Source organism: Arachis stenosperma, chromosome 3 (genome assembly GCF_014773155.1).
Source record: "Arachis stenosperma cultivar V10309 chromosome 3, arast.V10309.gnm1.PFL2, whole genome shotgun sequence".
Lineage (NCBI taxonomy): Eukaryota > Viridiplantae > Streptophyta > Magnoliopsida > Fabales > Fabaceae > Arachis > Arachis stenosperma.
Window position 1 is genome coordinate 4,991,792 of NC_080379.1, and position 72,089 is coordinate 5,063,880.

Consider the following 72,089-nt stretch of genomic DNA (forward strand, 5'->3'; position numbering starts at 1 on the left):
CGTTATTGTTGCTCTCTACGGCCACGCTTTTGAAGCGCGGCAAAAAAGAAACTTTTGGCCACGCTTTTAAAGCGTGGCAAAAGTGCACCAGCATATAGCCACGTTTTGTAAGCGTGGCCGTAATGAAACCCTATGGCCACGCTTTTAAAACGTCCTTGTTTCTCTCTATGGCCACGCTTTTGAAGCGTGGCAGAAAAAAAACGTAGCCTTTTCTCTAATCAATTGCCACCCTTACAAAAGCGTGGCCATTGATCCTTTTCGCCACGCTTTTGAAGCGTGGCAAAAAAAAAAGTGGCCAAATCTCTAATCTATCGCCACCCTCATAAAAGCGTGGCCATAGACCACTTTTGGCCACGCTTTTGAAGCGTGGCAAAAAAAAAGCGTGGCCATAGGCCTTTTTTCTTGTAGTGTCTCTCTCTCTCTCTTTAAGACTCTTACTCTTCCTCATCACTTATTGCCAACCACAAAATAAATAAAACATCCACCAACATCATTAATCTATTCTTAATATACAAAAGTAAATGAATAAATTTACTCACATTACTTTTAAGACATTTTTCTTTTTCTACTGATACCATGTCAGCAATATCGCTTACTTGGCAAAATTTTAGAATCAACCACTTAATTTTTACCAAATCAACTATTATTTTCAAATCAGCAAAAAAAATGAAATATACAAAAGAATATATAAGTAATAGAAATATATGCAAATTATGGTGAAAAATTACTAATGACAATAATTAGAAATCAATAATGTCTAACCAAATTTATAACTACACAGACATTGAATTCATATCCCTATATTTATTATATCTTACCGTTATAAATAATACAATAAATTTATAACCTCAATAATTAATTTATTAATTTCTATAAATAACTCATTAAATATAATAAACATCCATATTACAAATGTTATAATAATATTATTAATCATAATAAATTTTACGTTACAAATATTCAAAATCTATACTATTTGAACTATTTATAAGTCTTTTATCACTATTCCTTTTCTGAACTATACAATATCTCAAACTTATTCAATGAAGCATCATTCTTTAGACAATATCACCAAACAAATCGACAATTGGTTTATCGAAATTCTTGTGTTCGTCTATGAAAAACATTAACACCCATAAATGAAGATGAGTCTCTTTGCTTAGAAATGATTATATTAGATGACAATGTACAAAACAAACATATTTTGTTGTATTTTTAAATTGAATTTACAAACAAAATACTTTAATTATTTTTGCTTTTTATATTTTTTATATTATTTTATAATACTTTATATATAATTGTAATTTAATATCGTTAAAATTATACTTCTTTCAATATGCTATTCATTGTTCCTTTACTAATAACTTAAAAAAATGTAATCAATTTTTTTAACTAATTATTAACTATGATTTACTAATACTGTAGGGAACACCTCTTCATGTAATTGTGAAAAAAAATGATGAAAAATTTTCAAATATTTTTACAAGAAGGAAAAGTCTATATTATAAAAAATTTGAGAATAGAAGATGCAAATGATTTGTATAGACCAATTAAAGGTACAATGAAAGCAAACTTTTTACTCACAACGGTTGTTAACGAAATTAAAGATCCAATTTTAAACATTCTCTAACACTATTTTGAATTTGCATTACTTGAAACATCGTATGAAGAGTAGGTCAAAGAAAAATATTAACGGGTAATTTTACTTTATACTATTTCAACTATATATTCTTATTCAAAATAACTTATTTAAAAAAAAATTCTACATATTTTTGTTCTTTTTTATTGTAGATGTCATTGGAAAACTGCATGCACATAAAGAGATTAAGGAGAAAGAAAATCATACAAATTCAAGACACATCTTAGGAAGAAAGAAGAAAGCAACAACTCAAACAACAACCAATATAAAAAAGGAGGATGGGCGCCACATAAAAAGACTAAGTCCATAAACTAAAACAAATGCAAAAATCAAACCACCAAATAAAAATGTTACTTCGTACAACTCTAATATCCAAATCTTTTGTACTACAAATTATTTTAAATAAAATACCTTTCAAATTTAACTTTAGTTTACACGTATTTAATTTAATTCTACAAAACATAACAATTTTTAATATTTATTATATACTATCATTAATTTATCACCCCGCGCATCGCATGAATTTTATTCTAGTTACAAAATAAATTAACAATACAACATCAACAATCATAAAATTAGCAACAACATAAATTAAAAAAAAAAAGAACTCAGGTATATATTCTTAAAAAATTAAAAAAAAAAAGAAAAAAGAAAAAAAAGAAAGAACAAATAACAGAGAAAGATAAGGAAGCCTGGCCACCTCCATCACACTACTATCTTGGCCTTTTCTTTTCTTATTACAATAAAACTATCATAAACCTAACCTTAACTGTGTCCAAATCACTATCACCCGCTCACTGCATTATTTCCAACTATTTTCTTTCTACTTCTTTTTTTTTTTATATATACTTAAACAACTCACTAGTAATAATTCAGCAACAGCAACAACCACAATAAATCAATAGAAGTTTCAAATTAAATAACAATCATCACCACAGTTACAACCAAAATCAGCAACAACAAAAATTATACGATTACAAATTAATAATTACAATGAAATAACAACACAAATTCAATAATAACAGAATCAATTGCAACAAAATTTTTCAAAAATAAACCAATTTTGTATTTTCAAATAAACCAGAAATTCAACGAAAGAGAAAAAGAGCTGAATGAAAGTAGAAAGGAGGTGCAGCACGATGAGGAGGCATAATGGAAAGGCGACACTACAGGAGACAAAAAGGAGGCACAACGCTGCAAGGAGGAAGAACGCAAGCCGGCGCTGCAAGGAGGTGGAATTAGGAGGCACGGTGCGGCATGAGGAGAAGGCAGGTGCAGCACTACAAAGAGGCTGAACCAAGGCTAGCGTTTTACCTACGCCAGCGAGCTCTCCTTATTTTTTATGCCGGCGTCTTCATCCCTCCTCTTCCCCTCCCCACCCCCTCTTTTCTCTAATTCTCTCTCTCGTGTTTTCTATTTTCCTTCTGATTTTTGTTTTTTTCGTGTGAGTAAGTTAGAAGCAAAAAGCCAAATAGGGGTGGGGAGGAATAAGGGTGAAGGGAAGAGGGTTTTTTTTAATTTATTTTACCAAGGACATTTTAGTCTAAAATTAAAAAAATGATGATCTTATAACATTTTATAATATTGAGAATGATTTTAATAAAAAAAAAGGTCGAAGACGATTTTAATTTTGACCTCATACCTTAGAAACGAAAAAAATACTTAACCCCTATATTTTATTATAAATATTTTATATATTTTAAATATTTTAAAAATCTAGATATTTCTATAAACATTAAATTTAATATATTAGATATAAGTATTTTATTAAAAAATGTTTTTTTTTAAATCATACTCTTAAATTTTTTTATTTTTGTAAAAAAATGTCACGCATTTTAATAGACTTTAGTTTAGGTCAAACTTAATAACATATCAGACTTGATATTTAAAAAAAAAACTATAACAAACCACAAGACTTAGACTAATTAACTACAGTATAAAATTGGCTTGTTAAGAATATCTAGTCTGGCATATTTTCACTCAGGAAACTCAATATATAAGCAGTAAGTTCAATCCTAAGGATCACATGAGTAGGGGTGGCAAGTGGGGAAGCTCGCCCCGCCCCGCCTCGCCAGAAGCCCGTCTTTAGGCGGGCTGGTTCGCCCCGCCCCGCCTAGTGAGGCGGTCCCAGAATTTCAGCCTGCCCCGCCTAACGGCGAGATGGCGGGCCGGCAGACCAAGCCCGCCAAATATCCTTTTTTTTTACTTTTAAATATTAAATAATATATATAAAGACATAAAAAAAATCTCTTTTATTTTTTACTTTTAACTATTATAATTTCTAAAAGTATAAACAAATTATAATTTTTATATTCACAAACACTAAAGTCTTTGTAATTATAAATATCTAATAAACATAATTATAAACTAAGTTTTCATCCAAAACATAATTATAAATATTGTTCCCAAAGCAAAATAAACATAATCCAAAACATAATTATAAATATTGTCTCTAAAACAAAATAAACATAATCCAAAACACTCAATTTTTATCTTCATTCTCTTGTAAGTTGGGTTGGAAGAAGTTGGATTTTGGTAAAAAATATTGTAAAAATACCCCTTGCTAAAAAATACTAAGCCTGGCGGGGAAGCCCGCCCCGCCCCGCCAAAACCCGCGGTTTAAGCGGTGCGGGTTAAGCGAGCTTTTGCTATTTGGCGGTCCCAATTTTCCAGCCCAGCCCGCCTTTTTTGGCGGGTTACGCGGGCCGACCCGGCGGGTTCAGGCCCATTTGCCACCCCTACACATGAGGAACTGAGGACGTGCGTTTTTTGAGTCGGTCTCAAAAGATTATTTGATATCTTTTTTTCCCATAAATCTATTATATATTTTTTAATTTTACAATCAAAATGTATTACATGTCACTTTTTATTGTCATTAGAATCAAATTTTTTTTTCTAAAATTAAGAAATTCTCCTCTCCTCCTTACTAATTTTATACCAAAATGTGCTACATGTCACTCTCTCATTGTAATTGAAATTAAATCTTTCTCTCTAAAATTAAAGAATTTTTCTCTTCTCTTTACTAATTTTATAACTAAAATATATCACATGTCACTTTCTCATTACAATTAGAATCAAATCTTTCTCTCCAAAATTAAAAAATACTCCTCTCCTCCTTACTAATTTTACAACTAAAATGTGTCATATATCACTCTCGCATTGTAATTGAAATTAAATCTTAAAATGTGCCATATATCACTCTCTCATTGTAATTGAAATCAAATCTTTTCTTCCAAAATTAATAAATTCTTCACTCCTCCTTACTAATTTTACAACCAAAATATGTCATATGTTACTTCCTCATTGCAATTGAAATCAAATATTTTCCTTCAAAATTAAATAGTTCTCCATTCTTCCCTCTTCTTCTCTATTTCTCTAATTTTTTCAACCACTCTATCTATTTTATATATCATTATCAATATCAATGACTAATTACTAATTTGACGATCAAAATGTGCAACATGACATTCTTTAATTGCATTAAAATTAAAATTGAAATATTAAAATTGAAATTGAAATACACCTATATTATGTATCATATATTACTAATTTAATAACAAATATGTTACATAACACTCTCTGATTAAAATTGAGAGAAAATATTTTTTTTCAAAATTAATAAATTTCCTTCTTAAATTCTCTCATCTACTTCTCTCCATTTTTCTATTTTTACTCTATATATATTTTATATTTATATTAGTAATTTGACAAATCAAAATATGTCATTCGATATTTTTTTATAATTAAAATAATTTTTTTTTAAAATTAACAAACTCTCACTCTCATTCTTCATCTTTATTTTTCTCTCTCTTTTTCTCATTTTCTATTTTGTCTATCTTTTTCTTTTACAAAAAATATGATTAACAAAATAATATAATTTAAATAAAAAATATTATTATTATTGTTATTATATATATAGTTTTTTATCTTTTTATTTAGTTTTAAATTTTTACTACTTATATTTTTAATCTATATTTTCATTTCTCTTCTTTTAAATATTTATTACATATAATTTAGAAATAATTTAGAAAGAATACTAATGTTATAATTAAAAGTTAGAATCAAGATTCAATTGCTTTAAAAAAATTAATTTTGAGTTAATTTTATAACTACCAGTATAATTTTTTATGCTAATATCTAATTATATTTTTATATACATAGAAAGAAAAAATATTATTTTTAAATAGTAAGTATAAAAATTAATTATTTCTATTTATGCAACAGACTTAACAGTTGACACCTAATTAAATGTAAAAATATACATGTTAAATTGTTTTAAATTTTAAATAACGAATGTTAAAATTAATTATTAATAAAAAATTAGACTTTTTCATATAAAAATAATAACTAAAAATCTTATTATTTGATTTTTTTTTTACATATACATTGGTCTTCTTAGCTAGAGACTTTTGTCAACCTATGACTTTTTTTTTGTAAAAATTGTTTGATTTTATAAATCATTTGTACCATGCATAATCTATAATGTCAGAACAAAGTAGATCGTAATTTTAAAAAATTTATATTTCCGTAATATTATTACGGATAAAAATGCTAGTATTCTCTATTTCATTTCGAATGTCCAAATTTACAATTCAACAAATGAGATATTATGCCATTGATGACCATTGACATAAATTAATACTAAACGATATTATGTCAAACTTGCAAGGTTGGGATGTTGCCATCATGATCAATATTCAATTCACCATCGACTTGCCAGCTGATGATTGCTTAATTACATTAGTGCATGCTTGTTAGGTACAAGCCTACAAATTAAGTTGTTCTCTTGTCTTTTCCATATGATCAACGATGGCAACTGAGCAAGTCCTTCACATGAATGGAGGTACCGGAGAAACAAGCTACGCTAACAACTCTACGTTTCAAGTATTACTTTCTCTTCCTCAAATCGTTTAACTTATACATAGAACTCCCCCCCCTCTTTTTTTTTTCTTTTCTCTCTCTCTTCTAATGTTCATTCATGCAGAAAAATGCTATACTCCGTACAAAACATATCATGGAAGAGTGCATAATCAAATTGTATCGGTCAACTTCACCAGAATGTTGGAAAGTGGCGGATTTAGGGTGCTCATCGGGTCCAAATACACTTATGGTAGCATCTACTACTGTCAAAGTAGTTGATGCCATGAGTCAAACCTTGAATCAAGACCCACCCATGTACCAATTTTTCCTGAATGATCTATATGGCAATGATTTCAATAACATATTTAAGTCACTCCCTGATTTTTACAAGAGGATGGAAGAGGAAATTGGTCACAAATTTGGACCATGTTTCATTAGTGGCACCCCTGGCACATTTTATGGGAGACTCTTCCCCAACCATTCCATTCACTTCTTTCATTCTTCAAGCACCTTGCACTGGCTTTCTCAGGTTTAATTAATATAACAATGGATTTAGTTTCTAGGCACCATAAGTGTAAATTTTTTTTATACAAAGCTAATTATCTATTACTGCATCACCTAAACTCAGTTATTATTTTTAACCAAAATATATAAGTATATAATAATAGTGTGGCATTTTAATTTTGCTTTGGCAAGTGACATCAGATTCCGAAGGAGTTGAATAGTGAAGTAGAAAAGCCAATGAACAAAGGAGCAATATGTCTCACAAAGGCAAGCCCTCCAGGAGTTCACAAAGCCTATAGTGAGCAATTTCAAAGAGACTTGAAGGTGTTCTTGCGATCACGTTCAGAAGAATTGATTCCTGGTGGTGCTATGGTCCTTTCTATGATCATTTTAGACCAAAATCATAATACAATCAATGGTTGGGAGGTAATTGGTGCAATACTCAACAACATGGTCTCAGAGGTAAGTAAATGCAACCTCGTATTAATATTAACTATTCTAGGTGTACACAAAAAATAACCAATGATATAGGATATATTGACCAAGGAATAGCTCTAATCTCCGTTTTTAGTGCGCCAAGTTACACTGTATTAAGATTTAAGACTCTTATCATGTGTGAATTTTAATCAATTAAACTCATCTACATCATAACCTACATAATGGTGTGATTTATGCCGCAGCACAAGGTTGAGAAGAGAAAGTTAGACTCATACAACATATCATCATACTTTCCTACGGCTGAAGAGGTTAGGCAAGTAATTGAAGAAGAAGGATCGTTTAACATTCAAAGGATGGAGAAAATAATATATGATATAGTGGAGAGTGTAATGGAGACTAGTAATGACGACTCTTTTATTCATGAGGATGAAGACGCAATTGGAGAGAGGCAAGCCAGGACCATAAGAGCCGTAAGTGAACCTATTTTGAAGGCAGAATTTGGGGAGGAAATTATGGATGAATTGTTCACAAGGTTCAAAAGCAAAACCATCCAACTCAACAGAGTAAAGAAATTGAAGGGTGCTACTCTAGTCGCCTACATGACAAAAGATACTTGACAATGAGACATGAGAAATAATATATCTTACGGTTGGTTGAACTGTACCCTTTTGTCTTTTATTATCCTAATAGAGTTTCCTTTGTAATAACTTGCCGTATGTGCCAAATATTGTTGAGTTTTGGTGGTAAGTCCCTATACCTATCCTCAATGACTCAATGGGTTTAAGCCTGTATAGTCATTTACGAAGAGAGACTTTTACTATAAAAGTTTATTTGTAGATAAATTATTATCTATGCAACGGATGGGGTCTCTCCACCCAAATTCATCCAATTATATAATCCAATAAACAGAAAAGAAAGAAGAAAACTCACGTGGGATAAGTGATTTAACAAAATAACAACCAAAGTTTCCCTGTGAGAAGTAGGAGAAAGGACTAAAACAGGTAAACAAGAAACCGGTAATCATAAATGTCAAGTTACTGACCTTCATATAAGTATAACTTATTGTCTGCATTTGATAAAAACAAAATAACCTAAATCACCTTAGACCCACGACTAAAGGATTCTCAATGGCGACACACACAAAATATGAAGTGTGCCAAAGTAGTTCTTTATTTTCTCTATGAAACTAAACATAAACCTCCTATAGTATTAGCCTGAAACAATAAGAATATGCCTCAGTACAGTAGAGAGAGACCAGAATATGGAGTAAGTGCCTAAAGATGTAATGAAAAGAAATACCCTAATTTCAAAATAGGGCCTATGCTTTCACAGATTAAAATTCTCTGAAAAGCAGATACATCAACTTGTTATAATGGAGTGATTTTCAAACTTATAATATTATTGTAGGTACTGTAATTTTGGAAACCCGGATTTTTCTTTTAACAGTTACCAACTCGAAACTAGCTCAACTGAATTAAGAGTTATTTTTTCTTACTTGCCTCGTTTCAGAAAAACCATAACAACTTGAAGAAAGGATTGAGATGCTAATAGATTCCTAAACAGCCATCTTCATTTCAATTTTCTGGTGAGGATCATAGCCTATGAGATTGAAATCAGCTGCCACAAAAGAATCTATATCCTTCTTCTTTGGGTTTATCTTCAAAATCTGCATGGAATTCAGGTAGTTTAACTTGAGAAAATCCATAGCATTGCTCAAATGTGAACTGACTAAATTAAAGCAAACGCTTTATCATACAAACTTCACATCTCATGTAAACTATAAAATAATATCTAATTGCTGTGAATATGCTAAAATTAAATACCGGAAAAGGTTTAGGATGGTTCTGGAGCTGCTCCTGCAAAGGTCTCACATGATTGCGGTAAACATGTGCATCCCCAATAACATGGATAAAATCACCTGGTACAAGATCTGAAAAAAAGAGGACATAATATACAGGTTGGTTAATCTAAGTTTATTTAATAAAACAACTAAATCAAGCTGCTAGTGGCAAAAAAAATATATAATTATGAAAATTTGATAGTGATAATAAAAAAAAAATAAGCCGTATCTCCGCCCAATGTCTCTGTCCTTCCTGTCGGACACAATACATGAATTTAGTGTCCCAGGACTCAATATCTCTGTCCATGTCTAACCTTCCAAACACGATTTTGTGTCTCTGTGTAAATGTTTCAGCGGGTGCCCTTGTAAACAAACGCAGCCATACAGCCCTTTGTACACAAACTAACCAGAGCATAATGTTAAATTATTAACAATCACAACCTATTAATCAGCTTCAAAGCTTAGCCATTTACAACCAACCAAAGTGACAAAAATCTCTATTGAACCCATGAAAACCTCAACATTTAAGTTGTCACATTGCAAGATAGAGTGATTGACCAAGTATGTAGTCTAGCATAATTTGCAAGAGTAGATATTTGATCAGCATAGATGTTATTAACACATCCGTAATCATTTTCATTTAGCACAAAAAGTTCAGAAAAATAGATTGCATACCACAAACATGAGCAATCATGCATGTCAAGAGCGCATAAGATGCAATATTAAATGGCACACCCAGGCCCATATCAGCAGATCGCTGGTACATTTGACACGAGAGCTCCCCATTTGCTACATAAAACTGAAATGAAGGGGGGATAAAGTAGGTAAAACTTTGTGTGAGAGACATAGATTTCTTGAAAGAGAAATCCAAATATAAATGCAGACCTGCGCAAACATGTGGCAGGGTGGAAGAGCCATCAATTTAAGATCAGCTGGATTCCACGCTGAGAGAATTATCCGTCGATCATCAGGATTCTGCTTTATCTTGTTAATAACATCTAAAAGCTGATCAAATCCTTGACCAGAGTAATCAGCATGCATGTCTGTATACCTATAAAAATATGAGATAGAAAGTGAAAACCCAGTAATCACAACAAATAATAACAAATTATGGTACAGAGGTAAAGTAACAATTCACCTACCTGGCACCAAAGTGCCTCCACTGAAACCCATAAACAGGTCCTAAGTCACCCTCCTCCCTGTCTGTCAAACTAATGCTGCAATATAAATTGTAAATCCAGTTAATGCAGCAACGGACAAGAAAAATTTGCAATCGAATTTTTTATTATCATGCTTGCCTATCAAGGTATTCTCTGGAAGCATTGCCATCCCATATATGAATGCCTTTATCTTGCAGCACCTGTCAATATGACGTGTTTGTTTTTAGGATGAAATTGATCAGTCATATCATGTGGGGAAAACCAGAAAAAGATGGGCCAAAAGATATCATTACCTTAGCACTTGTTGAACCACTGATAAACCAGAGAAGCTCTTCAACAACCCCACGCCAAAATACTCTCTAGGGACAAAGAAAGAAATCATGTCAACCTACAATGGACGTTCCTCTTCCTAGATAAACATCCAAAATAACATACGAAAGTATTTCTACCAAAACCAATGAGAAAACAAATAAACTTGCAGAGTATATTGGAATCATTTTCAAACAAAACAGGTACATGCCTTAGTTGTCAGAAGAGGAAAGCTTCTGCGCAGATTGAACCTCATCTGAGAAATCATGGAGGATGGTCAGCATATAAATTACAGAAATTTTCACAACAAACCAATCAAAACATTACCTGGCAACCAAATTTGGACAAGGTACCAGTCCCTGTCCTATCATCCTTAGTTGTACCTTCAGAAATGATTTCTTGAACCAGTCTAAGGTACTTGTACTCCTCATGTCTCTCAAAAATCATTTTAGGAAGAAAAGAAAATTTCTGAACTTCAAACTTTCTAGAGTCTGAACTATTATCAAAATCTGAATGAGTATTCTGACTCAGGGACTCCAATGCAGAGTTTCTCACACGTACAAAAGTGGTGAAAGAATAGCGGATGTTGTCTTCCACCAAAGGAAAATATGAGTACCATGGCTGAAACATGGAGGTATCAATTTGAGGGATAAAAGTGTCGCACTCAATGCGTTCTTCAATTTCTGTAATATGCACAGCCTCACATCCAGGTGCATTAAGAGCCTCCCTGAACATAAAAATTATCAGGTACGGGAAGAGAGAGAGAGAGAGAGAGAGAGAGAGAGCCTAATATGAAAGGGATGAATACAATTTTCACCTAAATATCTCTCCACCTCCTGTAAGAAATACTTTCTCAATTGAAAGACAGTAAGGAGATGCAGCCAACAGTTCCATAGCAGAAGACAGACTTCCACATATAACAACATTCTCTGCTGTAGCTATATCGAAACTACCAGAGCGAGTCAGAACAACATTAAGTCGACCAGAAAGGGGCCTCTTCTCGGGAGGGATACTCTCCCATGTTTTTCTACCCATCACAACAGCATTCTTCTTCCCAGAATCAGATGTTGTTGTTGTGATCTCCTGAAAGAACTTGAGATCAGAAGGTAAGTTCCAGGGCATTTTCCCATCCTTGGAAATTCCCATATCTCGAGTCGCAGCCACTACTGCTTGGTAAGTCCTCCGCGGCAGATCAGGCTGTAGACCGACATTACTGTTGCCGTTGCCGTTGCCATTGCCATTGGGGATACTAGCCATACTAGAACTTAAAATCTAACCGCGTGAATCGCTTTGGAAATGCGATGGAATCTGAATTAAACAACGCAATGAATTAACACACAGATGAAACGGAATCAGACATGCAGTTTAGGATTATCATTATGCAAAACAATCACGGAATGGAGAATTCGTATAACTAATGATCCATGCAAGTTACAGAACAGGCACAACACAGGCCTCATAAGAAAACAAAAATTAAATCCAAAGTGGAAAGAGCTATCACTCCTTTGGATATTATACATGAGACCTCAGGTTTAAACCTCATTGAAATTGTTGTAAACAAAAACTATGAACTAGAAGACAAATAAATCAAATACACTGAAATAAGTTAAAGACTACGAACATCTCCAATTCTTAATCGGTCAAACTAGTAAAAAGAATAACTCAGAATTCAATTTCAACGATCTACTTACAGTGTTAAAACTAAAAAGATAATGATAATACTACTGCATTATCAAATGAATCACGAAAGCCAGCAAATAAACGAGAAGAAACTGCGAAAATAAGAAGCAAAGAGTGTACTAATTCACACGAACATCGCGTTCGTCTGTGACTCCGAAAAACAACACATGCAACAAATTCACATTAACGAAAAACCAAATTAAGAAAAAAAAAGAAACAAATAACATTTTTGAAAAAAAATGCAGAATATTCAACAAAAACACATTGAAGTCGCGGATCTTACATACACAAATTCAAAAAAATTAATAACAAATAAATAAATAGAGAGATTTTGGAAATGACGCTGACCTAAAAGTCTTCCGCAAAGTATATCTGCTCTTCAAAATCCAGAACAGATGAGAAAATTAAAATTGAAAAAAAAAAGAGCGATTTAAGAAAAGAAAAGAGTAGCTGAAAAGTGATAAACTAAGAGTGGAGTAAGACTGAAAGAGTTGAGAAAGAAGCGAAAATACAAAAAACTGGTCGAGAATGTGTGAGGTTTTTATCCCTTTTCTTTCTTTTTTTGCAGAAAAAAAGAGATGAAAGAAAGAGAAAGAGAAAAGGGAAAGAAAATCGAAAACCACGGTTGACGTTAAGTGCCGCCAAGTAGCGTATGTATAGCGTACAATACATTATCAGTAGAGACGTATTGTATATAGTATAGCGTACAGAGTGGGTGTGACTTGTGACTTGTGAGCCCCTTTTGCTCTCTTTTCCATCATTACCCCTTGCCCCTTTTGTCTTTTTCCTCAACTAAAATGTTGCTATTGGAAGGTTACGAGGGTATTTTGAGGATTACGTAATAATTAGTGTATAGTGTATGCGGTAGGTAGGTGACATTAATACAAGTAAGGCATAAGGCATTGGTGGGGCCCAGAGGATGTGAAGTTCTACCTCAAGGGCGGGAAATTCAGAGCTACCCAATAATAAAGCGCCACCTGTCACTTACATAGTACATTCCGCTTCACAACCTTCTGACACAACCTGTCAAAATCAATGCCATTTTGGTGTTCTTCTTCTTCTTTTTTTTTTCTTATAAGAATTGAATTTTAAAGCATTTCCAAACACTCAGTTAGTACCTTGTATAATGCTTTTTATTTTTAATACCACGATTAGACATTTTTTAATTTAGATAGGGAAGAAAGAATAGTGTATAGGAGATAGTTATGGAGTGTATAGATGTTTTATCTAGTTGTGGTGTTAGATATTAAAATCATACTATTTGATTTGTATGTGGTATAAAAATTGGACCGTTCATCATATTTATGTACTCTAAATTTTTTAAACATAAATTAGAGGATCAGATTTGTGTATTCCAACTTTTTAAAATTTTGTAAGTCTGATTTATGTACATCTCACAATTTTACAAAACACTCAAAATTATAATATTAAGGTATATCACGCATTTCACTTTTATATTTAAATTTTTAGCCCATAATTAGATAGGTATAATACATTGAGACGAGAATTTAAGCGTATCATGCACATATATATGAAATTAATAACAGTTTTTACATAAATCATTATACACGATTTAAATCAAATCATGATTTAGGGGTGAGCACGGGTAGCAAGTATCCGTTTACCGTCTAAACCCGAACCGAACTAATTAAATTGGTTCTGAAATCAATGGATAATCGGGTCTAACCCGAACCAAATCGATTACTTTTGTTAGTGATTGGTTCGGGTATCGGTTTTGGGGTGCGAAACCCGAACTAACCCGCAAACCAGATCATATATTAATCAAATAAAAAAAATAAAAATATATATATGGTTTTTTCATTAGACAATGATTATTTATTATTAATATGTTTAAATTTTAATGAGTTTAATTTTTAATGTATTTGGTATTTAACATGTTTGGATTATTTCTATTAATGTTATATATTTATTATACTCGTTGAATTTTTAAGATAAAAATTTAGTTTTTTTTATGAATTTTAAAGTTATCGGGTACCTAATTATCCGAACCGAATCAACCCGTTTTTAATCGGTTTGGTTTGGTTCGGATATATATACAAAAAAAATGTAAATTCAAACTAAATCGATGCATGCTCACTCCTATCATGACTTGTGAAGGGAGAAAAAGAGAAAAAAAAAAAGAAGTCAAAATTATTTGTTAAAAGTTATTGAAAAAAAAATAAAAATACTGATTTTTTTAATATTAGTGTTCTCCATCAAATCGTTAATCACGTGGTATTTTTTTGTTATTAACTCAAATCGTTAGTGATAATTTATTCTATTTCATATAAATATATTACACTAAATTTACATAATATTATTGTATTACACTCTTCATTTTACAATATCTAAAAAAATAAACCCATTGTATAACCATCGTATTTTTAATAAACATTATATTTGGAATATAATACAATTTCAATACTAATAATTACAATTATTTATTTTTGGAAATTTACTAAAAACATCTTAAAGACAATAGTAGAAATATGCTATAATATTCAAAATATGGATTTAATTTTTATAGTAAAAATAATTAATTTTCAAATTTAATATTTAAAAAATTATTTAAATTTATGAATTGAATTATATAATTATATAAAAAAATTATTATTAGTACATCAAAATTAAACTCTTAAATTAAATATGCATGAAAAATCATAAATCAGATATATTTTTGACAAGCTTCAATTTTATAAAATAATAAATATATAAGAGGAAAAACATTGAAAAAATAAATATAATATAACTTAAAAATAAATGTTGCATATAATTAAAAATTGTTGGAATTAAAACATCAGACTGAAAAATTTGAAGACTGATATAAAATATTAAGTATTGACAGTTTTATCATTGTCTTCCGTATAAAAATTCTGAAATTTTGAATTAATTATCCAATTGTGGATAAAAAATATTCACATCATGCAAAAAAAATATCTTCTAACAAAAGTTTTATTCCTTCGTAAATAAGCGACCACTTGAATCAACAATATTGACCATGACGTTTTGGTTTGCTGATTAATCATATTTTAAGGGTAATTAATTAATTATTAACCATTCTTGCGGCTAACATTTCGGACCATGCATGGCTGATGCAATTTTGGCCGTCCATGTCATCATCAACATTATTTAACAGAACCAAACTGTAAGTTTCACATTAATTTCTGTTTCTTTTAAAACTTTCACAAATCACAATGATATTTTTCTATCAAATCACTCTTTTTCAATCCAACCTCCATTTTAGTGTTCCATTTTCTTAACCCTTTAATAACTTCAAACTCATTTATTCAAATTCACAATAGGTAATCAATCGCTGCTTTATAGTAAGTTATTATTCAATAACTTGTTATTTAAGAATGATTTGTTTTAAATCATCATAAGTAACTGGTTTTCTTAAATATTACTAATGTATGTCTTATTTTATATGTTACTTTGATGGTGAGTATGATAGAGAAGCTTTTTTTTTTTTAATTGATGAAAAACTTAATTATGTCTAAAATTAACATACATAATTTTCAACCATAAGATAATATTTGATAATCTCGTTAAGTAACTAATAAAAATTTAACCAATAACAAGTTAACAAGCATTTTTGAACTGCACTTCATATTAATCAATTATTACTAATTAATTAGTAATTACTTAAAGTTTATTTTTAAAAAATACAAAATTAATAGTTATTAATTACAGTTATTTAAAATTAATTGGTGAGAAGTTGTTTACCTTGAAAGGTTAATTAAAGTTTTAGAAACGATGATACGCAACCATGTCAAATGAAAGTAACATGACATCATTTCAAATAATGTTGCCATTAAAATAAGGAAGAAACTATGTACTCACAAGTAACCAAAATTCTTTTTATCACTTGGAACTTGCATGCTTATTGTCATATCCCCATTCTTAAGATAGCGTTTGAAAAAACAGGGACTACAACTGAGATGGGAGGAGGAGGACTGGGTAAAAAAATTTAAAAAAAAAAAGTAAAAAACTAAATTACAAGCAAGAACCAACAAATTATTTTAATTGATGACCTACCATGCATGTTAATTAATGTGGTATTATTTTAATGAAATAGATCAAATATTTATTTTAGAGGCTGGAGCTAGCAAGCAAGTCTTTTCTCCGAGAATATTAATTAGAATAAATAAATAAACAAATAAGGGGGAGAGAAGATTGACAATAATTAATCTATTAAAGGAAAGTTAACAAGAGTGTTGAAAATGTCATTAGGGTTGAAATCATGACCACCATTCTCATAATTGGCAGCAGAGTCAATTGTTAAAGCTTCTAATCTTAGCATGCTTTGATTTTAGTTAAAGTCAATTCTTCTTTGGAATGAAGTTTTTCATTTTAGTGGTAGCTGGAGAGGAGGCATGCCTCTAATTAAGATTTAGTTTTCTAAATGTTTTAATCTCGAAATCTATACCTCATAATAAAGGTTATTAATTAATTTTAATCAATAAACTAAAAACCTCACTAGATTAATTGTTTAAATTAAGATTGTTATGTCATCATATTAGTCCATTAAAGGTGATTTAATATAGCAGTAATCCATCAAGGAAATTAAAACATGCATCTTTTAAAAAAAAATTAATATATTCAATTATTTTAAATCATTAGGAATTTACCATAAACAAATAATCATTAGTTAACAAATGGATGGACATTACAATCATAACGGTCCTGATTTATACTCATACCTCATAATTCTCACAATTTTTTTTTGACATATAGTAGATCTAATAATTTATTGCTTTTAATTATATTTTAAATCAAAATGATATAAATTAAGTAGGGTAGACCTAAAAAATATATATAACTGGTTATTTGGATAGCAGTCATAACTAATTTATGATTTTCAGTAATTTAGTTAAGAGAAAATATTGGAAATCAATATTAATTGTGTATAATGTGTATAATGGAGTAAAAAATAAAATAAAATTATAACTAAAAATTATATCATTAATTAATTATTTAATTTTAAATTTTAAAATTTGAAAAATTAGATACACGTTCAAAATTCACCGTCATCTTCTGCTTTATCTCGCGTCACTGAATTTCTTGCCGGCTGCCACATCCTCTCACCGATACCGTCCTCACCTCCGCCGGTCAGCCCGACATGCCTCGCCCTTCGACGCTCAGCCTAATGTTGCTACCGCTTTTTCGCACACCTCTCTTCCGAACTGACTTCGCTTTCTCCCATTCCTTTAAGCCTCTTTTCACCGATGATACCACCATGCTCTTCTTCTTCGGATCCAAGCATGGTTAGCTTCTTTCAGATTTGAGCCCTATGCTTCACAACAGTGCCGCTTTCGTCATGCCTAGTCCTTCAAAACTATGTTTCACCACAATAGTTGTTTTTTATTCATCTTCTTCTTCTATTTTAATGCTCAATTTAAAATGGTCATTTTAGTAGTATGCGAATGGTTATTTTAATTTTTATATAGATGATTATTTTGATTGGATTGGGTTTAGTTATATATAATTAAAATATGTTAGATGTTCAATTCATTAGGTATGCAGATGATTATTTTTATCTTTAAGTGGATGGTTATTTTTACTAAGGGTGAGTGATGTATGGCAAGCCAAGTAGCGACTGTGAAATGGGATGATTATTGATGAAGGTGGGGCGCCGGTTGAAAAATAAGAGAGTATTAGAGTGAAATGCTTTAGTAAATTAGAATTTCAGATGGTTATTTTTTTAAATAACTAACTGAATTTTTTAAAAATTTAAAATTTGAAATTGGAGAATTTGAAATTTGATGTGAAATAATTGAATAAGAGTTTTTGAATTTATTATTTATTTTTATTGGGCTAAATAACCAATCTATTATATACATGGTCAAAATTTTTCATTGGCTTCCTCACGGAACTCGTTAGTTGATTACTTAACCAAATAATATACGTTCAATTAGACAAGCCAATGGGTAATAGCTTAAATCACATAATTTTTCATACTCAATTAAGAGGTTGCGGGTTCGAATCTCCTATTTTTGATAAAAAAAATAGACTATATTAAGCGATTTGGCTCTAACTAACAAAGTATACATGTAACACTGTCTAGTTAAAAAATACTGATGAATACTAAAAATAATAATCTATAACCCTGAAATAGAATAAAGAATAGAACCCATTTAATGAAATTGTTGCTTCTTAGTGTAGCAAAAAAAAAAAACAAAACAAAAGAGATTATACTCGTCTAAACGAAGATCTATGAATAGAAGTATTAGAACAAAAATTAAAACAGCAAACACTAAAATTGAGTTGCGGTAACGTAGCTAACCCGTTTTGGTAACTCCATATCATGACCTCACTTCAAGAGATATATTCGGGTCATATATTTTGCATTTTTCTATTCTTTTTACAATTCTATCTCAAAGTTCACACCAGGTATTGTTTTTGTATTCTTCTTCTTCTTCTTTCTTGTCAATATTCATAATAAACTTTACGAAATTCTTAAGGATTATTGTTTTTCTTTCTAGATTTAATATTTTTTTCTTCAACTAGAATGATTTGACATGCAAATTAAGTAGGTAATAAATTAAAACCAGTTTATTCTATGGCATTGCGACAATAATCATATATATTCATCCTTTTTTTTAATGCATGACAAATATGAAGAAATTTGGTGTAATTTTTCTTTTGCTTCTTCTAATAATTAACATTTTTTTTGGTTATGGATAAAAGGTGCAAGTGCACGTGAGGATTCAGCTGGGGGCATTTGTTATATGTGATTTTGTTGATTCTCTTATGCCTTACAGCTATATGTGTTGATCATCGATCATTTCATCAGTTATAAGCTAATTAAGCCTACGAGATTCAATTAATCATGTGTGACACTTTGTCATCTTTATCTAATTCAGATCGACCTTATAAAGTTGGTAAGTCTAATTAATAATAATAAGTAATTATTATAGAGTTATAGTTATTCATCATCATCATATTTAATTTATATTGCAATGAATTATTATTAGGTGTTGAAATTGAATTAATGGAGGATGATGAAAAGAAGCCAAGGAGGCTTGGGTCATTGAAGAAGGTAGCAATGAATGCATCTTCAAAGTTTAGACATACATTAACAAAGAAAGGGAGGAAGCATAGTAGGGTTATGTCTATTATTGATGATCATCTTAATTCAGAAGACTTGCAAGCCGTTAACACTCTACGCCAAGCACTTGTTCAGGATGATCTTTTACCCCCAAAATTTGATGATCACCATTTGATGCTAAGGTATATATAGATCTAGATAAAGAAAAGTTAATAATAAAAAATAAGTTCTTCTCATTTTAAAAAGAATGAAAAATTTTTTTCTTATTTATAAAATCATCAACGTCACAACTTCAACAATTTAGAACATGAGATTTTTTTCATGGCGCGTGTTCAAAATGATCTTTTGCTCCCAAAATTTGATGATCACCATTTGATGCTAAGGTATATATAGATTTAGATTTGGAAAAAAGTACAGGAGAACAACGCTTTTTTGGAACAATCTAAATAATAGGTTAAAAAAGAAAAAATTTTTTAATTTAAAAAAATCAAATTTTGAATTAATTAGATATAATTCTTGTTTCGGTTTTGTTATAAAGACAATGACTTTCATAAATAATGTGAACAATGAATTTTAAAATTGGTTCAATAAGGTAAAAACACACTACACCCCTCCGGAAATCACAAGTGAAGAAAGGAGATCACCGTATGCACAACTGTTATTGTTCACTAAAATCATTATTTTGAATGGTTAATGGGCCTGAAATGCAGCTGATTGTTTACGTTGTTCGCATTTTTCATTGTTCATTGAGCAGGATTGATATATAAGATAGTGTTAGAAATAGCGCAGGATTGATATATAAGATAGTGTTAGAAATAGCAGAATTATAATTAACTTAGGTTGGTCGAGTAGTCAGCTCATTCGTGCGACAAATCCTTAACATGCTTTTGTTATTATTCTTGTGTCTGTAGATTCTTGAAAGCAAGAAAATTCGACATTGAGAAAACAAAGCAAATGTGGGGAGATATGCTTGTGTGGAGAAAGGAGTTTGGCGCTGATACAATTATGGAGGTATTCATCATATAATAACTGTTCCTATGAAATTAATTATAGATGATGTCTAATTATATTATTATTATGAAGGATTTTGAATTCAAGGAGATAGATGAAGTAATGAAATACTACCCACAAGGGCATCATGGAGTTGATAAAGAAGGAAGACCAGTGTACATTGAAAGAATAGGTCAAGTTGACTCCAACAAGCTAATGCAAGTCACAACAATGGACCGTTATCTTAAATATCATGTTAAAGAGTATGAGAGAACATTTTCACTTAAATTCCCTGCTTGCTCAATCGCTGCAAGAAAACACATTGATCAAAGCACTGCTATCTTGGATGTCGAAGGAGTGGTGCGTATTTATGAAAAGGCGACTACTCATACGAAGATATTTTCATGTGAAGATAATAACTGACTTCAATTTTTGTATAGGGTCTTAAAAGTTTTAACAAAGCTGCAAGGGACCTTGTCCAACGACTTCAAAAGATTGATGGTGATAATTATCCTGAGGTACCCTATTATATATTTAGGTGAAAACTCAAGTGCAGTCGACTTCACGTGAAGTTGATAGTTGAGAGCTTTTAGATGAAAATTTAGTCAAATCAGTCAAATTATCTAACGGCTCTCTCAGCTATTAACTTCACATTAAGTCGACTGCACCTGAGTTTCTACCATATATTTATCTACATTCCTCGTATTCTTAATTTTGAATTTTCACTAATTGAACCCTTTCTTTTCCATGTAGACCTTGCATCGCATGTATATCATCAATGCCGGTTCTGGATTTAGATTGCTATGGAATACTGTTAAGTCATTCCTTGATCCCAAGACCACCGCAAAAATCAATGTAAGCATTTGCGACATGCTTATTATTTCCATGTTTAAGGTTTATTTAGAATTTAGAAGTTAGAATTTTTATCAACATATGACTTATTAAGGTTATAAATTAAAAAATATATATATAAAAAGTTTAAATTTTCAATGGATTTGTTATATATTTATTAAAGTAAAAAATTAAAATTAGTATACAATTTATAAAAGACAGTTACTCATCTATAGAAATATTGTCACCCAGAAGCAGTGTTACTGAACAAATTAGTGATGATTTATTGATTAGGTCCTAGGTAACAAATACCAAAGCAAATTGCTTGAAGTCATTGATGCCAGGTCAGTATTTTTTTCACTGAATTATGTTATCTCATTTAATTTATTAATTATAATTAATTACTCATTGGTTTTTGTATATTTATCAGTGAACTTCCAGAATTCTTTGGTGGTACTTGCAATTGTGAAGGTGGTTGCATGCTTTCTGACAAGGGTCCATGGAAAAGCCAAGAAATCTTGAAGGTACTACTTACTTTATTGTAGCAAATATCATCAATTTAAGAATCATATGATAAATAGATAAAGAGTGTAACATATAACTTTTTTGGATGAAATCTAATTAGGTGGTTCAAAAAAATGAGGAAAAAAGAATCAACAAAACCTTGTCCGAAATTAAGGAGAAAATAATCATTGAAGATGAGACATTATACCAAAAGGTTAGTTAGTTTCTTAAAAAGAATTGTTTGCTAATAAAAATATTTTATTAACATCCTTTATTTATTTATGTATTTATTTATTTTGTAACATAAGGAAAGTGATTCTCACAACAAAGAGTTAGTTAAGAAAGAAGTGCAATATGTGGTGCCAAAAGTGGAACATCCTGAAGCATCTCCAATTGCTGAAGTAAGTTTTGTAGAGTTCAATTAGTTACTTGACGAAAAACAATACACAAATTATTGATTTTATAATATACTCTATGGTCTATAATTAAATAATTAACATGCTATAATTTCCCTATGTTATGTATTTCAGGTTGCAAAACAATGTAGTGCATATCAATATGATGCTTTTCTCCCAATGGTTGACAAGTCTATTAATGGATCTTGGAAGAAAACAGTAGAAAATGATCAATTTTCACTTTCTAAAGGTACCATAGCAATTTTAGTTTATCAACAATTTTTTCACCTTAATTAGTTACCAATTTATACATGTTTAAGACCCTTAAAGAATTTGTTAGTTAAAATGCTAAAGAAAATTGTTTGTGTCTGAAGATTGTTACACCGTCAATACTACTTCTTATGGTCGTTCAACTCAAGGTTTTGGTGGATTCATGGCCTTCATAATGGGAATCATTGCCATGATCCGCTTAACGAGGGCAATGCCGAAGAGAATCTGCCCCATGGCCGAACATGATGATTGTAACCCGATTTATTATGACGGCGCTGTGATGAAAGCACGTAACGTTTCCATGGAGGAGCAGATGGCGATGATGAGGCGCATGCTTGAACTAGAAGAGAAGGTGCAAGAACTCAGCAAGAGACCAGAAATGCCTCCAGAAAAAGAATTGATTCTTAATAATGCTCTAAATAGAGTCAATATTCTTGAAGAAGAGTTAGACATGGCCAAAACGGTATAGTATAAGTTCTCACCATTTTTACTATAACTTGAATTAATTTATGAAAATCATGATTTAAATGTTCAATAATTTATAATAAGATATTTAAATCTTTGGCTCCTTTTAGGCACTTGAAGCAGCACATCTTCGACTAGTAGAACTCCAAGCCTACATTGACAAAAAGAAGAAAAAGACACTGGTAGGTCATCTGAACTATGACCATTGAATAATTTGAGATTCATATTGATATAAATTATAGATAAGTTCACAAACTTTTTTTTTCTTCCTTTTAACATGCATAAGCTTTGATTTGTGATTGCAGTTCCACTGGTGAGGAAACAAGCGTATGTTTTACCTAACCTCAAAATATTATTACTAGTTTGTGTTGATATGATTGGTGGCGTTTCCATCTTCAGCCCCATTAGATGTCATTATTGAATTCACTTTGGTATAAATTTGATCAATGTGTAATGCACTGTGTCATCCCTCCAATTTATGTGTATTATGTATATATGCTGCTGAGTAAGTGAATAAAACTATGCTTGGTTTTTTTTGTATAACCAAGTTACCAACTAATTTTCTAATTTAATCTATGCAAAAAGAGATCCAGAGGAACAAACGCTTTTCATTTCCAACTGATAAAGGCAAATCACATTAAACACAACTATAAAAAAAAGTGACACAGCAAACTTGTGTTTAATTCGGCAAAGCAGCCAGAATGGCTATACACACATTAGAAAATTTCCTTAGTTAAAGTCAAATCCATTATCAAGTATAAATCAATATTGAGAGTTTACATGTGCAAGGGGTCAGCATTCAGCAATCCTCAGAAACACCATGGTATGAAAAACTTGGTCGTGCAGATTCTCTTGCAGCAACAACACTCACCAGCAGAACTTCTTCTTCTGCTAAATAACATAATCAAAATGAAGGAAATAAGGAAATAGAACTATCAGAAATGATGTGGAAAATGAAACTATATGATTTAACTGTGTTCTAAGAAGATTTTAGACAATTTACCCTTAGCCTAGCTTCTTCTTGGCTGTCAATGTAAGCAAGCAGTTCTTCTTGTCTCATTAGAGCTTCATACAGAGCCTAATACATAGTGCCAGAGCATTACTTAGGTCAGGAAACCAGGGGCCAAAAAAGTATATTCATCACCATATCACTATGACATTTTCAAAATGCATACGAATATAAATAGCTAGATTACAAAAAAAAAAGATGGTGATGACAATGAAATATTCGCATGTAGAGAACAAATGCACAATGGCGAGTATGCAATAAGCAATTCAGATAAGTCATCATTCAAGTGACAATAAGGAAATGAAAACCTAAAAAGAATAAAAGCTTTTGCAACATACTTGGCATTACTTGAATATTAGTATAACCACAAATAAATATTTCATCTAACAACATAGGACATGTATAAACATGAAGCAACAAGACAAGCAGCGTATTTTTCACCCTCTTAAAAATGCATCAGACATGCATGTAACAAGTATAAAAATGCATCAACATCACTGCATCTACTTCGAAAAAACAATGGAGATAAAAAATATTGCACCCTACCTTTTTAGTGGCGATTAACTCGGCCTCCAAAGCATCTACTCGACAGACAGCAGCATTTAGCAACTCCTCTTTTTCATAAGGCATCTCAGATGGCTTTGATTGTAGCGTGTCAACCTTCTCTTCAAGCTCCCCTAACCTCTTCATCACAGAAGAAAGAAGATTTTCATCTGTGTTTGCTGGGGAGGGTGAAGAATGGCAATCTCCCTTAGTTGTTGTATTAGCAAGTGGCTCTAATGTGCTCTGATCATCATTGCATGATACTGCAGGAAGTTTCTTAGTCACTCGCATTGGGATTTTCCGGAAGAAAGTGAATAGGCTCAAAAGAAGGACAGTCAGGGCTACCCAAATCCGAGCATGGATCTTTTCTGGTGCTTTAGGAGTTTCAGGAGGGGGAGACGTTCCTATAAAGGAAATTCCAAATGAAATTTTCCAAAGTAAGTTAGATCAAATAATTCAAATCAAGAAACCAGAGAAATCCAAGCTTTAGGCACAAAGCCAGGCCTTCCGAGGTCTTTGTCTCCACTCCACACACAAATAAAAATAAAAGATAACTCGGGTGGTTAAAACATCGATAAAGCACAAATAACCACATGATATCAGTTCATATATTATAAAAAACCTTATCCTTTATACTATGATATGCTAAAAATAATAGATTGATGCACAGGCATACTTTGTTTACACCCATCAATTGTCATAGGATGATTAGGGCCTTAGGACTGCGTTTGTTTCTGAGAAGAGGACAAAACAAGACACTGAGAACAAAACACAAAGGACGGAGACACAAAATTGTGTTCTTGTATTTTGTTTGGTAATAAATTAAAACAAATTATAAAAATCCAATTTATTCTCATTTTTTTTCATTTAAAAAATTTGAAAAGAAAAATATAATAATAAAAAAATATAATTATAAAAAATTAACAAGAATAATGAAATAAAAAATAAAAAATAAGTTGTTTCCTTGTTAGTGTCGCTATGTCCTTTCTATCAGGATGGATACAAAATAAACTAATTCAGTGTCCCTGAACACAATGTCTCTGTCCATGTCTCATCTGTCAAACACGATTGTGTCTCCGTGTTCTTGTCTCAATGTCCTGTCCCTGAAAACAAACGCAGCCTAGGGGACAAGTTGGTGTCAAAATGCTGAGGGAGAATCAGATTCTTGAGTTGGACCAGAAAGTTTGCAGAACATTAATATTCAACATCATTTTTGAAGCATTTGTATCCATTTCTGGTGAATAAGCACCCTACAATAATATAAAAAGGGCATATTTACTATAAACACTGGGTATGAGTTACTAACCTTTAGACGTTTGAGACATCTGGAGTGAAGCTTGCTTCTTCCAGCCAGCATCAACAGCTTTGTCCACCATTGGAACATATTCATCATACCCAGATAAGTTACTAGTACCAGCATAGCTTGTCTTTCCAACTACCTTGGCCTGACAGAACACAAAAAATTTGATTGAAGAGAAATGTTCGGGATAGAAATCCTAAGAACAGGCTACTTGACTACATATATTCCGATCATCTTCAAGGTATCTAAGGTATTTTAATGCACAAGAACAATATACAAGAAACGCAGATATTGCCAAAGTAAAATCCGAGGCTGTTCACAAAAGACCTACAACCAAGATGGCAGAAAACATATACTAAGGTCAACACTTACTTCCTCCCGGACAGGCGTCAATCTAAGGTGAGCATAGCTTTTCATCGCTTTTGGAGAAGCCATATCTTCAGCTTCAGACCCTGATTCAGCTGTTGAAGTATCACTGCTTTTAACCTGCAAGGTGTTTTTTTTGGTTTTGGGGGGGGGGGGGGGGGGGGGTCAAAGAATCCACAACATCAGACAACGGATGGAGAGAAAAAAAACTTAAGAGGCACAAAAGCTTAAAATTGCACTCCACTCAGTTTAGGCAATACTAAACCGTTAATTACCATTGGGAATCGCGGTTTAGCATATGCAATAACCTTCCCTTCACTGTTCAGAACCTTTACTATCTGCCTTGTGCCCCGTGTTTCACCGTTGAGAATCATCTGCAGAAAGTACACATGCAATGAACTGTTAAGCAATATTAATATTGTGGTACACACACTGAAACTATCAAATGGTATGTAACATCAGGCATATGACCTTCAATATTTCAGGGTTTTTCCAAGGCCCTTTATCAGATCTGAGGCAACCTCCCTGATCTGCGCATGTGCATGTACCTCCCAGAAATTCTGGCAACTCACTTCATCAAATGAAAAAAAAAATTTATTCAATTTGAAGGATGAAGCAAATCACCATAGATAATTTAAAATTAAGATACATTGGTCATAGAAAGAATCATAAAAAGAAAAATCCCTGAGTTCAGAGAAACAAAAGGTAAGCAACAGGCCCATTTAAGTACCTGACATCAATTATTTCAAGCAATTTGCTTTGGTACTTGTTTCCAAGAACCTGAGTAATGTTTTCCAAAGCAGCATTGAGCAATGTCAGCTGCCAAATATAATCATTTAAAGAGACCTAGACAGCTATAATACAGAATTTTTACATACATGAATCTTGGAAGTTGTTTTGGGATCAAGGAAGGACTTGATAGTGTTCCAAAGCAATCTAAATCCAGGGCCAGCATTTATGATAAACATTTGGCAAAGAGTCTGCATCATCAAAAAATGGGAAAATTAATCATTGATCACTGAGGTCCTAGTATCTGTTAATATTTAAAATTTTTCAGCAATTGATCAAATGAGAATAAGTAATATGATAAAATTCAGGGGAACTAAAATCTGATATTACTTACTTCAGGATAATTGTCACTATCAATCTTCTGTAATCGCATAATGAGTTCTCGGGCAGTCTTGTTAAAGTTCTTAAGGCCCTAAAAATTGGCAATATAACATAAGTTTTTTCGTGTTTTACAGAAATTCGTAGGCAATGCAACAAGTAGTAATTAATAGCAACATACCACGCCCTGAACATCTAAGATCGTGGTGTTTGAATCTATGTGCCTTTTGGCAGCGATTGTGCAAGCAGGAAACTTTATCGCAAAAGCTTTCTCAAACTCCTGTACATGATACTTTACATATCTGTCGAGAGTTGTAGCTTGCATGATTTTGTTTGGATCCACTTTTCCAAGCCTTTCAATGTAAACAGGTCTTCCCTCCTTATCGACACCGTGATAGCCATGCGGATAGTACTTTACAACTTCGTTGAACTCTTTGAACTCAAAATCCTGATGAAGAACATGAATATTTAACACAGAAGATCCAAGGGTAATGAAAACAAAAAATGGCGTCTATGTTAGCAAAAGCCAAGTGAAATACTGAATATAAATTGAGACTCTGTCCACATCTACCTCCATTATAGTGTCAGCACCAAACTCCTTCCTCCATTGTAGCATATCAGCCCACATATGCTTTGCTTTGTCAATATCAAACTTCCTTGCTTTAAGAAACCTGTAAAATGAAACAAAAGGCATAAGATCACTGACCACTTAATCAGCATCTATCATAGAACTGATTCAACAGCAAGATAGAGCACCTTAACATCATATGGTAATCATCATGTTTCTCGGGAAGCAATTCGTCCATAATCAATGACTGCCTAAATGCATCTACAGCCCGTAGCTCCTCCACATCCCGAACATCCTCAATCGAAACCGAACTGACTCGTCCGTCACTTTTTCTTCTGCTACTCTTTTTCTTTAAAGAATGCTTGAATTTCGACGATGCATTGAGCGCCTTCTTCTTCAGAGATCCAATTCTTGTCCTCCTCTCATCCTCAGAGTTCTCAAAATCAGATCTTCTTTCCTTTTTCTCATCACTGCCAGAGAACCCCTCAAAGCCTGGCAGAAACAAAACAAGTAAAAATAAATAAACAAACCAAATTAACCTTTGCAATTTCCCAGCATGTATTATCTTGTCAAAATTAGGGCAAGAAACATTCTTGTCACAAAAAACAAACAATATCAAACAAATTTTCAGATCTTTCCTAGCGGAATAACGAAACCATTTCACCAAAAATCACCATTTTTTCAGGTAGAACAACCCAGATAGCGACATTTACACATAATGCGAAAAATCCTAAACCCCACTCCTTCTAAGCTGTCAAAGCTTAGCTGAATTTACCTTGATCTAAAGTCCTACAAGCCCAAAGCTTTCACATTTGCCACTTCCCCCTTAAAAAACCCCTAATTTTCAGTAGCATACAAATTAAAACACAGAAAAAGAGAGAACTTACATGGTCTAGCGAAACGATCGAGTGGTCCAGACATAGATGCAGTTATGAATTTATGCAGCGGAGATCAATGTCGCAGCAGGCAAAGCCACATTCACCGTTTTCCACAAACCCTAACAATTCAGGAAGAAGAACAAGAAAGAGAGAAAGAAAGAAAGAGGGGCTAATAGTAATCACTGTAGAACCAAAACAAAACCACAGAAAAGGGAAAAGAAGGGAAGAGAATCCCTAATGCAATCGATGCAGCTGAAAAAACGAGTCAGAGAATGTTCCAGAAATCGAACACAACCCAAAATTTTAATGTCTGAAATTTTTTTCAGTCCAAAGACTTGTCTCTCTCTTCTTCTCCTCTCTCTCGCTGCTGTTGCTACTTTTCCACGATCTGAGAGCAAAGAGGCGAAATGAATAAAGAAGAGGTTAATAAATAATAATAATAATAATAATAATAACAATATTGATTCTTTGCACTAGTTAATTATATGAATATTATTATTATTTGAGGTGGAATAATTGTTTGGTGACAATAATATTAGTAGCCAGTTACAGTAGGAGACAGCTATAGAGAAAAAGAGTGTAACTGACACGTGGCGGTGGAAGGGTGAAAATAATGAAGGATGCGCCGGCGGGGCTTTTTTTTTTTTTTTTTTGAGAAGCGTAATGAGTGGCTATAGCCTATAGGGAGTGGCCCAATGATTTGGTCAGCTACATGTGTATATAGACTCTACCTTATTCCTTTTGACCACAAAATAAAATAAAATAATATAATAATAATAATAATAATAATATATTATTGCCTCTTGGTCAATTGAGGGGGGTTATGGACTTATGGTGTTAATCACTACCAATAATAATATAATCGTTTCTCAAAATGGAATCACTACGACACTACCAATAATAATTTTGAAATTCGAAATTTTGGGTCAATATATGAAAAAGATCTTTGGCAAAATTGGTATAAAAATGAAAAGTAGAGTGACTTTTTATTAAAATAACATTTGATTTATAAATTTCTTATTAAATTTCTAAAATATGTCTTTATTTTAATAAAATGAAATTCAGGAGACCTATCTGAGTTTTAATTTAAATGAGTTTAGTATTAAATTATCGATCGTCGTATTAATATTATAATATTTCTTTTTGTCTTCATGTTGATTTTATTAGTATTTTATTTTTAAAAATTATTATCTTTTAGTTTTTTTTTTGGATTTTAAACATTGCTGTTAAAAAAAAGATTGTTGAGTTTTATAAATCGCTTTAAAAAATAAATTTGTAGTCACAACAAAAAATGAAGCTGTATCTTTAATTGCATATATTGTATTTTATAACTTGTGAAACTGTTTCAATTGCTTTTGAACTTTTCATTGAATTATATAGACATCTATTTAAGAATATTACGAGCATTCCAAATTATTAATGTTTTATATTTATGGTTTTGATATTTTCATTGAATTATATAGACATCCATTTATGAATATTACGAGCATTCCAAATTATTAATGTTTTATATTTATAGTTTTGTTGAATAATTGACAAAAATTGATAATCAGTCAACGAAAGAAGCCGAACCTGGATCATCTTTCTCAAAAGAAGAGGAAACGAAAATTATATTTATAATTCATAAAATTCTAAAATAAAAGAAATTTTTGGAAAAAGAAAAATGAAAGAAAGGAAAAAGAAGATTGAAAATCGCCGAAAAGAAGGGCAAATTTTTTTTGGACAAGGGCCATTAAGGCCCGAGCTACCCAAAAGAACAACACAGCCCAATCCCAGCCCAACCTAAATATCCTAATTCATTCAATCTGCCCAATTCCAATCCAACCTAAAAATATTAATTCATTCAATCTATTTTGAAGCGCACACACATCTTCCTATCTTTTTCCTTCAAATGATGCAGCACCAACTATGAGGATTCATTGGATTGTGAAGCTGATTGATGTCCTTCTTCTGTACCCCTGAAAGTTGCTAGAAGCAATGAGAAGCTCTTGCAAAATCTCGACGCCCCGCGCTTCAAATTGGATCCCTCCTATGTCTATGAAGTTATGCCCTGCAGAGTTGTGATTCCTCCTCAATGATTTTTATTATAGCCTGAGGAGGGTTGGAGAGTTGAAGCTCCAATTAGTTTGTAGGTTGCATGTGTAAGTCATTTTTGCTACTTCATGAGCCAGTGAATTTTCTTATCTTGGGATCCATGTACAACCATTGCCTGTGTATCAATGTTGCATTTTATCCAATCCTTGGGTGGTGGATGCCAGGCTGCATTGAATTTGAGCTCTGGCGAGGTGGACGGCAACCTCTTCGAACTCGACTCCCCTGAATCAACGGACACAGTGCTCGACCGCTGTCTTCTGCACTTGACCGCCACCTAAGCTGCTTGATCGATCGTTTACATGGCTCCTGCACCTTTCATGGGATCCTTGCTTCTCGGCGATACCCGACTCACTTCTGAAATCCTGTTTTCACGCCAAAAACCTGGGCCATCCTCTTTTTGGACTGAGTCACTCTGGGTAACACTTAGAGCTTTTGCCTCAGAACACAAATGCTCTGGATAAGAGACGTTTCTCTTTTTTTTTTGTATTATCAATGAAATATGAGAACAGGTGATGTTTCTATATAGCTCGTCTCTTCACATATCTTGCTCATTCTATTGCTTCTTACTTTCATTGTGCATAATACGCAGAATTTCTAATGGTGGTTGCATGCTCCAATTTGAATGAAGGTTCCCTAATTCTGCTTCTCTGGCTACTTTATGTGCAAGAAGATTTCCTTCTCTGGGAGTCCAAGTTATGCCCCTACCAGGTAATTGTTCCAATAACAACTGAATGTCCTGAATAATTGCCCATGCTTCACCAATTGGACTCTTGGATTTAATTGCTTGTATGATTTTTAGATTATCTGATTCAATGAGAACTTTTCCCATGAACAAATTATTTGCAATGATTAGAGCTTGTCTGATTGCTAAAGCTTCTGCTACTGTGACTGAGTTTGCTTGAATTAATCCTGTGAAACCTAATAAAATCTTTCCTCTATTATCTCTGTACACCACTGCTATAGCTCCTTTGCCTGTATTCTTTTTGAAAGAAGCATCCACATTTGCCTTGATCCAATCCGCAGGGGGTGGCCTCCAACGAACCTCTCTCGTTCCTTTTTGAACCTGTCTTTCTTTTAAATTTATCTTCTTTTCCGCTATTCTCCAAAACAGATTTTCCATTAGTTTAGCCCTCTTTATAGTCCAGCTAGGATTAATTTCTTGCTGCTGGTACACTTTCTGATTTCTAGTCTTCCATATCTCCCACACCAGAAATCCTATTTTACTGATTCTTCTATTTTCCTCCTCCCCCCTACTGATTTGATTTTTTGTATGATAGTCATAAACCAGTCTCCAAACTCAGTAACTGTTTCTGTTGTTGGAATACACTGACAATCAGCTCCAAACCATGCAGCCCTTGTCCACTCACATAGCAATAATGCATGCTCTGTTGTCTCCACCTCTTTATTACAAATCTGGCATATAGGACTCCCAGCAATTCTCTTCTTGAACAAATTTGAATTTACAGGCACGATATCATGGGCTGCCTTCCACAAAAATGATTTGATTTTAGCGGGAATTTCCATTTTCCAAATTTCTTTCCATAACTCCCTCCTAGCATCACTTGTGGATGGGTTTCCATGATCTCGAGATTGAAATTCTCCTTTTGCTGCGAAATAACCTGTCTTTATAGTATATATACCATCATCTCTTGCAGGCCAGTATAAGTTATCCTCCTTATTCACAAAACTAATTGGGGTTCTAATAATAGCATCACAAATTTCTGGCGAAAACATGTTTCTGATTTTGCTCTCATTCCAACCCCTTCCCTCTTCAATTAGCTCTTCAACTTTCTGACTATCTTGTCTACCATTCCCCAGCACCTTACCTACTTCAGCTATCCAATTATCCCTCCATATATTAATTTTTGACCCATTTCCAACACTCCACTTTCCTTTCCTCCTTAGCAGTTCTCGTCCATGCAGAATACTTTTCCATATCCACGAAGAATTCTTCCCAACTTGCGCCTCCCAGAAACTGCCCTTTGGGTAATAGACAGCTTGTAGAATTTTTACCCAAATTGCATCTGGATTCTTCAAAGCTCTCCATGCTTGTTTTGCAAGATGCGCTATATTCTGCATTTCTAAGTCTTTGAAGCCCAATCCCCCTTCGATCTTGCTCTTTGTTATTATATTCCAATTCTTCCAATGAATACCTCTCTCCTTTCCGGATGTCGCCCACCAAAATCGCGCTACTCTTGAATTAATTCTCTTGCAGAACTGCTTGGGAAATTTTATCACATTCATAGAGTAAGATGGTATGGCTTGCACAACTGCTTTAATCAGAATTTCCTTGCCAGCTTGGTTCAGTAACCTCTCTTTCCATCCTTCAAGCTTGTTCAAAATTCTCTCTTCTATCCACGACAAAGCCTGATTTAGAGATCTTCCCCAAATTATATAGACATCCATTTATGAATATTACGAGCATTCCAAATTATTAATGTTTTATATTTATAGTTTTGTTGAATAATTGACAAAAATTGATAATCAGTCAACGAAAGAAGCCGAACCTGAATTATCTTTCTCAAAAGAAGAGGAAACGAAAATTATATTTATAATTCATAAAATTCTAAAATAAAAGAAATTTTTGGGAAAAGAAAAATGAAAGAAAGGAAAAAGAAGATTGAAAATCGCCGAAAAGAAGGGCAAATTGAAATGCACCAATAATGAAGGTTTCAAAATTGGGCCCGCAAGGCCCCAATGTCGTATTTTCAATTGCATGTGTTCTTTGAAGTTGATAACATTATTTATTTTATTATTATTTAACCTATTTGCCAAAGGAAAAAAAATTCTGTACTCAGATGTCTCGAATCTGTCCGTCTATTATTCTGTAATATATTATTAAACTCGAATTTCTCAATTACTAATATAATTGACCTAGTATATTTTTAAAGATATTTTTTATCAATTTTATTTTATTTATTTAAATATGTTAATTAATTATTTATTTATTTTAATATGTTCATTAAGGCAGTTTTAAATTTTTAACTCGGTTCGTCTTTTTTAGCAAATTACGCGAGTGTCAGCTCATTTACTATCTCTAACTACTAATATAAAATAGATGTTAGAATACAAAATATACATAAAAAATGAACTAAATAATACATGTATTTATACATAAATAGTGACTAATTTTAGTAGTTAATTTTAGTATACAGATAATATTTTTATAATTTTAAAAGTGTTATAATTAATTATTTATTTGATTTGATTGAGATAAATATCAAATTATTTAATATTTTGTTTCATCATATTAACTATAACTAATCAAATATGAATTATTTAATTTGATTGATATAAATAAATTAATTTTCTCTTAATTTATATTAATTTTTTTGTCTCATAATTTTTTATTAATAAATTTTTTAAATGTTATAATTTTTTTATGATATATTTATAAGATCTTTTTTATTTATTTAACATATTTTATTGAAAAAATAATTATAATTAATTTATCAATAATGTTTAAAAGACAATAAAAAATTAGTCAAAAAAATTATATTAAAATAAGCACTAAAATAAATTTTATGGTATTAATTTATTTAAATTATTAATATAGTATTATAAATGGCAATTCTAAATACGGAGATTGTTAAAAAAATTTTATCTATTTGATTTGTGTATTTTATTTTATTCTAGTTTGCACAAAAAATCATGACTTATCTTTATTAATTAATTATTTAAAAAAGATAGTAATATGGGTTATATGATATTTTAACTGTGTAATATTTTTTATTTTTTAACTCGAATAATAAAATATGATTGTTGTTGCATTCATATAAATTAGTGCGATATGATATTAGAAAAAAATATTATTATATTTTTTTTTTTTTACCAAAGATAAGGAGATTGAAATTAGTGATCTCTTAGATAAGTATGAGAAAATTATGTCATTTAAACTATAACTTATTGGCAAAAATTAATTTAATAACTCTTACACTAATACATTAATTGAATGATAAGTTATTATTAATGAGTGTCTATAACAAAATTAATTTAGCATATGTGGCATAAATTAATTTAAAAATATAGATCATTTTATTTTTTTTTTTCTCAGAACAACTAATAATAATTCTAATATTGGTTAATTTTTATTTTTTTATTTTATATTGAACTGATCTATTATAAAATATATAATTTAATAATTATATTTCTCTTTTAAATTTAATAATCATTCTCATGCATGTATAGGAATACTAGTCAAATATTATTAGAACTTTTTAATTAACAAATTGTTAAACTTTTAATTATTGAAAATAAATTGTTCAATTTAGCTTTTAAAAAATATCTTTTTGAGAGTTGTAGCACTTATATTTAGTAAATTAAACTAAAAATAAATTATTTTCACTAAGCACAAGAAATAAAAGTTTGATTTGGTAAAATATTTTTTAAAATTAAAAAAATTTATATCAGACATAATATAAGAATAAATTTAAATTTTATTAATATATATAATTTTTTAAGATATTTTTTATTAATTTTATTTTATTTATTTAAATATGTTAATTAATTAATTATTTATTTAAATATATTTATTTTTGGCAAATTACGCGAGTGTCATCCCGTTTGCTATCTCTAACCACTAGTATAATCTACATGTTAGAATACAAAATACATAAAAAATTAACTAAACAATACATATATTTATACATAAATAGTGACTGATTTTAATAGTTAATTTTAGTATACAAATAATATTTTCATAATTTTAAAAGTGTTATAATTAATTATTCATTTAATTTGATTGAGATAAATATCAAATTATTTAATATTTTGTTTCATCATATTAACTATAACTAATCAAATATTAATTATTTGATTTGATTGAAATAAATAAATTAATTTTCTCTTAATTTATATTAATTTTTTTGTCTCATAAATTTTGATTAATAGATTTTTAAAATGTTATAATTTTTTCATGATATATTTATAATATCTTTTTTATTTATTTAACATATTTTATTGAAAAAAATAATTATAATTAATTTATCAATAATGTTTAAAAGACAATAAAAAATTAGTCCAAAAATTATATTAAAATAAGCACTAAAATAAATTTTATGATATTAAATTTATTTAAATTGTTAATATAGTTTTATAAATGGCAATTCTGAATACGGAGATTGTTAATAAAATTTTATTTATTTGATTTGTGTATTTTATTTTATTTTATTTTGTACAAAAAATTGTGACTTACTTTTTTAATTAATTATTTAAAAAAGATAGTAATATGGGTTATATGGTATTTTAACTTGTAATATTTTTTATTTTTTAACTCGAGTGATAAAACATGATTGTTGTTGCACTCATATAAATACTGCGATATGATACTAGAAAAAATTATTATTATATTTTTTTATTAAAAATAGGAATACTCAAATTCGCGACTTTTTAGATGAGTATGGAAAGATTATATCATTTAAGTTATAATTTATTGACAAAAATTAATTTAATAACTCTTACACTGATGTATTAATTAAATGATACGTTATTATTAATGAGTGTCTATATATAACAAAATTAATTTAGCATATGTGGCATAAATTAATTTAAAAATATATCATTTTATTTTTTTCTCAGAACACCTAATAATAATTCTAATATTAGTTAATTTTTATTATTTATTTTATATTAAACCGATCTATTATAAAATATATAATTTAATAATTATATTACTCTTTTAAATTCAATAATTATTCTCATGCATGTATAGGAATACTAGTCAAATATTATTAGAACTTTTTAATTATTGAAAATAAATTGTTAAATTTAACTTTTAAAAAAATATCTTTTTGAGAGTTGTAGCACTTATATTTATTAAACTAAACTAAAAGTAAATTATTTTTAATAAGCATAAGAAATAAAAATTTACTTTGGTAAAATATTTTTTAAAGTTAAAAAAATTATATCAGACATAATATAAGAATAAATTAAAATTTTATTAATATATAAAGTTATGTTAGACCTTTTAATTTTAATAAGTATAAATTATTTTTAAAAAACACTCTAAATTTTAAAAAGTGTACAAGCACATACAAATAATTTTATTAAACAAAATTATTATAATTTATCAATATATCAGTTACTCAATTTGACTAAAATAAATATCAAAATATTTAAATTAATCTTTTAAAATTAATATAATTATTTGTAACATAGTTTATGTTATTCAATTAAATAATTTTTTTGTTATCATATTGAGAATAACATCGAAAATATAATGCTAATCAACTAAAATAATAATTATTGGATTTACTTCCTTTCATAAAATCTTATGAAATTTTAACTTTTCACTTATATAGGAATGTATTTTATTTTGATAAAAAATCAAATTAGTGTACTTACATTCGATAACTTTATAGCTCTCTTTAATGATTTTCTCTTTGACTCTCTTGATGTTTTTTTTTATTCTTTTACCACAAATTACATTTGTAACCTACTCATGTCGACAAAGCATATATACAAAACAAAACATTATTATTTGATGGTTAATACTAATAGAAAAAGAGTGCAGTTTTGTGAATAGTAAAGTTTTTTTTATAATAGAAAAAATTTACCAATAAAAATTTATTATGTGCTATGCATATGATTATTCTAAATTTAGTAAAAAATTTATCTTTTCATCTAATTATGCTCTTGACCGGAGAAATTTCTTTATTTAACTTTAAACCTATAATATAAAAGATTGAAATTACAACAGAATAAAAAATATAAACTCAAATTTAAATAGTTACTAAATGTACTTAAAAGCGGTTATAGAAACTGATAACTTAATGACGGTTTTAAATTGTCGTTAAAAATTTCATAATGATTTAAAACAGTTACGAAATAAAAAAAATTATCACATGATTTAGTAATTTAACGACATTTTTAAAATGTCGCAAAATACAGTATAAAAAATACATTTATAAGTATTATAACGGTTTTATATTTTTAAACCGTCACAAACAATTTAGAGACACTCTTTACCAACGGTAGCAGAAAATCGTCACTATATCAGCTGTGCGACGTTCAAATCTGTGAAATTTTTTTAACCGTCACAAAATTATTTAGTGATAGTTAAAACCATTACCAAATATTTAAAAAAATCGTCACCAAAATGCTGTTTTATTGTAATGATTATATTGCTTTTAAATTTATATTTAATCAAAACGCTAAAGAAAAAATATTATTTTTTTGTTACCACTTATAATACCTTGTATAGCTCCCCCCCCCCCCCCCCCCCCTCTTTCCCACCAAAAAAATATTATTATACGTTAACTTTTGCAGCGATATATATTTGCCTTTATTAAGCAATAATTTCCGTAATTTCATCTACATTTTGGAAGAATCCTCCTAATTGGTTCCAATCGCTTTCGCTTATTACACAAGCAAATAAACAAGTAAATACTCATTTGAAAAAGAAATTTGGCTAAATGCCTAAATGTGATAAAGTTATGTGCTTTTTTATATATATTTTTTATATTCTTATAAATTAAATATTAATTTATTGTAGATGTTAGAAACAAGAGAGATATCTGAGAGAAGTGTGTTCTGTATTATTCAGCTTGATCAAATGTACAATATACAAGGGGTATTTATAGGTGCTAGATGAATCAACGTAATAAAGGTAAAGAATCTTACAATTAATATACAGATATGCTATAAATATAAACGATACTAATACGATACTAATTAATTCTAATGATTCTCTAACATCCCCCCTCAAACTCAAGTGGGAGTTAAGGATACCAGCTTGAGTTTGGATAACAAAGTCCGGAAACGAGTTGGATGATGAGCTTTCGTGAAGATATCAGCAGTCTGATCCAGTGTTCCAACAGCAATGAGACGAATAGCATCAATAGGAATTCGTTGCCAAACAAAGTGACAATCAATCTCAATGTGTTTGGTGCGTTCATGAAACACATCATTATGGGCAATTTGAATAGCACTGCGGTTATCACAAAAGACATCAGTAGGAGAGGACTGAGGAGCACCCAGATCTTCAAGAAGCCAACGAATCGAGAGAACCTCAGCAATGGTGTCAGCGAGGGCACGGTATTCAGCTTCTGTGCTTGATCGAGCGGTGAAGGTCTGCTTCTTAGCACGCCAAGAAATGAGAGCATTGCCAAGGAACAAACAGTAACCAGTAGTGGAACGACGATCAGTGGGATCACCAGCCCAATCAGCATCGGAATATGCCTGAAGTGTCAAAGAGGAATGGGCAGAAAAATAAAGGCCATGAAATAGAGTGCCTTTGACGTAGCGAAGAATCCGCAGAACTACCACATAGTGAGTAGTACGAGGAGCTGACAAGAACTGGCTGAGAACATGAACTGGATAGGCAATGTCTGGTCGGGTGACAGTCAAGTAGACGAGACCGCCAACTAACTGTCGATAGAGAGTCGGATTATCCAAAGCAGTGCCATCCATAGGAGTAAATCGAACATTAGGCTCAATAGGAGTAGACTCAGTGCACTATCTGTAATCCCAGCGCGAGCAAGAAGATCTGAAGCATACTTAGCCTGAGAGAGATAGATGCCATTATCTGTGGAGATGACCTCGAGACCAAGAAAATAGCTGAGAGAACCAAGATCTTTCATCTCAAAGGTATGGTGAAGTGAGGTCTTCAGTTCAGAGATACCGTCAACATCATCTCCAGTAATGATCATGTCATCAACATATAAAAGTAGAAGGACAACTCCTCGTTCGCTTTTACGAATGAAGAGAGCATTCTCATGAGGACTAGAAGTGAAACCAAGATTGCATATGGTAGTGCTGAACTTGTCAAACCATTCACGAGGGGCTTGCTTAAGTCCATAGAGCGCCTTGCGAAGGAGACAAACCTTACGAGAAGGACAAGGATATCCCGGAGGTGGTTTCATATAGACTTTCTGTTTCAAGTCCCCATTGAGAAATGCATTCTTCACATCCATCTGACTGAGAGACCATTTTTTAACTACGGCAATGGCAAGGAGAGCTCTAACAGATGTAAGGCGAGCAACAGGCGCAAAAGTCTCTTCATAATCAATACCATACTCTTGCGTGCAACCTTGAGCAACCAAGCGAGCCTTATAACGGTCAATAGAGCCATCAGAGCGAGTCTTGATCTTGTATACCCATCTACTGCCCACAACTTCCTGATCAGAAGGAGGATCAACCAAATCCCAAGTATGTGCTTTTTCAAGTGCCTGTATTTCTTCCTGCATTGCTTTTTGCCAATTTGGATTTGTGGAGGCTTCTTTGAATGACTTAGGTTCATGTTGATGAAGAATAGTAGAAAAGCAATGATAATCAAGAAGATGAGGAGGCGGATTTCTTACCCGAGAAGAACGAGTGGGAGGAGGAGGCATGACGGTATGAGTGGGATCGCCGTCCGGTCTGGAGTCATCAGGAGATGGAGAAAGCGGTGGAGCAGGAGCCTCGAGGGGTGGAGTTGGGATAGACCCTGTAGTATCATCACTAGGGAAGAGATCAACATTTGGATTAGTAAAAAATGGTGACGGAGTAGAAGGAATGGACTCAAAAGAGGAAAAACTAGAGAACATGTGATGCTCCCAGAAGACAACATGACGAGATATACGAATATGGTGAGAGATAGGATCCCAACAACGATAACCCTTATGTTCAGAAGCATAACCTAGAAAACAACACATGCGAGCCCTAGGTTCAAGCTTATTGTGTTCATGAGGCTGAAGAAGGACAAAGCAGACACAACCAAAAACACGGAGTGAACTGTAATCGGGAGAAGTACGATAAAGACGCTCAAAGGGAGTAGTGTTACCAAGAACAGAAGAAGGGAGTCTATTGATAGCATGAACAGCAGTGAGAACAGCTTCACCCCAAGCACGCTCAGGACAGGAAGAGGAAATAAGCATCGCACGGATAGAGTCAAGAATATGACGGTGTTTACGCTCAGCTCTGCCATTTTGTTGAGAGGTACCAGGACAAGAAAACTCGGACAAAGTACCTTGTTCAGCGAGAAAATTTAAAAGTTTGGAGTCACGATATTCCATAGCATTATCACGTCTGAAAATTTTAATGACCTTTGAAAACTGAGTTCGGACCATAGTGGCAAAGTTAATGTAAATCTGAGGCAATTCACAACGATTAGTCATCAAATAAGCCCAAGTAAAACGTGAATAATCATCAATAAATACGACAAAATATCGAGCCCCTCCCATAGAAGCGGTGGGAGCGGGGCCCCAAATATCAGAATGAATAAGATCAAAAGGAGAGCATGCAATAGAGGAATTATTATTAAAGGATAAGGCAGGTTGTTTTGCTGTGCGACAAGAAATGTAATCTAAAGACTCATTTTGAACTTGACCTAAAACACCCGTAGAGATAAGAGGACGCAATTTTCCTAAGGAGCTATGGGCAAGGCGACGGTGCCACAGGTGAAGAGTAGATGGAGAGGAAACAGCACAGAGATTTGTAGAGGGAACATGAAGGTTCTCGAGCTCAAATAAGCGTCCGACCTTACAGCCAGTCCCGATGATCTTTCCCGTCCGACGATCCTGCACACGACAACCAGAAATAGAAAAAATGACATCAAAACCGAGTTCAACAAGTTGACCGATAGAGATAAGATTAAAATTTAATTTTGGAATAAAATAAGCATCAGAGAGATGAATATTGGACTGTGAAATAATCCCGTGATGTGTTGCATGCAAGAGGGAACCATTAGCAGTGTTGACAGAAGGTGCATTTGTAGTGGGAGACAATGACGAAAAAAGATGATGCAGAGGAGACATATAATTGAAACAACCAGAGTCAAAATACCATTTAGAATTACCTGGAGGGGTAGAAAGAGTAGCGGGGCTATTACCAGAAAAAGAGAGAAGTTGCTTAAGAAGGGTTTCAATATCTGATGGAGAGACAGAAGGTGTGTTGTGAGATGTGGAAGAGGTGGACTCAGTAGCAGCAGCAGCAGTAGAGGCAAGCACATGCGGAGAGTTGTTGGGATGAGGTTGATACTTGTTCTGATCTGAACGTGGTGGTCGAGTAGGACAGGTAGCAATCAAGTGACCCGAGAGCTTACAATAATGGCAGAATAGTTTCGGGCAGTTGGAGCCAATGTGGCCTTTTTGTTTGCACTTACGACATTCAATAGAAGGACAGTCAGAGAAGGAATGCCCAGGCCGGTTACAGTTGCGACAGATTTTGCCCTTTCTGTCGGTGGCATCAAAGACAGTTTCACTTTTAGAACGAAGCAATCCCAAGCGCGTTTCTTCAGACTTGAGACGAGGAAGAGCATCTTCAAGACTAGGCAAGGGATTCTGATGAAGAAGAGAAGCCCTGACCGGCTCATAGTCATCAGTAAGTGCCATCAGAAATTGGATGAGACGTGTCCTGTTCCGATAATCCTCATATGCCTTAGCATCAATGGGATCCTTAAGAACAGGTTCACAAGAGGTCAATTGGTCCCAAATAATCTCCATCTGAGCAAGAAAATCAAAAACTGCTTGGCCACGTTCTTGCTTAAGGCTATGAAGTTCCTTAAGCAGTTGGTACTGATGAGAGAGATCAGAAATAGTGTAACGTTTTGCCAAATGATCCCATACCTCTTTAGCAGTTTCAAAACGCACAAACTGCAAATGAATGCCAGGAGTAGAAGTGTTGCGGAACCAAGTGATAATCTGATGATTTTTACTATCCCAATCTTCCAATTTCTCTGCATAGTCCTTCTCCTTTTCAGCATCCTCCGTGGATTTGGAGGCACCATCTTTGGATTTGTCAGTCACAGTTGGCTTAACAGGACATGCAATATCACCAGTTACATATCGCCATAATTTTCGCCCTTTAAGAAATTCTCGCATAGCTTCAACCCAATGTGCATAGTTGGAGCCATTAAGGATAACAGGGATAGGCTAAAAGACATCTGGTTTTTCCATAGTAAAAGAAGAAATAGCAAAGGGAAGAAGAAAAAGTGCAAATTCGGGGCAAAAAATGAGAAAACGGAGCGCAGAATCGGAAAGAGCTCACCAAAAAACCTTAGGGAGGGTCCCACTTGTCTGACACGTCAGCGACTGTACAACACGTGGCAGCACCTGAGTGGCTGGAGGACACACGTTGGCGATGAGCTGGCGTACGGGTCAGGTGTCGGGTCGGGTCGGGCAGGCGGGTCCAGTGCGCGGGTCAATCCTGTGTGGGAGAGCTACGGCGTGACACGTGGCAGAAGCATAGCCGTCGATCTGGGGCGCTGATCCAACGGCCCTGGATGCGTCTAGAAGGAGCACGGATGAACGCGGACAGCCAACTTTGGGCAGCGCGTGGCGGCGCGTCTGACGTCTGCAGGCGATGATTTTGGTGGCGTTGGAAAGCCTACAACGAGAACAACGCTTTGGTGGCGGCGGTGACTAACGAAAACGTCGGAAACAGAACGCAAAAGGAGGGCAAAGAGGCACGGGTGGAATCTGGAAGGGAGATCAACCTTGTCGTGGCAGCGGCTTGCGGCGGCGCGTGGAGGCGCGTCTGGCGGCGGATGGCGGCGATTCTGGTTGCGATGGAATCACGGCGACAAGACGAACAAGATGATCATGGGAGTGACGAACCAAAGCGTCGATAAGGAAACGAAAAAAGAGGCCAAAAAACACTGCCGAAAGAGACACAAGGGGGTTATGAACTAATATTCATGGAGAAAAAAAAAGAGGCCTAAGCTCATGATACCATGTTAGAAACAAGAGAGATATCTGTGAGAAGTGTGTTCTATATTATTCAGCTTGATCAAATGTACAATATACAAGGGGTATTTATAGGTGCTAGATGAATCAACGTAATAATGGCATAAAATCTTACAATTAATATACAGATATGTTATAAATATAAACGATACTAATACAATACTAATACGATACTAATTAATTCTAATGATTCTCTAACAGTAGATTTGAATCTTATTTAAAAAAAAAATTTACTGTACAATAAATTTTATATATATAAAAGACAATATTCAAATTTTTAATGCTTAATTAGCTATACTAATAAACTAATCAATGGTTTGAAAATGTTATGCGTTGAGGTCTCTTTTTCATGACAAGTTAATACTTTAATGCATGCTAACAGCCAACCACCGTGCTACCCTTTTATTCTTTATTGTCCTTTCCTTGTTTTCACACTTGGCAACTCCTTTTTAATATTTTTAATTTAATCTCTTCTTAAATTATTATGCCAGTAAGTAATAATGCTTTTAAAAAAGCATCAATCAATGCTACTCCCGCGTGAGATCATGCATGCCTCAAACTATCTCTTAACTTAGCATATCGTGTAGACTTTATAGTAATCGATAATAATTATGTTTATTTTAAACAAGTGATTCGGTTTGATGGGGCTTTCTCAATGTTTTATTGTGTGCCAAACAATACTAATAATAATAAATGTTGATCTCAAAATAAATGAACAAGAATAAGTTGAGATATTTATCTACATAATGCACAGCCCCTTTTAAATTAGACTAGTTTGAATTTCCTACAACGTAAATTTAATGATTTGGAAATATATATTTTTCAAAGAGAAAATAATTTTTTTTCCGAAATAAATATTGTCATTTCTTAATTGATAATAATATTAATTTATTATGTGTTATTGTCATTTTTTTTCAACCTCCCCTTGTGTAAACTTGGTTATTATCTATGTCCTTTTGGAAAATTTTCAGGCAATTACTTGTTAGTGGTAAATATCTTGGATACTCAATATATATATATATATTATTCCATACTTTGGTTTTCCTTAGAAGTTAGCACACATGGAAACGTTTTAATTTGACATCTCACATAATGGAGTACTAGTTCACCAACCGTGATAGAAGGAAACAATAAATAAACTTGAATCGAAAGTTGTCAAAACATTTATGGCTAAATTAGAGTGGCCAAAAAGCAACATGGCATTTTTTTTTCACGGTGGATTTTAATTGGATAGGTTAAGAATTAATTTATTGTAAATTTAATTTTTTTAAAAAAATTTATTATTAACTAATAAATTATTATATACATAAAATAAAATTTAATTTTTTAATATTTATTTAAGTAAAAGAGTGAACTGAGATTATAGCATCTTAATTTTGCCAACTACTACTAATTTAGATTATGAATCATAGTCAAAATAAAAAATTACTGTCTATGCAGTATGCATCATGCATGTACAACACGGTACAAATTAGTGTGTGCAAAAAGCAACCTAGTTTGCATCTGTGGGGTCCATATGTATCCGCCAAAATTTTCATTTATTTCAACTCTTATAATTGTTATTACAATATTACATGCTTGATAATAACATATGCTATGTCCCCGTCAACTTTTTCATTCAAATTGCTAACGAACTATAACTCAAATAACATAGTCTTCTCATACTTACTTAAAAGGTTGTGGATTTGAATATCTCTATCTTTGATAGAAAAAAAAAATTTCCATCCAAATTGCCAAAACAATGAAACATAAACTACCTATCATAGGAAGCACAATTAGAACACTTTATTAAAATCAAAAGGAGACAACAAAAATTTTCTGTTCTCAATACTTGAGCTCCATTTTAAAATATCTATTAGCCAATAAATTAATTATTATACAAAACAAAATTCAAACTCTTAATAACTTTTTAAGTGGACAAATAAACTGATTATTCGACCAACCTAACCTATTCGTGAATTGGCATTTTTCTTTTTTTATTTTTTAATTGGATTTAGGGATTAGTCTAACATTATGTTTTTAACAGTTTTGAACTTTTGATATGTTTTTTGGGACATAACGGTTTTGGTCTATCATATACAAGTGTTTCTATCTTTTTGGATCAACAACTGTTTCACTTTTTGTTCATGAATCCAACACCAGTTTCAAAACTATTAAGTATGGGCTTTAAATTGAAGTCCAAGAAAGTATGTAACAATATGAAAATAATCGTATCATGCAAAACAAAAAGCTCCACTCTAATATTCATTTCAAAACCAAGAAAAGAAAAAAGATATGATTCATTCGGAGACTTTACATAGCTAAAAACATGGCCCATGAATAAATATGGGCCTAATTGGGCCTGAATCTTAAAGACTAACACAACACAACACATTACTCATGAAGTCTTATTTTTCTCTCCGGAGTAAGTGATGTAGAAATTTTTCTAGCCAACTTTCTTTCCACTGAAAATATAATAATTTCCAAGGTTTCTAATACATTATATATTCTGATAATTGAACAGTAGTAACATGATAATAGCAATATATAAATATTTTATGTCCATAAACAATAACGTTAAGGGAGAAAAAAACAAATCTTATCTTATCTATACCTTAGCAAAGGTCATTAGAGGTTCACGTAACTAAACTCCCTTCCACATGAGAGCAAATGGAAACAAAACACGTTTTTAATCTTGTGTGTACTGCATACACAAGTGTTGAGTATCAATTTGAATCTTCAACTGTTTCAAATCATTTCAACTTGTCGTATATAGCCAAAGGAAAGAATTGACATATATGGCGAATGTCAATGTATTTTAGAGAAATTAAGCAATGTAGTAAAGAAAGAAGAAAAAATAAAATACTGAAATCTTAAATTATAAATTTTAAATTTTAAATCAAAATTATTAATATAAAATAAATTTAAATTTATCGAATAATTTTTTATGGATTTATTCATGATATTTTTTAATTTGACAAATCTAAACATATATATTTATTAAGAATTTATACTTCATTTAAATATAAGCGTCTATGGATGAGACAAAATTAAATTTAAATAAATTTGGACTTAGTCCTAAAACAGTATTTAATTTGTTATACATAATCAAAACATAAGTATTATGATACATATTTATCATTTTATTCATAAAACACAAATTTTTTCATGAACATAGTAGCACAAGAGCACACAAAATATGTGCTTTTAATGTCTCTCTTTTAATATGGGATACTAAGAGTCTAAGACACAATTTATAAGCACAAACTTTTTTAATTTTATTCTTTTTTTTTAATTCTAATTTTGTTTCATATCTCTTATTCTCTCATCACACCCTTTCTCATATTCAATTTCTTCCAACACTTTATCATCCTTCCTTCATCCACCATCTTCGTTATTTCGCCATCGTCGCCGGCACCGCTATCCTTTTTTTTTCCTTTTCTCCCACTATCGGCGACATCTACCACCTCTCTCCGATCCATCTTCCTCTCCACGTCAACCACCATTGCCTATCTGCTACTCTTTTCATTGTTCATTGTGTCTTTTTTTTTTTAATTTCATTTTTTTTCTCAGATCTCGCCATTGCTCCTCCATGTCTACTCATCTTTCTTTTTTTCTTGAAAGACTTAGGTTTCGGGTCTTCGTCCAATCTGCCACTAATTTTGATTTTCAATGACGTCTCTTTCCATTTTATCGCTGGCAACACTGTTCATTTTCTGTAAAGAGAAAGTATTTTTCAAACAGTTCACCTTTTTTCCTCTATTTTTCTTTCATTAAATTTTTTAATTAAAAAATTAAATATGTGTATCTTATTTTGTTTGGAATGCATCAAATTAAATTTTTTTTGTTGATTTTATATATATTAAATTTAATTTAGATTAGGATAGTGTTATTTTTGGATTTGGTTGAAGGTGATAATGCCATTGATGACTGATGATAACTCTTTAGAGAAAAAAAGACAAAAATGGTGGTGGTGGAGGAATGTGAGGATAAAATTAATAGAGTATATACTCATTTTAGTCCTCAAAGAATTTTAGACTGGGCGCTTTAGTCCCCAACTAAAATTAATTACTCGATTGGTCCCTAACAATTAACTCCGTCAGTCACTTAGGTTCTTTACTCCGTTAATTTTAACGGAGGACAAAATAGTCCCTGATAACTCTAACAGGGGACATAATACTCCATGATCTCCTCTGTTTGAAAACAACAATGTTCTCTCCCATTTTTCATCACAACTCGTATAACACTAACAGTCTAACACTGTAACTTCAAACTACACAATGCACACTCTATAAATTTAATGTTCACAAGAAAAAAAATCCTCAACTTGTTCTCAACCAATTTGTACTCAGGAAACTAATGCCTATGTGTCTCAACTAGTTGTCATCTTCGATGGATCCCATGAATCTAGACAACAAATCTGATTTGTTAAGACTCGTCGTCATCGTTGCCATCTCCCTCCTTCTCTGCCCTAACATCTCCATGACCATATTGTATATCCACCACTCTGATCGTTTCCTTCAACTTCTTCTCTGAACCAATGTTCAGTAATCGCTTCAGTTTCCATATGAGCGGCAACGACGACATTGCTCGTTGTAATAGCTTGGATGCGAGGTCGAAACTGTCTGCCAACTTGGACTCCGAAAAAGAAAGAATGAAGCACTCAGTGCCTATTTCAAATGAGAATTTACATATGATGTCGAAGGAGAATCTTCTCATTATGTCCTAATGTCCAACAATCTATATTACTTGCCAGAGAGTGGAGAAATGTGTGCCCTTGGAGTAGTTGTGGAACTTGGTCTTGATGATGTCGTGGATGTTATCAGGGTTGGAGGTAATATTATCATAGATGTGGAAGTGGATGCTATTGGTGGGTGAAGTGCAGAGGAGGTGGATGTACTAGTCACAAATATTTAGGAAGTGTGTGGTCCATGACATGTTGAGGTAGGTGCGACACGTGTAACAATTACACCATGGTTTAATCTTTGAGCTAATTAAAGAGGAGGAAGAAAAAGATAGAAAAGAAGATTGTGAAGGTGAAGGAGAGTATGAATGTTAAGGCTATACGAGATATGATAAAAATTGGAGAAGAACAATGTCGTTTTCAAATAAAGAGGTCAGGGATCATTTTGTCCCTTGTTAGAGTTGTCAGTGATCATTTTGTCTCATGTTAGAGTTTTCAGGGACTATTTTGTCTTCTGTTAGAGTTGACGGAGCCAAGGACCTAAGTGACTGACGAAATTAATTGTTAGGGACCAATCGAGTAATTAATTTTAGTTGAGAACTAAAATGTCTGATATAAAATTCTTTGAGTACCAAAATGAGTATATACTCAAATTAATATTTTAAGTTGTGTGTTCTATTGTGTCTAAATTACTAAACAAGATATAAAAAAAGTCTCTTCTTGTGTTTATATACTTCTATGTATTTGTGTCTATGTCTTTTTTTATTTTGAGACATTAACCAAACGCGCCTAAAAGACCACCAGGTTTATTTTGGACTCGATCCAAAAGTGACTCGAAATAAATCGGATTAAACCCAAATCGATCTAATATAAAATTAATATATACAAATTTGTAAATTTTATATATTAAGTAATAAAATTTTACGTTTAAAAATTAAATTTTACAAATGTTATATCATATTTATATTAAAATAAATTATTTCAAAACAAAAATAATACTGAATAATATAAAAATTATTAATTAAAGTATAAAAGTGTAATATGACATTAATAATTTTTTATTTTAATTTTTTTTATTATTAAAAAAAAAAAAAGAAAAAAACTTTCGGGTCGGGTGTCCCGGAGCATGACTCGAACTCAATCCAAAAATAATATCGGGTAGAAATGGCAAACCAAATCCGACAAAAATATACTTCAGATCTGGGGTCGGATTTCAGATTGGACCTGGTCTTGACCACTCTTACATTTAAGAGTTTTTTGTTAGCCAATATATTATTGCATACACAAGGTAAGATTTAAATTCTTAACACTTGTTTATGTAGACGAGTGAGTAGACTGCTCAACCAACTTTAGTTATTTTTAATTGAGTAATTAGTTCATGCATATACTAAAATAAGTGTTAGGGTTCGAATCTCATTTTTTATATACAGTAACTTATTAATGAGTGCCAAATCGTTCAATAAAATTTAGATTTACAACGAATTAATTCTTATATTATAGAGGTGAAAAATATCCTGAGAAACCAAATTAAGTTATAAGTGTAACCATGAGTACTAGTAAGTGTAATATCGCTCTGAATTGTTAATAACTTTCAATTTTATTTTTCTTTCCAAAGAAAATTTTCCTGGTGCTTCATGTGCTAGCTATTTAAAATCTTAACATCTCTTTTTTATTAGAGGGTTGGAATGTGATTTGATTGAGAGATTCAATTATGTATTTTGTGATTTTTTTTAGAATATATATATATATATATATATATATTTAGAAAAATAGGAAGAAAAGTAGGAAACAAAACTTTTGGCGCGAAAGCAAAAGCTGTTACGTTGGAACATGTCCAAGATAAATGTATGGTACGATAAAGACACAAAAGTTGAAGCACAGAATTGGTTGTCTTTGTATTTCCGATGCACTAAATCAGTAAATCTTTTCTCAATCAATGCTAGCCTAATTTGATCCAATATTAATAAAAAATTTACCACATGTTTGGATTGACAATTTAATATATATTTATTTAAATAAATATTAAAAATTTAAATATTATATTATGTATAAAAAATAAATTTTTAAATAATTAATTTTTTAGCAGATTTAAACTAATATAGAATAGTAATTTAGAAAAATTAATGCACAAAATAATAATAATAAGTTTAACATGAAGAAAGAAACTACGTAATTAGTATGAATGCATGAGAGTATATAACTTTACAGTCTTTTATAAGAATAATATAGTTAACTTAGATTTAAAAAGAAAGTTCTTGAGACTGAACAGTATTACTAGTAGACTAGTAGTGAGGAATTTTCAATTTAATTTTTGGATTAATAATTAGATGCACAGTTTATGTCTTTATCAAAATCAACAACTCACATGTTGACAGTATATTGAAAAGTTGAAATGAATATTGTTCATTATATATCAGTCACGCTCTGATTGATCCAAAAAATTAGGTAAAAAAGAATTCAAGTAAAGATGATATGTAAGTATAACAAATTAATTGATTTTTAATATTTTTTAATTGAAAAAAAATGGGCATGGAATCAAATTGAATGAAATAATGATAAGAACATTAGAACAAGTGTGGGAGTGAGTGTCTGCGTGCATTTATATGAATTCTCATATTTTTTTATGCGACATGTGTTTGCAATCTCTTCTATGTAATGTAGGGTTTTCGTTAATTTACGTGTCATAATCAATTTTCACGATTAAAAGGAAAAGAAATTCCAACGCACACGTCAAAAACAAAAAATCCAACATAATTTACTTGTACAAGCTTCACTCTCATCTGAGATTTTTTTAAAAGAAAAAAAGGATGTTATATTCATGGATGTTGCTATCAAGATTTATAGCCATCTAACTAGTAACTTCTAGAAGATAACATACGATGAGTTTAGTAAAATAATTGGATATCAGTATTCATTTTTTAATTATTATTATCATTATTATAATTTCTCAATAAAAAGGTTTATTTTTTATATTTTTTACATTCTAAATAAGTAATATATATTTTAGTTTTTTACGGTTTTAAATAGTAAAAAAATAATTAATCATTTGATTATTTTCACATTTGGTTTGCGAATTCTTAGATGTAGTTAGTGCGCACAAAATCAAGGTTCTAAAAATCGAATCGGTCATCGAACCATTTTATTTATTGGTTTATTGGTTCAAATGGTTCAACTGTGGTTCAATCAAAAAAATTATTTTATAATAAACAAAATATAAATAAACACAGTAAAACATAATTATAGTTTTACTACCCTGTTCATTAAACTTACTTTACTTTTACTAATTTTACTTTTTTGAATCTCTTTCAATAAACCTTCCATTTGTTTTTCTACGTCATGAGGAACCTTAGAACACTTCTTAATATATATATCTCCACCTATCTTTGCCAAATACTTTTTTATTCTATTAATTCCCTTTTCCCCAAAGTACTCAGACAAAATACGCATTTTCAGTTTTTCATTTATACTTTGTAAAGCAACAAATTTTCAAACAGGATTAGTTTTTCTCCGAATATTAGAAGTTTGTGATTGACTATCGTTAGATCCAGGAGGAAGTGAAGCTTCATTCGAAATCGAATTATTCTCTGCATTATTATTTCTAGGTAGTTCTTGGTTGATACTCTCATCCATACCTAAAAATTACCAGTCCAATAACAATACAATCCACAACAACACGCGCATTAACTAAAAACGATTATTCAACAATTATTCAACCTAATAACAACAACAAGATTCACAGATTAATTAACAATTATTCAACCCATAACAAATTCACAGGTTATTCAACAATAATTGTTAAAAAAATACCTAAAAGCTAGAAGTATAGAACAGAGCAGAGCAGATCCTGAGCTCGCGACGGAGGAGCAGAGATGGCATCAGCGACAGTAGAACGGAGTTTCACGATGGAGGTAGGAGGCGAGCCTGGCGACTGTGCTTCCACTGCTGAGAGTCTGAGACGTTAGCTGCACGAGCAGGAGTGAAGGACCGAGTGAGCTTCGAAACTCCAACTTGTCTCCGGCGGTGAACAGAAGTGAGGGACTAAGTTTGCTGGCGTTGAGAGGAACGACCAGCTCAAAAGTGATGGGAGGAAGGGAGTGTGTGCTGCTGTTATGTCGTTGGAGTGAGTTAGAGTTGCTGGGTTGGTAAGGGTTAAGGGATTAGTGGATGAAAATGCTAAACAGTAGCATTTTGCGTTTTTTGGTCAAAGTCAGGAAAACGGCCGTGTCCCGATTCAATTCGACCGACCAATTACCCATCGATTTAGCGGATTAACTCTAGTTCTCAATTTTTGTGGTTTTAAAATATAATTGAACCGTAATTTTTATTGGTTTGTAATTTGACCAGTCGATTCGAACTAATTTTTAAAACTTTGCACAAAATACATAAGATTCGTTACTCTTACCTTTATTTTATGAAATAAAATTTACTTTTAAATGTTTAAATATTATATATAAAGGGTGATTGCGCTGGTTTAATGTGCCATAAATTCTATCAAATATATGTTAACTTGATATAATGTAATAGTTGAAAAGTGATAAAATGAATCTAAGAGTAGAGATGATAGAATGCAAAAGAATATAATTATAATATAGTGAATTATGAATTCTCATTGTGTTGATCTAGAGAGAATCATTATATTATATAGAGAAGAGTATAAACTATAATGGAATTAAGATTAGTAAGAAACTGATACGTTAAAAAACAAAAACCATTCTAAAATATATAATAGAATTGATGTCATGATTCTATTATATCAGTTAAATTTGCTATTATATTCATTATATCTCCAACAAATTTAGAGTCTAAGGATCACAGACTCCACTACAAAAAAAATGTTAAATTTTATCGTATTTAGTTATACATTAGCGTCGGATTTATGGATGATTTTAATATGAAATTCGTTTGGTTAATTCGTTACCGGTAGATTTCAATTTTTGACGAAAAAATCGAGGATAATATATACTTGGAGGGAAAATGAGGGAAATAGACGCGAAATTTAGCGTGAGATTTACTGTCGGAATAATTCGCCGATGAACTCATTTTAGTGAAATGATGCGTGCGTTTTTGTGACCCGCAATGAGTTACTGTCAGATTTATCCACCGATAAATCCAACGATAATGAGCTATGAAATTCAAAGCGCGAACATTCTTTCCTTTCATTTTGAAATTTCATCTCTCTCTCTAACCTCTCTTCTCCCTTTCTCTCTCTAACTGCCGCCTCTCCCCACAGTCCGTCCTTAGCCTCACCACTACCGCCTGCTCATCTATTAGCCTGTTCCTCCTCACCCCTCTGTCAGCCGCGACTCCCTCATTCTCTTCGTTTGTTTTCCGCCGTTGCCATCCAGCATTGTCGCTGTTGCCGTCCAGCACTGCCGCTGTCGTCGTCCAGCACCAACGCGACTCCCACTTTGTCTCTATTTTTCTTCCTTTGTTCTCCCCTTAGGTTCCATGGTCCCTCTTTTTCCTTATTTAAGTTAATTTAGGATTTGTTTATATGTCAATTTATCATTTTGTTATATTATCATTTAGGATTTGGGGTTTAATTATTATATGCTAATTTAAGATTTATTATTGAGTTAATTTAGAATTTAGAATTTGGTTACCATACGATAATTTAGGATATAGGATGGAGTTAATTTAGGATTTAGAAATTAGTTATACATTTGTTAATTTAAGATTTAAGATTTGATTATTACATGTTAATGTAGGATGTAGGGATTGATTATTATATGCTAATTTAGGCTTTAATGTTACGTTAATTTAGAATTTAGGATTTTGGTTATCATATGCTAATTTAGTATTTAGAAAGAAATGTAATATGCTTGAATTTTGAAATAGAAAATGTACCAAGAAAATGTTACAAGCCTTAAGTTCATATAATATACTTATCTATATTATAAAGTGTTTACTAGTAGCAATAGTTAACTCTAAAGTTAGAAATATTGTGAATTTAATTGTGTTCTGACTAATGATGTTATGAATTGAGGTTGATTGAATTTGTAAGAACCGTAAATTGGGTCGAACGGGCCAAATTAATTGAACCGGACTCAAATCGGGCCCAAGGCGCAACCTATAAAACCACTATACGAGCCTTCTTCCCCCTCGTTATTGAGCATACGCCGAAGGGAGAAGAGAAACGGAAATAACCCTAACCCCTTTTTCACTTCCAATTTTAATCTTCCATAATTTTCAATCCGAAGCTCCGATTGACAAGCCGTTAGCGACCACGCATTCGTTTCGGAATTCTCTACAAAATTCACTAAATATTGTGGTAAAAAAATCTCTGTACACACTCAGTATCTCCTCTCTTTATTTTCGAATATATATGCGATTTAGAATTGAGGATTTTGTGATTTTGATGTTTTAGGATTGAATTAGCTAGCAACAATCATTAGGTTTTGTTCATTTGAGCCGTGGGTAAGATAAGGAACTCCTATTTCTTGGTAAATTTTCAATTTAGTGAACTCTATATTGATTATAGTGATATTGTGTGAATTAGATTATATTCTTATTGATTTGGAGTTCAATAATTGGATAGTTTGGAACGAAATTCGGGTGATTAAGTTTGAGGAATTGATGTTTGAAAGCTTGGAGCTTATGAAAGGAGAGGTTTTTTATGTGTTTCGAGCTTAGTGAGAAATCTCCCAAGGTATGGTTTTGGTTTCTCGTAGATAATATATAATGTTTCGCAAAAACATAGGTTAGATGACCATGTGATAAGTTGTATGATATGGAAGGTTGATATTTAGTGACTCGTTGTTGAAAATTATTGAGTGGGTGGTTGAAATGCATAATGATTGATTATTAATCATTGTGAATAATGATGATGAGAATGATTGATGATTGATGAATGATATTGAATTATAATGACGAGCTTTGAAATGAATAATGAATGTGATAAATAATATTGATAGTAAGTGATGATGAGGATAGGTTGTGGAGATTTGTTGAATAAATATATGTATGTATTTTTGGATGATTGAGTGGTTTGGATGGCATCCGAGAAGGGTGACAAAAGTCCAAGTTTTAATAGAGATGCTGCCAAAATTGTTATGAAAATAGGAGGCTTCATTTGAAGTGGTTATTTAGAAATATTTGGATTTTTAAGGATTTTATAATTTTATTTTGAGTTATTAAGAAAAGAATTGCATTTTGAGTTTGTTTTATATAGAAAAGAACAAATTGTGTTTTGAGTATGAATTATTGATGAACGAAATGGGAGGAATGATGACGATTGATGAATAAATGAGATTGGAATTGATTAAATTGAGGCTCCAGATAAGATGCAATGGCGTGGTCCACTTTCTCCGGCTACAATTTAAGGCACTGGGTAAAATGCAGTGGCGTTGTCCACTTGCTCCGGGTAAATGTTTAAGAAAGTGATGATGATGGTTAGACTGTTTGAGAAGGAGGAGGTTGGCTATGAAAATAAAGAATGATAAGAGTTTATTTAATTATGATTTAAGAATGAATTGTATTGATATTGATTTTATTTATATTTGAGATGTTCTACCAGATTTTAAAGAAAATTATTTTGTGGGAATCGTGGTTATTACCACCCATGTATGTGCTATTTTCTAATTGAAAATGTCTGTGGGGATCGAGGTGGTTTACCGCCTGGAGATGGTGGAAATCGAGGTGGTTTACTGCTGACTAAGTGAAGATCGTGGTACTGTACCGCTCACCAGTTTTCAAGAGGACGATGTCCGGGTTAGCTACCCCACATGTCGGGTTGGCTTTATAACCGACAGATGAGACTCATTAACCATAGGGCAGGCATACATCATATGCATATGTGTATTTTGTTTGATTGTGCATTAATTGAGCTTGCCTATGTGATTATTATGCTTACCTGCTATATTTGCTACTTGTTGTATCTGTATCTACTTGTGTTTGTTTTATCTGTATTGCTTGTCTATGCATCGGGGGTTTAGGAGGATTGGAGGAAGGCGAGAAGCTGAGGGAATAAGTAGAATTGAGTTAGACTTAGGAACCTTAGATAGCTCACCTTGTATTATGGTTTTAAACTTTAACTTTAAGCTTTATATATGAGTGTTGGAGTTCTAGGATTGTCTCTGACTTCCCCAGGACCTTATATCTTATGTACGTGGTTACCTTTGTCATACTAAAAACTCCCGGTTATCATTATATACATATGTTGTTATTTTCAGATGCAGGACGCGAGACACCACATTGAGCATTCTCGTAACTCTTGGAAGTGAAGAACTATCTTGGAACTTGGTGTTTGTATTTAGTTATGTCTATATATGTGTATAAATTCTCTATCTTGTATATATTATGTTTTGTCCCTCTTAAAAGTTGACTTGTAGAAACATGATTTATATTTATCTGTTTGTTTATTTCTGGAGTTATATATATAATGCATTAATTTATTTCTCTATTATCGTCATGGGACAGGCGAACCAGAAGTCGAAAATAAAATTGACGAATGTGGCGTCTATTTTTTTATTTTAAATATCGACACCGTTGCCGTCGATAAATTTGAATGGTCTAGATTACTTTCTAAAATGGAATAATGGTTTAAATTTAATCTATATAATAGACTCTATATGTGTTGTTTTTTTTATATTAAAATCAACGTTTATGGCGTCTATTTTATTATTTCAAATATCGACATTTTTGCCGTCGATAAATTTGAACGGTCTTGATTGCTTTCTAGAATGAAATGGATGATGTAAATTTAATCTATAAAATAGACGCTATGTATGTTGTTTTTTTAATTAAAATCGACAAATATGCCGTCGATTTTTATCACTAAAAATACATATTTTTATCACTAATTTTTTTTCTATAAAATCGACGGACTTGTTGTCTGTTTTAATAAGTAAAATATCGACAATTTTTGTCGTCGATATATTTAGACGATAGAGATTTCTTTTTTAAATTAAATGGATGGTATAGATTTATTATATAAAATAGACGGACAGAATGTTGATTTTTATTTTAACTAAAATCGACGAAATAGCCGTCGATTTTTATCAACAAAAAACTACTCCCGCATTTACCTCCCGCGTCCTGCTCGTTTCACTGATTTTCCCAAAATTTAACCCCAAATATTAAGAGAATTAGAGTTTAAAGGACGCTTCTTCTTCTCCTCCAAGGCTCGACAGTAGAGACCAGAATGGAGTCACGGTCACGGAGAGAGGCAGAGAGCAGAGCTTCTTCTTCTCCGACTCCTAAGAAAACCCGTCGTCCTCCGCCTGAGAGTAGAGCTTCTCCTCCTCTTACGAGTTACACCAACACTGCAGTTAACGGAGCTGCGGCACTGAGCGGTGGTGCGGGTTTAGCTCAAGATTTTTCAATTTTGCGTTTGGGATTCACATTTCAATCTCAATTTGAATTCAGATTCGAAATCCAGAAATAAGAAGAAGACGACAACGAGAAACAATGGAGGTGGAGCTGAAACAGTTGATGGCGGATCTTCAATCTCTCAATCAATCCCTTTCAGATCCATCTCTCCATGCTTCCCTCCTTAAAATATTATTATAATCCCCAATCTCTGCGACATTTTTTGTTCTTTCAATTATTCAATATTATTTTTGCCTTGCATTCTAATTAGCTTGGTTTTCATGTTTGTTTTTTTTCCGTTTTCGAAGATTCAATCGCGTGTTGAGCATCTTGCAAGCCTTGGCAAGTCTGAACCTGTTCGGCGCTCCAAAGTTAAGGTAATTTCTCTGTGGTATCTCAGCACATATTATTTAAATAAATTAAATTTATCATCTCATATAAATGTACAATAAAATTTGAATCTGCTTTAAAAGACCTTAAGTTCATCTCCGCATCGGATGACAATGATAGCAGACTGAGCAAGTTTGCTGATGATGTTGAGGTTCACTTTGCACACAAGAAAAAAACCAAGATCATGTCAAAGGCTAGAAATATGCTCCTAGAGTGTGACTTTTAGTGTAAGGTTACTTAAATTGCATTCATATAAATATTTTCAGTTAGTTGACCTACAATTAGTTTCACATTAATAAATGAATTATTAATTTTCAGGATGTTTGTCTGTCATCTACAAGAGTTGCATTGGAATTTTATCGTGCAGCTATAGAAGCTATACTCCTCTATGAGGTTGTTGTCCCTGTCAAGGTCAGTCCATGCTAGTTTTCTTCAATCACAGTAATAAGTTCTATTTTGACTTGTGAAGCTAGAGAGGCAGCTAGATGGCATCAATTAAGTAGCTTTTGGCAGAAGGAATACTGCAGAGACAAGTTCTAAATATAACTTTGAGTTTTTTGTAATTTTATAACTAAATATAACTTTTGAAATTTCTATATATAGACTGGATGAAGTTTTCAATCTTAAAATAAAATTCTTAAACAACTATTTTTTTCATCCAATGCTTCACCATAAAAATAGAAAGAAAAAGAAAAGAAAAGGAAATAACTATTGTCGTTTCTATTACAGTCTTAGTCATTGTTATAGAACTAAAAATATTGGAATGTGTATTAATCTGCTGACTTCTCTAGATTGCCTAGGCCTTGTGTGCATTCTCGTGCTGTGTCCACTTCAGCTTCTGAGTTCTGAGGGCATGTATGAATGGCATTTGCCCCAACCAAGTGCTGTATTGGACGGTTCGTCTGTGAAGTCTAATTAAACTCATTTTGCAGCTTCCAAGGGCCATAACGAGGTTCATTTCATGAATTCAAATGTTTAATCTCATCTCAATACCCTTTTTGTCTTTTTCTAATTTTTATGTCTCAAAAAGTTTCTTCTTTTGTTCTTGGATTTGGGTTTCCATTATATTGTGGCTTTGTTGCTTGAGAATGGAGCTGATATGAAATCAAGGAACTATTGCGGCCAGGTAGAGTCTTTCATTTTTGTTGTTCTCTTTTTCTCTTTTCATTTTAAATGGTAGGTTGATTCTGGGTTAGATTTAAGCTCTGTTGTGGTAATTGGTTTTGATTTGAGAAAGTTGAATTGTATGGTTGATTACAATTGGTGCAAGTGTTGTTCTAGTTTCAATTTTGAGAATTGGAGATTCTGTTATGTATTTGGAATTGCAAATTTGTAATTTTTTTGTTCCATTTTGGTCCAGCTTTGCAGTTTTAGGATATGATTATATTCATTTTTGGAGAACTTATAACTAGAGTATGCATAGTTGTAAGTGACAGATTGGCAGATGGATCTGATAAAAATTCTAGAGATATATGCATGATAATATGAGACATTGAAATTTTTTTGTTAGATCTCACTTCTATTTTGTAGCATGTTTATAATGCACTTACTGAGGATATAGTTTACTAATTAATGTTTTGGACTCACTTTGATTTGTTTTTTGAAGACGGCTTTGATGCAAGCTTGTAGATATGCTCATTGGGAAGTCGTTCAGACCCTTCTGCTCTTCAGATGCAATGTGAGTCTGACTATATTTCCCTCTCTTTCTTGGTCACTCGGTTATATCAGAACTGTTTTCCCCACTACTTAGCATTTAATTCTTCTGGAAACCATAGATCATAGGGATGGTTATTGGAAGTTGAAACTAAGTGCTGCTAAGTGGACATAGTTTACTAATTGCATTTTTCCTATAAAAAAATATGGAATGGTAATATTAGAACGTGTCTTTTGCATGACTCTAGTCTAGAGTGCTCGTGTGAGGAAACATATTAGGTATAAAATTCAGTGACAATGTTGGAATTGCTTTCTACTTTCTAATGTGTATATAATCATTTACACTGATGTTTAGTTGAGGTCATCCCGGCCCTAGAGCTATCTCCATTGTGCATGCCATGTTCTAATTTTATATTCAGTAAGATATATATTTGTTGAACAGTATGATTCTGAAGCAATGGCCTATATTTATGATTTGAGCAACATGAAAATTCTTAGGAGGCATGGCTAACACTTTCATTATGATCAATTGATCATTAATACACATGAGAATAGTTGGTGTAGCTCATGTTGAGGATTTTGAATTCATTGCCGATGCTACTAAGCGTGCAACATGTGAAAAGCGAGCACTTGATTTAGCTAAGATGATTCTAAAAGAAATGAGAAAATTTGAAGGCATTGCTGAAATTTTATCAGCGATTCAGCAATATGAATCCTGATTCATGGTTTTCCATATCGATACCTCATCATGTATCACGTTTTCCTCCTATACACTACTCGAGATTTTGGTGTTCTGCTATATTTAACACTTTCACTGTCAATATTATGTATAAAAAATATAAATTTTCTGCTTGAGTGTACTAATTACAGTTTTATGTTACATGTTACTTCTACTGATCTTCTGAAGCAAATAAATCAACTGGAGTTGAGGCTAGCAGCAGCAAGGACGTTTTGTTAACACAACTTTGTTCAGCTCAATTGTTACTTATTACAAGTCTAAGTTTAGTTATTTATCTTGTTTTCAATCTTTATGTTAGAGGATTATTTATAGTTTGATAAGTTTGTAAACTCATTATCTAATATTTAATATAAATTTTATTTTTATATTTTAAAGTTTATTTGTCTTATTATCTAATATTCTGTATAAATTTTATTTCTATATTTAAAAGTTTATTTGCATTAATTGTTTACTATTTTTCAAATAGAAAAAATAATTAAAAAATATGGCTATTAAAATCGACGACATTGTTGTCGCTTTTTAAATTTAAAATAGACAAAGAATTTGTCGGTACTTAAAAATTAAATCGACGACAACTGTGTCGATTTTATTGAATCAAATATCGACAACAAGGACGTCGATTTTAATGAATCAAATATCGACAGCAAGAACGTCGATTTTAATGATCAAATATCGACAGCAAGGACGTCGATTTTATATAATAATATCGACGGCAGCGTTGTCGATTTTATTAAGCTGGTAAATCATATTACAGACGAAAATATTGTCGATTTTATTAAATTAAATATCGACAAAAATGACGTCAATTTTATATAATAATATCGACGGCAATGTTGTCGATTTTAGCAAGAGGGGAAAATTCTTATACTCATAATATAGACGGAAAGACCGTCGATTTTAATAAAATATTATCGACGGCTCCCCAAGCGGTTGATTTTATTAAAATTTTGAAAAATCGATAAGCTTAATAGCGACCATCTCCGTCGTCTATTTTGCCGTCAATTTTTAATAGTATCAACGGCTTAGCCGTCGATTTAGCTGTCAATTTTAACGATGTTTCTTGTAGTGTAGAGTGTTACAAATTTGTGTTAGTGGAAGAAGAAATTTGAGATGAAAGAGGTAATTGAGCTTCAATACCAAAAATGGACATGATGTTTGAAGGGTGAGTGGTCTCATGAAGATCAGTAACATTAGTATTATGTAACATCTCTTCTACCAGCAAAATCACGATTAAAGTATGTAGAATTTTGAGAAAAAATATTGAGTATAGATTACCCATGCTACACTAAGAGTGGTTTCCTTAAATTTCTCCGGCATTTCTTCATGTGAGATGAGCAAAGCTTCTACTTTTCCAATTGTGTACATTTTAGGTTTTAAACGAACTATAGTGATCACTGAGAAATACTCCTCAAGTAATTCTATGCAGATAGTTTTAATATGATCTTCATAACTGATGGTATGATTTTTGGCTGAAAGAGATAATGGATTAATATGTGTTTATAACACGCAACGAAAGAAAAAAAATTTAAAAATTTATTTTGTACTTAAATTTTATTTGAATAATATATAGATTAGATCTAAATACCTCAAAACACTTTAGTAAAATTTTTATTTTTTGATTGTACGAAAACTTTATGTGTATCTACACCAAAACTAATTTTTGTTGTCAACTCTTTGACCAATAGACATCTTATCTAAATTGACAAACCTCTTGCAACTCTTTGTATGCCATAAAATTCTTCTCTAAGAATTAGACTCACATACATTTATATGTGTAGAGGTGAAAGAATAAAACTCTTGTGTATTGGTTAGTTCCTTTACTCTTTGCATACATATATATAGTATGAGAATAGTTACTGATTTTAAATTTGAATCTCATTTCAAGTTTAAATCATATCTTATTATTTTAAACTTGAATCTTTCATATTTATGAATTATATCATAACTCAATTTGAAACAGAATCAGTTAAGATCTCATCCAAATTTAGAATTTAAATTTAGAAATAAAATAACTAATTATTCTCAATTATCATATTATTATATTCTTGGTGCTAACAAAGAATATAATAATATTCCATATGAATTAATATTATTATTTATTTGATCAAATCAAAATTATAATTAAATAATTGTTTAGCAAAGATTAGAATACTCATTAGTGTGCGACCCCATAACTTCAACACTAAGCAGGTTGTAAATTAGTCATACTAAATTTATTAACTAAGGTTGGCGTCTAGCAACACTCCTTAGTGACCCGATAGTATGAACTATGAAGTAATATATTTTTAGTTTTTTACAAAGAACTCAAGAAGAACAAAGTATAATTTCTTCCATATTTTCAACTCTTTGTTAACCCTTAGAGTATACTAGTATAGTTTAATTGTCAAATTTTAACTTGTTATCATTATTATAATGAACTGTGAATGATCTATGAAACTCATTTCTTCATTTATTCAATTCTATTGATCAAGGTTTTATTTATCTCAATCATTATAATTATAAAGCTCAAACTCTTTATCGAGAGTTGACGAATTCTTTATTGACTAATCATTAATTTTATAAGTATTTAAATCATATCCAATGTTTATTCAACTAGCACCCTAGGGTATTAGGTGTACGAAATTAAAGTATAATAAATACATTATTAATTACTACGATAGATACAAGTCAAATGAACTCTAGTACCATGTTCATCTTGAGTTCATCTTGAGAATATTCTATTGACAAATATGCGGTAATTATAACCATTATAAATTCTCAAAGTGAGTCGGTTCAATGGTCATATCTCTATATACACCAACTATATATATAATTTAATAAAAAAAATCTATTAATTTTCATTCAATGAAGACCATTATATATATTGTGATCAAAGACCTTATTATATTAACATTTTAATATAATAATAATAACAAAATTTTTGACACATGATTACTTAAATTATGGTCATACTACTTATTTTCAACAAGAAAATTGGTCAATTTCTTCACCTTGATAGAATAATCTGTAGCTGACAAATTCATCTTTTTGACATTATTTAACTGTGCCTTAAATTTTCGTCCTGATTTTGTTTGAAGAGATGAAATAATGTTCTAAATTTGACAAGTAAAGGTACAATGTACCATTCAAATTTTATGTAGAGGATAATAAAATTGTTGTCCATTGAACTTGTGAGGAATTAGATAGAGGAGATTCTTGAGGTGAAGGTGTGAGGTTATTGTTGATTCAGATGATAGATGAAATTAAAGACCAGAAAAAAAAATTAAATTAAGATCGAAGAATCAAGACTGTGGCTCTTAATTTCATAATGAAATAATTGGAAAGTGATGAAATAAATCTAAGAATTGAGATGATAGAATGCAGAAAAATAGAATTGTAATAGAACGAATTATGAATTCTCATCGTGTTTAAGTTAGAGAAATAAATCATTACATTATGTAAAGAGTACAAATTATAAGAGAATCAAGATTAATAAAAAACTGATGATTTAGAAAACAAAAAATAGTTCTAATATATATAACAGAATTGATGTCATAATTCTGTTATGTCATTTAAGTTTGTTACTATATTCTCTATATGATAAATAATTAATTTTTAATTTTATTCTAAAAAGAAATTAAGAGGTAATATCAATAAAAAAGAATAACATCGAAAAAGAATGGAAAAGAAAAAAACAAAAGGAAAGTGGATTGGAATTGAACCACCTTCGCCGTATTGTTAAAGTATCATAATATAAATGAAATAATTTAAAACTCTCATTTGTTTTGAGTATCGAAAAAATTTATTTATAATAAAATATCTGAAAATACTTAAGAGGTGAGACATTATTTTCGCTCTTATGTGTCATTCGAAAAACATTTTCAGCAAAAATATTTTTAATAAAATAAAATCAAACATATTTTCAAATTTCCTTTTTATTTATTTTTTAAATAAAAATGAAAATAGACAAATCAGTCGCACCATAAACTTTTAGCATAATAGATAATTCATTTGTCTTTTCTTTGTAATAACTAATCATTCATTCATTTAAACCCACTTAAAATGAATAAAGCTTAACTCATCATCAATTACTTACACGCACAAGCAACTCTTATTTTCAGAAAGTAATATTAAAATAAACATGCACAATCTTGTATTAGTGTATTTTATGATGAGGATAGTTTCATATTGTAAACTAATCTTTATATATAATATATAAAAATTATTATTTTTTTAAACGAGTGCGATATGAATTTTGAAAAAATAAAACTTAAAAAGTAAATAAAATACCACTGTGTATATAATATATATTAAGACACGTAAAAGATGAACCTTATTAAAACTAAATATTATATTTTCTTTACATAAAATAAGACAACTTTCAAATAATTAAATTTAGATTCATGCAACTTATTAATATATTAGATCGTAAGAATAATATTTTTTTTTAAATGAGCTTGCTAAGTGGGGGAAAAAAAGCAAACAACTCATATTAATTTTTTTTTTTTTTTTTTTTACATAAGAACAAATATCTCATTCATAAAATGGTTAGATACATTTATTCTCCCCTTTTAGCCCTCTTAACTATTCGTTGTTTTATTTGACAATAGTTAGGTACATTCTTTTTTTGGGTTACATCACCAACTCACCAGCGATTTTGATATCACTTATTGGGAATAAACTTGAGAGATTAACTTTAATAGCATAATGATGAATGTGATTGAAAATCTTAAATCAACTTTTTTTATATATTACGAGAAAATGACATTTTTTTAATGACTTTTTTTTCTGTTCTATTTATTTATAAATTGGGGATTGCTTTCATACTTTAAGATTTATGAGAGAATTCATATTATGTATATATAGAGCAATATAATACAAACACATGATATCATTAATCTCAATAAATAATTAAATAATTTAAAAATTAAAATTTTATATATTAAAAATATATTAAATATTATTTATATACAAATATTAATATACGTATATACTGTTTACTATACATGATTAATCATAGTTAAATGTTATATTTTATTAAAATTAATACAAAATAAAAAAAAATTTTTCTTTTGTATTGTCTTACCCTATTCTGACTCCTAGTCTTCAAACACTAAAGATCCTCAACTCAGATAAACATTTCATCCTCATATATGAATTTTTACTAATAGCTCTTTTATTACTACTGCTGTTCACCACCGCTCACTAACACCGCCACATTACTTATGTTTTTCACTTTTTCGTCTATTTCCATCACCGTCTATCGCGTTCTTGGCCTCCATGACCTTGATTCTACTGCACCTGGATCCGCTTCCTCCACCAGCGCCATCGCGTCTCGACACCATATCTCTCGCATCCTAAGCTTTCGTAACTCCTGTGTGTCCGCCTCCTCCGATCCACCAGCGTTGTCGCGTCTCCATCACCGTGACAGACGATGATGGAGACGCGACGACTCTAGTGGATCAGAGGAGGCGGACACACAGAAGTCACGGAAGCTGATCAGGATGTGAGAGTTGGTGGCGAGATACGACGGCGCTGGTGGAGGAAGCGAACTCAGGGATGGTGGAATCAGGGTCACAAAGGCCAAAGACACAATAGACATTGATAAAGATAGACGAAGGAGTGAAAGATAGAAGGAATGTGGCGGTGTTGGTGAGTGGTAGTGAATGACGGTAGTAAAAGAGCTGCCGATGAAAGTTCAGATTTGAGGGTGAAATATTTCTCTGAGTTGAGGATTTTTAATGTTCGAGGACTAGGAATTAGAGAAGGGGGAGGAAAAGAGAAAAAGATTTTTTTATTTTGTATTAATTTTAATAAAATATAATATTTAATTATAATTAATCATGTATGATTAATAGTATATACCTATTGGTATTTGTACACAAATAATATATAATGTTCTTTTAAAATACATTAAATTTTACTTTTTTAGAATTATTTAATTATTAGCTGGTTGGGACTAATGAAACTATATGTCTATATTATATTGGTTTATATATACAGGATATGAATTCTCTCATAAATTTTAGATAAGAGAACTATCACTTTATAAATTATACACTCTTTTAATATATGTGATTAAAATTATAATAATATATACACTTGAGTCTATTTTATCAAAATACTTATTAATAATTATTATAATTATATATAAATTTATATTAATTATTTGATTGATTCAAATATCATTACTATATTATTATTATTGTTGTAATAGAATTTATTTATTTTAATATTTTATCACATAATGCAAAATATTTTAATTTGTTACTAAGATATTTACTTTATAATTTTTTATATATTTTATAATTGATGATAAAATATTAAAAATAAATAAATTTATTACATTAATAATAAATAAAAATTATAACATTAAAAAAATCATTTAAAAATCTCACATAGAAGAAAAGTGTCATTTTACTCTTATATATATTTTCACCTTCTCCATCTTATTAGCTGGTGTGAACTTTGCACCCTCATACATATAGTATGCAGTAGTAGACGACCCTATACTAGTGAAGTAAATTTGATTTGATTTGGATAGATTCAAACTGAAGAAGTTGGACTTAAATTCAAAGATATAATGTATACTACTACTATTTTACTAGCTAGGTGCATGCATGCTATTAGTACAAGTCGCATTCGCACTCACTCAGCTTGCTAGCTATATATGGTCCTACATTATTCTTTAGTTTTCTATACCAAAAAGTCAACATTTGACTTTTTTAATTTCATTACATAGGCTGCATTTAAAAGAGACCGACATTAAAAGATGGAGACAAAAAGGTAAAAATTAAATTAAATTTTTATATTATATTTAATATAAAATATATTGAATTGAGTTATATTTTAATATTATATTTAATTTACGATCAATATAAAAATTAAGGAGTCGATTTAAAATTTAAAAAATTAAATGAGAATAATTTTAAAAAAATATTATTAAAATTTTAGTTATTATTTTTAAATATTTTAGTTTTCTAGATCTTTATTTTTTGGAAATATTGATAAAAGAACTGAAATTTTAAATCACAGATTAAGACTGAAATTTTAATTTTAATATTTAATTATCAATATAATTCTAAATCTCAATTTTCTAATCTCTAGTCTAATATGAAAAGAACCGCTATCATATAAAACACATAATAAGCTAATTTCTCACTAGGTCATAAGCAGCAACTACCTCGAAACTTCGTCCATATATGCATGGTTGCGTCTAGATTTCAATTTCGTTTCTTAAGCTCCATTAATGCTTTGATTTGAAGCAAGATTTCTTGCTGATCCTGTGCTTCCATTTTCTCAATTTGCTTGCTCCTGTTTTGCTTTTTCTTCCACCACTTGAACATTTGATAGATCACAAGATCAACTTTATAAGCTAAGTCAGACTTTGAAATAAAAAGGAAAATATTTATGTCTTTGTTTAGGTATTCTTTATTCCTGTACATTGTTATGAAACTAATATTCTTCCCAAGCTTCCTTCTTAGGATAGAAAGTTGTGTTATTTGATTGATAGACTAAAAAAAACTTAGGAGTTTAACTATTTATTGTTTTATTAAATTTTTAATTAAATTCTTTCTGTTTAAGAATTTGTATTTAAATCTCTATACTAGATAAAAATTAGTAATCAAGTGTTTACTAGTTATTATTCTTTTAAAAAACACATAGTTTTAGAATATATTTTTTTTATAATATTTTATAATTCATTTTACATCAAACACAAAAATAAATATTAAAAAATTAAATTTTTTAACAAGAAGTTGGTAAAAAATATCTAATTGAAGATTTGTATCTATAAAAAACTCAATTATAAAATTTTAAATAATAAAAACTTAATTGAGAATTTGATAAAATCACAAATATGTGTAAAATAATTAGGAGTATGTCTATTAATACTTAATCAAAAAGTAATAAAATGGGTCTTATTATTTATTAACACGGTATAATAAGTGTCCAAAAGAAAGATTAAAATGTATGGCAACATAAAAACATACATGAGGTAGGTGTTAAAAAAAAAGAGCAATGCTAGGGGCCAGTAATTTTTGTGATTGTTAGCCATCAACTAACCATCAATGATGATTTGATGGTGTGAGATTGGTGTGAAATTTCATCCAATGGCTCACCTTCCTCTACTGGTTACATGCTGGCCAAAATTCAATAAAACTATTGGCCCCCTAGACTTTTCCAAAAAAAAAATTATCCTTTTTGGATAATGACATAATCAATATCTTGGTCTTCTTGACAATTGTCTTCTCTACATTTGAACTACGGTTTTCTCCTTCAAAACTCATTTATTATTAATGTTGCACACAACTCTTAATTTATTGGTGTTAAGTGGGACTTAAGCTTTATTTATACACATTCCTTACAAGGATGATGTAATAACAGTCTCAAATGAAATGACATTTACTATGGTGACTCTATACCCATCTTCTTCTATGTTCGTTCTTTTACATTAGCAGTTCTAGAAGTCATTCATAATTCATACTTTCTCTTATTCTTTTTATTTAAGAGTTCAATTAAGGAATTATATTTTGGTTAAATATTAACTATTTTTAATTTTAAAATTTAATTTCAAATCCTAAATTCTAATCTTAAATTATGAAAAAATAAAGTTAAAAAATTAATTCCATATACTTCTCCTTTATTTAATTAAATCATGACTAATCATTCATGATTAAGCCCTAAATGACAGAATTTTTTTGCTTACTCAGACCCCATTTTGTTAAAGATTATATATACATATAGTAATTAAAAATTTATAATGGGAAAAGTGGATCGGAGCTTGGTAGTTGGTATAGAGATCTATGTTTTTTTTTTACTAAACTAACTATTTATATTGAGCTTCTAAAATAGTGAGATTGATGTGAAAGAAACTGTATATGCACCACAAAAAAAAAAAAAAGAATGAAATATTTATCAAGTTGGGGAATGAAACAGAATGCTAATAAAGTAATAAGCCTTAGTTGGATAAAAGTTTTTTAAAAGATTCTTGTGATTTTGAAAAGATTACATACTTGTATAATTATTTAGGCTTGGTTTAGTAAATAAAAAGGATTAGGTGTTTGTATTTATCATTTTTAATTTAAAAGTTATGGATATTTTTAAAAGATAAATATTATTCGTACATTAAATATTTTTTATACTTGTATAAAAATATAGTTTTTATTAATTAATTATGTATTTAAATATTTTTTAATTAACAAATCAAAGAGAACACATGTTTGACTATTAAAAAATATTAGTGTCAAAATACTATTTATTAAAAACAATGTAGACATAATGAAAGTATTTTTAAGAACACTTAAAAGAGAGTTTTTTACGGTTGATTTATATTTTTAAAATTAAAATGTTTAATATAATTTTATATATTAAAAAATATTTAAATTTATTCTCATATTAATATCTATTATGATTTTTTTAATTTAAAAACTATTTTATTAAACATAATTATTACTACTTTTGTTTATTAATTAAATATAAATAGAATTTGATTTTCATGCACTGATAGTGTAAAGTAATTTTATATGCACATCCGATTACGTAATACCACATTAGTAAAAATAACTAACTTTTACATTAACCGCATGAATAATTATTCAAAAAAATAGATTTAATTATACAATAATATAAAATATTTTACAATATTAATATGTTAAATTTAAACTCATAAATATTATAATTTTTTATAGAAGCAAGCCCATGTGCCTGTACCTTTTTTTTTGGCAACTACTAAAATAAAGATGCTAAAAGGTGAAAATTTAGGTGAAGTGAACTACATATACCTGAAGTTGATATCTGAGAGCTGTTAGATGAAAATTTAGTCAAATAAGTCAAATCATCCAACGGTTCTCAAGTATCAACTTCACGTGAAGTCGACTTCACCTAAGTTTTCACCATGCTAAAAACATCTTTTTATAAAAATTCTTGTGTTAAAAGTGTATTTTGTTTGTTTACCCATACTTTAAAAAAAAAAACAATTTTATAACACATCAAAATTAAATTATACATTTCATCATCTAATAATTAAAAAAAAAAAAACATCTTCATATAAAAATAATAATAAAATTTTCATGGTAGTATTCACTTTTCTTTTTTTTTTTTTATCGTGCACACCCGAGAGTGGAGCCTCATATATATTTGACGGAGGCAATGTGGGTGAAGGTATAATACCAAATTGTCGTTTTCCGGGAGGAAAATATTATTGTTGTTATTAATACGTAATGCAATGCACCACCAAATCCAAACACAGACAAATTTTCAACAAAGTGACAAATTATATGCTGTTGCAATGATGATGATGATTTAATTTGTGGTCACTCTCCGTTGTGCTCCATCTTATGGAGGCGAATTCGAATTTAATTTTCGGTCTTTCAAAATTTCATGAAAATATATACCTTCTTTTTTCGTGTTAATTTCATAGTCAATTCTTCTTATCTTTGTTCTCTTTGAAGTTCTCGTAAGTAAATTATCGAATGTGAAAATTAAAATTGGTAACATTAGCTCTCTTTCTTCACCCCAAAAAATAACTTGTTTTGAATGGTCGGATAATTTCTGCTATGTTTCACCAAAATGATATTATTTCGGATGAAAAATAATTTAGTATTTGACAAAATGAATAATTTAAAAAAGTTGTTTTGTCATTGCTTTTCAAAGCTCTGTAATACTTTAAAAAATGGACAATAGTTAGATTGAATTGTTTCTCTCTTTTTCCCCCTTATTAATATCAAACTTTTTCTACAATTAAAAGAAACGTATTAAATAGTTGTTTCATGCATGGTTTGAAAAATTACGTAAATGTTAGTTGTAATTTATTAGATAATTTTGTCTAGCATTCTAGGTAATTTTGTCTAATTAATTCAATTTTTGACAAATATCAAATTAGTTTATTTATTTTATTGTTATAATTAGCAGTGTTTAGACTTTTTATAATATAAAAAATTTAAATAATTCAAATGCATTATATTCTAATGATTTTAGCCGCTAATTTTAAAACATTGAAATATTAGTATTTAATTATTTATAAAATACTCGACAATTTTCCTATGGTATATCCCTTAAAGATCAATATCGGGAATACACTAAAAGCTCCCACAATGATTAATTTAAAGAAAAGTGTTAGGGACTAATAAATTTTATAATTTATAGTCATTAATTAATTATTATTAATATTTTTAATAATATAAAATTTTTTTATTGATTAAATACGGACCGTTTTACTTTTATAAACTTTCTCTAATTTAAATTTATGGAGTCCCTCTTTTAATCTTTGGCATGCATGCGTTGGAGAATCTCTGGCTTCAGTCCCAAAAATACGTGCAAGGAAGTAGGGCCACTCTAAAGAGGAGGGACTCAAAATTAAAAAAAAAATGATATAATTAAATAATGGTATAAAATAATTTCCAATATTAATTTATCAAAATTAAACCCTATTTAATTATTATTTAAAAAGAAAATAATCAAAATCAATTCAGCTAAGTATGTAATTAATATCTATAGAGTAAAAAAATGTTTAGCTTTATCAAGTGTGACGCAATTTCATAATATGCATTGTCAAATATATTATTAAACTATATTTTAATTTATATTAAGTAATGTTGTTAATTAGTTACAACTGAAATTATATATTATTTTTTATTTATGCTGTTAAAATATATGAAGTTATTAAGCTTATTTTCTCGTATATTATTAATTTTTAGTTTTTAATTATGAATTATTTTTTAACTTATAAATTTAAAAAATAATATTTAAAAATAAATTTGATTTTTTTTTGTCTAAACTAAACTTCGAATAACATATTATAAAAACATCAGTAATTATATTTATTATTTTTATTTTAATTATTTAAATAATTGGTACTACAATAGAAATTGATCTTGTCTGTTAGAAAAGAAAAACA

The 72,089-nt window shown here is 30.9% G+C and overlaps 4 protein-coding genes across 6 annotated transcripts; 2 read left to right on the forward strand and 2 right to left on the reverse strand.

Moving 5' to 3' along the window:
- The first annotated feature begins 6,344 nt into the window (after positions 1-6,344).
- On the forward strand, positions 6,345-8,538 carry LOC130968715 (probable jasmonic acid carboxyl methyltransferase 2). Its single transcript, XM_057894127.1, has 4 exons — positions 6,345-6,523; positions 6,624-7,028; positions 7,205-7,465; positions 7,684-8,538. Exons 1-4 carry the CDS (start codon positions 6,449-6,451, stop codon positions 8,056-8,058), a joined length of 1,116 nt encoding a protein of 371 aa, XP_057750110.1. The 5' UTR covers positions 6,345-6,448; the 3' UTR covers positions 8,059-8,538.
- Positions 8,539-8,724: 186 nt separating this feature from the next.
- On the reverse strand, positions 8,725-13,032 carry LOC130968714 (bifunctional dihydrofolate reductase-thymidylate synthase-like). The gene is made up of 11 exons (XM_057894125.1): positions 12,779-13,032; positions 11,568-12,058; positions 11,078-11,477; positions 10,962-11,006; positions 10,735-10,800; positions 10,580-10,641; positions 10,424-10,498; positions 10,167-10,332; positions 9,957-10,080; positions 9,265-9,371; positions 8,725-9,107 (listed from the first exon to the last, which is right to left on the reverse strand). Exons 2-11 carry the CDS (start codon positions 12,005-12,007, stop codon positions 8,997-8,999), a joined length of 1,596 nt encoding a protein of 531 aa, XP_057750108.1. The 5' UTR covers positions 12,008-12,058; positions 12,779-13,032; the 3' UTR covers positions 8,725-8,996.
- Positions 13,033-19,139: 6,107 nt separating this feature from the next.
- LOC130967440 (phosphatidylinositol/phosphatidylcholine transfer protein SFH3-like) lies at positions 19,140-23,497 on the forward strand. 2 transcript variants are annotated; one of them, XM_057892292.1, is made up of 14 exons: positions 19,140-19,311; positions 19,405-19,660; positions 20,390-20,489; positions 20,562-20,828; positions 20,909-20,986; positions 21,222-21,323; positions 21,594-21,643; positions 21,730-21,823; positions 21,925-22,017; positions 22,112-22,204; positions 22,334-22,448; positions 22,573-22,931; positions 23,044-23,115; positions 23,239-23,497. In XM_057892292.1, exons 1-14 carry the CDS (start codon positions 19,260-19,262, stop codon positions 23,248-23,250), a joined length of 1,743 nt encoding a protein of 580 aa, XP_057748275.1. In that variant the 5' UTR covers positions 19,140-19,259; the 3' UTR covers positions 23,251-23,497. The 2 variants fall into 2 exon arrangements, with proteins under 2 accessions (XP_057748275.1, XP_057748276.1); XM_057892293.1 differs by lacking the exons at positions 19,140-19,311; positions 19,405-19,660 and adding an exon at positions 19,836-19,861.
- A 24-nt stretch (positions 23,498-23,521) lies between these two features.
- LOC130967439 (phosphatidylinositol/phosphatidylcholine transfer protein SFH6-like) lies at positions 23,522-29,113 on the reverse strand. Of its 2 annotated transcripts, none has more exons than XM_057892291.1 (14): positions 28,714-29,113; positions 28,015-28,318; positions 27,830-27,929; positions 27,440-27,706; positions 27,275-27,352; positions 27,030-27,131; positions 26,882-26,931; positions 26,623-26,722; positions 26,427-26,525; positions 26,158-26,271; positions 25,792-25,930; positions 24,489-24,889; positions 23,937-24,011; positions 23,522-23,821 (listed from the first exon to the last, which is right to left on the reverse strand). In XM_057892291.1, exons 1-14 carry the CDS (start codon positions 28,745-28,747, stop codon positions 23,801-23,803), a joined length of 1,884 nt encoding a protein of 627 aa, XP_057748274.1. In that variant the 5' UTR covers positions 28,748-29,113; the 3' UTR covers positions 23,522-23,800. The 2 variants fall into 2 exon arrangements, with proteins under 2 accessions (XP_057748274.1, XP_057748273.1); XM_057892290.1 differs by having other exon boundaries at positions 23,522-23,824.
- Positions 29,114-72,089: the final 42,976 nt, after the last annotated feature.

Coding starts and splice junctions, on each gene's coding strand:
- LOC130968715 (XM_057894127.1), top strand. CDS start 6,449: ATGGCAACTGAGCAAGTCCTTCACATGAATGGAGGTACCGGAGAAACA. Junction 6,524..6,623: donor CTAACAACTCTACGTTTCAA/GTATTACTTTCT, acceptor TCATTCATGCAG/AAAAATGCTATACTCCGTAC. Junction 7,029..7,204: donor CCTTGCACTGGCTTTCTCAG/GTTTAATTAATA, acceptor AAGTGACATCAG/ATTCCGAAGGAGTTGAATAG.
- LOC130967439 (XM_057892290.1), bottom strand. CDS start 28,747: ATGTCTGGACCACTCGATCGTTTCGCTAGACCAT. Junction 26,272..26,426: donor CTAAACCGCGATTCCCAATG/GTAATTAACGGT, acceptor AACACCTTGCAG/GTTAAAAGCAGTGATACTTC. Junction 23,825..23,936: donor AAGAAGAAGCTAGGCTAAGG/GTAAATTGTCTA, acceptor TATGTTATTTAG/CAGAAGAAGAAGTTCTGCTG.
- LOC130967440 (XM_057892292.1), top strand. CDS start 19,260: ATGTGTGACACTTTGTCATCTTTATCTAATTCAGATCGACCTTATAAA. Junction 19,312..19,404: donor AGATCGACCTTATAAAGTTG/GTAAGTCTAATT, acceptor AATTATTATTAG/GTGTTGAAATTGAATTAATG. Junction 21,644..21,729: donor CTTGAAGTCATTGATGCCAG/GTCAGTATTTTT, acceptor TATATTTATCAG/TGAACTTCCAGAATTCTTTG.
- LOC130968714 (XM_057894125.1), bottom strand. CDS start 12,007: ATGGCTAGTATCCCCAATGGCAATGGCAACGGCAACGGCAACAGTAAT. Junction 10,499..10,579: donor TCCAGAGAATACCTTGATAG/GCAAGCATGATA, acceptor TTTATATTGCAG/CATTAGTTTGACAGACAGGG. Junction 9,372..9,956: donor CATGATTGCTCATGTTTGTG/GTATGCAATCTA, acceptor TCTTTTTTTCAG/ATCTTGTACCAGGTGATTTT.